Raw genomic sequence first — 71445 nt, forward strand, 5'->3', positions numbered from 1 at the left:
TAGAAGGAAAAGGAAGAGAAGCATCAAGAAATGTAGGTGATATAAAAATAAAAAATATGAATAAAAACATATTTTAAAGCACAGCAGTTGTCCACACCCTGGACTTTCCCCCATCTTTCTAATTGGCTTATCCAGTGCTCTCTACTATAAACTTTACAATCTAGCTCCATTGGCCAACTCCCGTTACTCCCACATGATCCTCCATCTGCCATCTATGTTGGTAGTGGTTTCCTCTCATACCTAGAATTCTCTCTTCATCCTTTTAGAAACCTTGCCTTACCTTGATCAATCACACATATAAAACCCAGTGGATTTGCTCATTGGCTAAAGGAGGAGGGTGGGAGGATGAGAGAGAAAGAACATGAATCATGTAACCATGGGAAAATATTCTAAATTAATTAAATAAAATTTCTCAAATAAAACAAAAGAAAGAAACCTTCCTTCAAGATTTAGCTCAGTCTTCTTATCACCCACTGCAGGAGGCTATCTCCCTCCTCCCAACTGCTTGGGTCTTCCCCTCTAAGACCTCTCATCAATTCCAAATGTGTCCTGTATGCTCTTTTTAATGTTCGTGTCTCTCCAATTAGAATGTGAGCTCCTTGAGGGTAGGGACTTTGTCTTTTTTGTGTCAATATCCCTGATGTTTACCATAGTCCCTACACATGAAAAGCACTTAATAAATCCTTTTTCATTCATCTGAGAACTCAAACAAGGTAAAATCCTTAGGAATTAGCACTGGAGAACATTCACCTTTAAAGGACTCCCTGAGCACTCCTCCTTCACCAGGCTCTCAGCTTTTTCCAGGGATATACAAACTGACCAAACCCAAAGGAGGAGGATAGTACTGGGGCCCAGCATGAATGAAGGAGCCAGACCCAAAGAAAAGGAGACATTCTTGTTCCTTCAGAGGCTGCTCAGGGCAGGCATACAAGTCAGTGAACCCCAATTCCCCCCAGTGCAACCTCCTCACTGAGATGTGTCCACCAGCAAAGGGGGAGGAATAAAAAAGGAAATGATGAGGGGAATAAAATTTAATAGGTCAAAATATTAAATATTGCAAGAGAAAACAAACTCAATAAAAACTCAGTGTACAAGCAGACAAATAAACAGAAAATCCTAAAACTAGAATGAGGGATGGACATTAAATCTTCCAAGTGACTACGAAACTACTTTAAATTTTCAAGAAAAAGGAAAGGTTTTGTTTTTCTCACCTTATAAATAGGTGGAGAGAATATAGAACTGAAAATGAAATGAAATTGAATTTTTTTTTAAATTGGAAAAACTTACAAATTCTGATCCAGATAATGTGTAATCATGATTCCAAAGGACTGATGAGGAAGAATGATGCCCACCTGACAGGGTACTGATGGTTTAATATGCAGGATGAGACACATTTTTGGAGATGGCCAATGTGGGAATTTGTTTTATTTACTATGCTTATTTATTTATTTGTTTGTTTATTTACTTTTAAACGTTATTTTATTTGGTCATTTTTAAACATTATTCATTGGAAACAAAGATCATTTTCTTTTCCTCCCCGGCCCCCCTCCCATAGCAGATGCATGATTCCACTGGTTATCACATGTGTCCTTGATCTGAACCCATTTCCATGTTATTGGTATTTGCATTAGAGTGTTCATTTATAGGCTCTCCTCAATCATATCCCCTCAACCCCTATAGTCAAGCAGTTGCCTTTTCTGGGTGGGTGTTTTTACTCCCACAGTTTGTCCTCTGTTTATGGATAGTGTTTTTTCTCCTAGATCCCTGCAGATTGTTCAGGGACATTGCATTGACACTAATGGAGAAGTCCATTACGTTCTCTTGTACCACAGTGTATCAGTCTCTGTGTACATTGTTTTCCTGGTTCTGCTCCTTTCGCTCTGCATCACTTACTTCCTGGAGATTATTCCAGTCTCCATGGAATTCCTCCACTTTATTATTCCTTTTAGCACAGTAGTATTCCATCACCAACAGATACCACAATTTGTTCTGCCATTCCCCAATTGAAGGGCATCCCCTCGTTTTCCAATTTTTGGCCACCACAAAGAGCACAGCTATGAATACTCTTGTACAAGTCTTTTTCCTTATTATCTCTTTGGGGTACAGACCCAGCAGTGCTATGGCTGGATCAAAGGGCAGACAGTCCTTTATCGCCTTTTGGGCATAGTTCCAAATTGCCCTCCAGAATGGCTGGATCAATTCACAACTCCACCAGCAATGAATTAATGTCCCTACTTTGCCACATTCCCTCCAGCACTCATTACTCTCCTTTGCTATCATGTTAGCCAATCTGCTAGGTGTGAGGTGGTACCTCAGAGTTGTTTTGATTTGCATCTCTCTGATTATAAGAGATTTAGAAATCTTTTTCATGTGCTTATTAATAGTTTTGATTTCTTTAAATAAAAATTGCCTATTTGTGTCCCTAGCCCATTTATCAATTGGGGAATGGCTTGATTTTTTGTGCAATTGATTTAGCTCTTTGTAAATTTGAGTAATTAAACCTTTGTCAGAGGTTTTTATGAAGATTGTTTCCCAATTTGTTGCTTCCCTTCTGATTTTAGTTACGTTGGTTTTGTTTGTATAAAAACTTTTTAATTTGATGTAGTCAAAATTATTTATTTTACATTTTGTGATTTTTTTTCTAAGTCTTGCTTGGTTTTAAAATCTTTCCCTTCCCAAAGGTCTGACATGTATACTATTCTGTGTTCGCCTAATTTACTTATAGTTATATTAAGAATAACCCAGTCATAGGCAAGAAAGTCATTTTAAGTCACAACCTTGTATCTTTTTGTGTTCTTCGGCTCTAAAAAGTCACTAAAGTGAACTATGTTCATAAAGAATACCTAAATGTTTTACTAAACAAATTTTGAGATCTCATAATTTAAGTGTTATTTCAAATCCTAAATTTATGCCAACCAATTATCACCAAATGGCAGCTAATGTGCATACAGGTGGGAGGGGTGTATGTAAAGAGGAACATAGTTCTTTTTCTCTCTTAAAAATACCAAAACAATATTTTTATAGTTTACTGCAAAATCTGAGATCTTGACTCTAGGATTTAATAATTTACAAGTCTTTATGAAGTTTCTCCTATATTATTATACCTAACAGTTAATTTCTAGGATCTGATATGGGTTAAACTATAATCCACAAATTTTTCCTGTTTTTTATATGAATTCCTTCATGTTTCCTAAGAATAAGCACATGTTGAAGACTTTCAACTGTAAAAATTAAAATTAATCTCAAATAATAAAAATATTATATTTTTGAAGATTGATTAATGATCATTAGAAATCAAGGAATAAAGATGATACAAAACAAAGACCACGTATCCATGGCTCCCATTTAAAATCCCCACTCTTTCCACCACCACCAGGCTCACTGCAAGCAAAAGAGGCCAGGACCCTCCATATCACTGCCTAATATCCCTTGTCTATAAGAAATACAAAATGACAAGAAGTCAGTGGGCTCCCAGGAAATGTAGTTATTTTTTAGGGTAACAGATTTTTAATTATACATTCCCCCTGATGATCAATTTGGGGGGCTAGTCTCCCCAATTTGATCACTTAACATAATCAACTTTTAAATTACAGTAATCTGGGAATAAAAGGGAAAAGAACAAAACCATGATTGCTAGGTACATTGATAAAAAGCCAGTTGGGGGCAGTCCCCTTAGGCATAAGAGTACATACAAAACAAATGCATTCAACCATACACAGTTCAAATCACCACCTCCCAAAGTTCACTCTGGATTTTCTGGTGGAGTGTGTGGTCTGTGGAGGCATCTTCACGATGTGTTCTCCAAATCGTTCATTTTCTGGATTTGGAGAGGTAGCATGTTTCCTAACCTAAAATTACTCTCAAAAGAATTTAAACTTTGTATTTTAAAATAATTATACATTACGCCCCTGAAGATGGTATTGAAAAACACAGGGATTACTTAGGGATGCAAGGCTGAGTTATGAGGTATATGAATCAATTGGCAAGAGAAATCAAAAACACCAAAAAAAATCCAAAAAAAAGAGAAAAGATAACTTCTGTATGAAATATAGACTATCAAAGTCTTATGTGAAAAAATTCTAAGTAAAGGAAAATAAACCTATAAGAGGTCCTTGAATCAGGGCACAATTAAGGTAATTTCTTATCCCACAATTCTGTAGGACAAATGCAGTAATATTTCACTTACCCATTTGCAGCCAACACTACAGGAAGTTGCCATACTATAAGAGAGAAAAAAGGACTAGATTTTTGTGTGATAGGGAATTGTCATTCCCTGGTCTGTTTTTACCTTTACTCTGAGGGATAGGAGGAGCCAAGATGATAGCCAAACTTTGGTACTTATCTGTGAGTATTTCACAAAGAGTGTGGATTCATGGCATCCTGCGTCTTAACATTTGTCAAGCACCGCAACCTCGAGTCTCCTACTAGGTATAAGTCCTTTCATTTTGGCTTAGAAGTTCATCAATCCTACCTGTATTGGTTTGGTCCTTTTTGACCTTGTACTTCTTGGCACTGTATAATGGCTCTTTTTGTATTCCCTTCTCCTGGAATCAGACAAAATCATTAAGCAAAGTCCCATAACATTTATCAATAAATGGCAGGTTTCCATAGTCTAAAGTTTTGGGGTATATATTACTATTATAGCAAATATATTTTTTTTAATTTACATTACTGTAAAATCAAAAAAGTTAAAGGAAATCTCAATACTGGTGACATGTAAAAATTTTTTTAATTGAAATACTATATTGCACATGCAAGCAAAAAAAAATAATAAAAATTTTAAATTGAAATAATTAACAACTTTAGCAAAGTTGCAGGATACAAAATAAACCCACATAAGTCATCAGCATTTCTATATATTTCCAACACAGCTCAGCAGCAAGAACTAGAAAGAGAAATCCAATTCAAAATCACCTTAGACAAAATAAAATACTTAGGAATCTATCTGCCAAGACAAACACAGGAACTATATGAACACAACTACAAAACACTCTCCACACAACTAAAACTAGACTTGAACAATTGGGAAAACATTAACTGTTCATGGGTAGGATGAGCCAATATAATAAAAATGACCATCCTACCCAAACTCATTTATCTATTTAGTGCCATACCCATTGAACTTCCAAAAACTTTTTTTACTGATTTAGAAAAAATAATAACAAAGTTCATTTGGAAGAACAAAGGATCAAAGATATGCAGGGAAACAATGAAAAAAAAAAATACAAAGGAAGGGGGCCTTGCAGTCCCAGATCTCAGACTATATTATAAAGCAGTGGTCATCAAAACAATTTGGTACTAGCTAAGAGACATAAAGGAGGATCAGTGGAATAGACTCGGGGTAAGTGACCTCAGCAGGACAGTATACGACAAACCCAGAAAACCCAGCTTTTGGGACAAAAATACACTATTTCATAAAAACTGCTGGGGAAATTGGAGGACAGTGTGGGAAAGATTAGGTTTAGATCAACACCTCACACCCTACACCAAGATAAATTCAAAATGGGTGAATGACTTGAACATAAAGAAGGAAACGATAAGAAAATTAGGCAAACACAGAATAGTATACATGTCAGACCTTTGGGAAAGGAAAGATTTTAAAACCAAGCAAGACTTAGAAAGAGTCACAAAATGCAAAATAAATAATTTGGAATACATCAAATTAAAAAGGTTTTGTACAAACAAAACCAATGTAACTAAAATCAGAAGGAAATCAACAAATTGGGAAGCAATCTTCATAAAAACCTCTGACAAAGGTTTAACTACTCAAATTTACAAAGAACTAAATCAATTGTACAAAAAATCAAGCCATTCTCCAATTGATAAATGGGCAAGGGACATGAACAGGCAGTTCTCAATCAAAGAAATCAAAACTATTAATAAGCACATGAAAAAGTGTTCTACATCTCTTATAATCAGAGAGATGCAAATCAAAACAACTCTGAGGTATCACCTCACACCTAGCAGATTGGCTAACATGACAGCTATGGAAAGTAATGAATGCTGGAGGGGATGTGGCAAAGTAGGGACACTAATTCATTGCTGGTGGAGTTGTGAACTGATCCAACCATTCTGGAGGGCAATTTGGAACTATGCCCAAAGGGCAATAAAAGACTGTCTGCCCTTTGATCCAGCCATAGCACTGCTGGGTTTGTACCCCAGAGATAATAAGGAAAAAGACTTGTACTAGAATATTCATAGCTGCGCTCTTTGTGGTGGCCAAAAATTGGAAAACGAGGGGATGCCCTTCAATTGGGGAATGGCTGAACAAAATGTGGTATATGTTGGTGATGGAATACTACTGTGCTAAAAGAAATAATAAAGTGGAGGAATTCCATGGAGTCTGGAACAACCTCCAGGAAGTGATGCAGAGCGAAAGAAGCAGAACCAGGAAATCATTATACACAGAGACTGATACACTGTGGTACAATCGAAGATAATGGACTGCTCCATAAGGGTCAATGCAATGTCCCTGCACAATCTGCAGGGATCTAAAAAACACTATCCATAAGCAGAGAATAAACTGTGGGAGTAAAAACACTGAAGAAAAGCAACTGCTTGACTACAGGGGTGGAGGGGATATGACTGAGGAGAGCTTCTAAATGAACACTCTAATGCAAATACCAACAACACAGAAATGGGTTTGAATCAAGAACACATGTGATACCCAGTGGAATCATGCGTTGGCTATGGGAAAGGTGGGAGGGTGGGGGGGAAGGAAAAGAAAATGATCTTTGTTTCCAATGAATAATGTTTGGAAATGACCAAATAAAATAATGTTTTAAAAAAAGTTTTAAAAATCAAAAATATATAACTTATAATCATTGACACACTGTGTCAGCTAAGAAAGGTAGAATACAAAGATTTCTCACCAAAAATTAGACCTTTTTCCTTTTCAAACTTGGCCATGATCCACTAACAATTTTTTATAAAGAACAGTAGCACAGCATGTAATGCACATTCATGAAGTATCAAAATCCCCAAAGTTATAATAGCCCATTTAATGACAATAGCAAACAAACCCACTATCATATTTTACATGAATCTGTTATATGACATTTAAAAACCTATGAATTGATGGATATTTGTCACAATTTTTTATAGATTTAGCAAATCTTTCAATGTTGGCAAACATATTTTTATTTTAAATTCTATTACTGCCATCACTAAAAAAATGTGGCAGAGGAGTCTAGAAAAAAACCAAACCTCTATACTGTTGATATTGGGTCTAAAAATGTCACCAAGAGTCTAGGTCATTCTGGTGGAAGGGTAGAGTAAGCTAAAGAGTTACAAATGGGAGATGCTCCCTCTCAGGAGCTGTCCAGGGGCACCACACCCTCGGAACAACTTCCCAGCTCCTTTGGTATGAGACTGTTATGTACCATCCATTCACATTCTTACAAATGCAGAGGTGGGAATTATAATAGTGCTTCACTTCAGCTACTAAAATGGACTCTTTAACTCTTGTTACAAATAACTCAGAGGCAAAAAAAAAATGATCAGAGTTGTTGAAAAAAATGTTTTTTAATCATGTCTAAAGACTCAAAATAAATTTGAGATATTTAGCTCATTAAATTTTCCAAAGGTTGTTATACAATTGTAACTAGTTTTGGTGAAGTCCATCCTTCATCTATGTGACAATTAACAAAGCCAAAATGGAAGAAAAGCTGTTTTTTTTCAAATGGGCTTAGTCAATAATATTTGTTTCAGTATAGTTATAGGGGAAAGGTAATGGAATATTGGAATATAACAGTAGTTAAAACACAGTAGATTGAATGTAACAGAATAGTATTAAATACATTAATATATGAACTTAAAACCACAAAATTAAATCTTAAACAAAACAATCAGCAAAATACAATAAAATACAGAGACTTTCATAAAACAATGGAGTCTGAAAAAGGCTTAAAATCTTCACCTCCAGTCTCTTTAAACTTCCTTTCTCTATCCGTTCAGATTCCTTTTATCAGAGTTCTGGTATTTCCCATAGCAAGGGAGAACATGGGTTTGAGGAATCTCAAACTGGATGAATCTTAGAGACTGGACAGGCCCAAATGGCAAAGGGTTGTAGGGAGATGAATTTCTCAGGCAAGATAAGTGAAAGGATCAATGTACCCATGAATGGTAGAAAACATCCTAAAACTGGAAGCTGTTTGAAATAGGCAAGGTACTGCTCTGTCATAGAGTATGTCATGCTTGCAATTTTACTTCCTGTTTGGAAGAGTAAACTTAGGAAACTTCTTTCCTTCCCCTCACCCCCAGGTCCCCTGCCATGTGTAGGCTAATTATTGCCTAAGGAAAGCCCACCCCAATTTTTACCAACTGTCCTGAGAGCCAAGGACTCCTAGCTTCTTTGTGGCAGCAATCAGCAACTCAGCAGAATCAACAGCAGTCAGGGCCAGGGCTGGGGTTGGGGCTTGTTGTAGTGAAAATTTCACCTTTTAAGATTGTTATATTAAAACTGTGGCCGCCAAGGAATTTACTTATGAAATTCCTAAAATGAAATACTCAAGTCAGGATGGAATTTATTGTGGGTTTAATCACAATGGGAGTAAGAAAAAGGAGAGGGAGAAAAGGAGAGAGGAGAAAAGGGAAAGGGTTTTACTCAACCTCTAGCAGGGAGCCAGAGGGAGTTTAGGCCCAAAGGGCCAAGGTAGAGAAGGAAACAGTCCTTGACTCACGTGACTGATCTGAAGGGAAGCTGTCTGCGGGCCTCCACCTTGCTCAAGCTTCTAGCACGAACTCCCGTCTAGACCTCTCTACAGGAAGTGAGCGAATTCCAGAGGCTGCTTTCTCCGTCACTTCCTGTGCCTCACAAGTGCCAATGGTGGCTCAAGCTTGGCTTAGGACAGCCCAGGTGGGCAGTTAGTTATTTCTGATTTGTCCTCAACTAGCACATGCCCGTGTAGTGTGGGTGTGCACAATTTTTGGGTGCTAGACCAAGATGGAGATTTTTAAAATTCACAGGCTGGGGAAGGAGCAAGAGCAAGCCGTATCAGCAACACCAGAGGCAACAGCAAGGAACTAAGGAACTGAGAGAAGCATCTTATCTCTTCTCCAAAAAGAGTCTCAAACTAAAAATAGCTGGGCCCATAAGGAGGATAACCTAGCAAAAAGTAGGAAAAGAAGAAAAAAAAACATCAGGAACAGGGCGGAAGCTCCAGTAGAGTTTGGAGTTGGGGGGGGGGGGGGGGGGTTAGAAGAAACATGGCTTAAAATTTTATCTAGGCTATCTTTAAAAAAAAGAATTTTTTCTCCAACTTCTAGTTACCAAAAATGTAAAAATTAAAATTAAATCTCAATAATAAAAATACGATATTTTTGAAGATTGATTAATGATCATTAGAAACCAAGGAATAAAGAGGATACAAAATAAAGACCACGTGCCCATGGCTGATTAGCCCATTTAAAATCTCCACTCTTACCACCACAACCATGCTTGCTGCAAGCCAAAGAGGCTGGGACCCTCCGCATCACTGCCTAATATCCCTTGTCTACAGGAAGTACGTAATGACAGGAAGTTGGTGGGCTCCCAGGAAATGTAGTTCTTTTTTAGGGTAACAAATTTTCAATTATACACAACATTCATTCCATGTGTAGTGCATAAATTCTCTGGTATTCTTAGAATGTTCCTTCAGGCTAAAGGTTTTCCCCAGATTGCAATATTTCATTGGGTTTTTCAACAGTGTGTTTTCTTGTGTGTAGTAAAGTTTTGCCTCTGCCTGAACATCTTTCCACATTCATCACATTCAAAGGGCTTCTCTCCAGTATGAATTCTCTGATGTTGCTTAAAGTTTCCACTCCGGTTGAAAGCTTTACCACATTCACTACACTGAAAAGGTTTCTCTCCAGTATGAATTCTCTGATGCTTTGTCAGATCTCCTCTCTGAATGAAAGCTTTCCCACATTCACTACATACATAAGATTTCTCTCCAGTATGAATTCTTTGATGTTGATTAAGGCGGTAATTGTTGCTGAAGGTTTTCCCACATTCATTACACCGGAAAGGTTTCTCTCCAATATGAATTCTCTGATGGTCAATAAAGGATGCAATGCTGTTGAAGACCTCCCTGCACTCATTACATTCACGGGGTTTTTCTTTAGGATGAAGAATTCTCTGATGATTAATAAAGAATTTCTTTATGCTAAAATTTCTCCCACATTCATTACATCTAAAAGGTTTCTCTCGTGAATGAATTCCTTGATGTTCAGAAAGGTATTTTTTCCTACTGAAAGCTTTCCCACATTCATTACATTTATAGGGTTTCTCTTGAGAATGAATTTCCTGATGTTCAGTCAAGTATTTTCTCTGACTGAAGGCTTTCCCACATTCATGACACTGAAAAGGTTTCTCTCCCGTATGAATTCTCCTATGTTTATTAAGATCTCCCCTCTGGCTAAAAGCTTTCTCACATTCATGACACTGAAAGGGTTTCTCTCCAGTATGAATCCTCTGGTGTTGCACAAGAGATGAGCTGTGCCTGAAGTCTTTATCACATTCATCACATTTATAAGGTTTTCCTCGAGCATGATTTCTCTGATGCTCACTGAGGCGGGAACTATTACTGAAGGCTTGCCCACATTTCTTACATACATAAGGCTTCTCTCGAGAATGGATACTTTGATGCCGAGTGAGTTGGTGATTGTCACTGAAGGCTTTGCCACATTCATTACATTCAAAAGGCTTCTCCCCATTGTGGAGTCTTTTATGTTTGTTAAGGTACTCCTGCTGGCTGAAGGCTTTTCCACATTCATTACATAGATACGGTTTCACTCGAGTATGAATGCTTTGATGTCGGGTCAGGTGGTAACTATTGCTGAAAGTTTTTGCACATTCATTACATTCGAAGGGTCTCTCTCCAGTGTGGATTCGCTCATGTTGCTTAAGGTATCCCCTTTGGCTAAAAGCCTTTCTACACACATTACATTCAAAAGGCTTCTCACCAGTATGAATCCTTTGGTGTAGAATAAGGGAGGAATTGTTGCCAAAGGCTTTCTGGCATTGATTACACTCAAAAGGTTTCAGTCCAGTATGAATTATCTTATGTGTATTCAGGTTTCCTTTCTGGCTAAAAGCTTTCCCACATTCATTACATTTGTAGGGTTTCTCTCCAGTATGAATTCTCTGATGTACAGTAAGGCATGAATTGTTGCTGAAGACTTTCCCACATTCATTACATTTATGAGGTTTCTCTCCTGAATGTGTTCTATGGTATTGAATAAGGTCTGAATGGTAACTGAAGGGCTTCTTACACTTATTATACTTAGAAAATGTCTTCCCTAAGGAGAGTTTACAATGTTTACTTAGTCCTGAAAACTGTTCAAAGCTTTTTTCAATTGTATATTTATGAAGACTTTTTCTTACTGGATCGGTCTGTTGTGGAAGAACTGACACTAGGTTGAATTTTCCTCCAAATTCACGAACACTTAACTCATCCAAAGGTTTTCTGTGAGTCCCTGTTGACCGACAATGCTGTCTCTCTGTACTGCCCTTTGGTCCGGCCAACCTGACATCACAATCCCAAGTTTCTTCTAACTTGAGATGCCAAGGATCATCCTTTGTGAATTTCTTCCTAGTAGACTCTCTCATAGAAATACTCTTCTCTGGAATTAACTTCTTGGTTTCATAGCTTATGTTTTGAGTAAAGGAAACTGGGAAAAAAAAGAGGGGAAATGACAAGAAATCAGTGATTCTGTGCTCAGAAAAAGAGAAGTTATTTTATAAGACCAAGATTCTATCCTTATGAAAGAGAATGATGTTTGTTCCAAAACAACCTTCTGCATGAGTTCTTTCCTGGTCCCTTTAGCTAGCACCCAGCAAGGTTATCTTGTGCCTTTTTGGTGGGGGGCATAAGCCTGTTTGTGTGAATGTGATCTCCTCCCTCAGAATGTAAGCTCCTTGAGGGCAAAACCTGTTTTACCTTTGTCTTTGTAACCACAGAACCCAGCGCAATGTTTGGCACATATTTGTTATTTGATAAAACTACATGAGGGGTAACGAGGTAGCTCAATGGATAGTGTCCGGCCTAGAGATGAGAGGTTTGGATTCAAATCTGGCCTCTGGTACTTCCTAGCTATGGGACCCTGGGCAAATGACTTAACCCCAGTTGCCTACCCTTACTGCTCTTCCTCCTTGGACTTGATCCTTAGTATTAATTCTAAGACAAAAGGTAAGGGCTTTTTAAAAAAATACACAAAAGAACAGTCACTTTGGAAAAGGTAGAATAGAGATTTTCAAGAGGAAATGGAAGGCAGAAACAGGTAAGAATATAGGAACAGAGTAACTATCCAGGGCTAAATGTACAAGACTCCAGGGGATGGAAAGAATTGATTCATATCATTTTATGTTGATTTTATTTTTATTGTTTTATGATACGATGACATTCAGATCATCAGAGAATCCCTGTGGGCAATCTTTGGAAAATATCTGCATTGAGAGTAATAGGAAACAAGCTAGGGAAACTACAGAGCAGCCTGAAGCCTGAAGCTATCTGTGAGAGAACACTTCTAAAATAGACGTTTTGTGAGCCTTTAGTGGGGAAAAAAGCACGGGTTCAATTGGAACACACTGGCAAAACTAACCTCTTTTGGGAGGATTTCTGAACGGGTAGATGCCAAAAGCAGCCAATATCTAGAATTTAACCAACCACCCGGCAGTGTTTCTTTTTTAAGTCCTTACCTTCCTTCTTAAAATCAATACCACGTATTCCCGTGATTGACACAACACCATGTATTGACATGTACTGACAGAGACGGAATTCTTGCTCAGGCATAGCATGGACCAAGCGGCCTCTGATTCCCTCCTCAGCTCTGAGCTTCCATGACTGTTCGGGTGAACGTTTGAGGGTCTGGGTTGGGGGAAGAAGACCCGCCTCTTTCTCTGAGAATGTGACAAGTGAGATGCCAGGAACGTCCTTGGCCAGTGGCAGAGAAGCGTATGCAAGTGGCCTCAGGCTAAAGCCGTAGCAGCCCTTCTGTCCAGGCTGGGAAGTGTCTGAGCTTTCAGCACTCCGGTTTCCTGGTCCTCCATCACTTACCTGGAAAAGTGCATCGTGGGACATCTGCCTCCAGGAGCCACAGGGCTTCCCCTCTCTCCAGCTGGGAAATCACATCTGGCTGGGACACTGGAAGCCCTGCTCACAAGCAAGAAGAGGTGACACCAGAGGGCCATTTCAGCGCCTTCTCTGAGTCATTTCACAGCTTTCCTTCATCATTGTCTACATTCACTCACATTGTCCCCGCTGTCACTCTGGGAGCTCCCTGAGGGCAGGGAAGTGTCTGGCCCATAGTAGGCACTTCATAAATGCTGCCCAAATTGAATTCTTTCACTTAGGGGAAAGGTGGCAGGCTACACATGCCAGGGGCAGTAGCAAAGGACTTCTGAAGAACGCTCGCCTGAGTTCCTAGGACATATGGAGGATGGATCCCTGGGTGAACTCGGGTTCAAAGAAAACGAACCCATTTTGGCCCACCCCAACCAAGAGAATAGGAGCCTTTCACATCTGTATTCAGATAACCAAGCGATCCATGGACAAAGCACTTATTAATAGCCAGTTGTGCACCAGGCGCCGAATGCAGAAGGCCCCAGGATGCAAGGAGAAAAACGAAACAGGCTCTAGAGGAGGGGACAGCATGTAGATTTATAAGCACATACAAAGAAAATGCAATTGTTATTAAAATAAAATAAGGATAAAACATATTTTTTAAAGTAAATACAAGACACAGTCAGAGAGAGAGGCACTAGTAGCCAGAGAGGGTCAGAAAAGGCACTGGAGCTGACCTTTGAAAGAAACTCTAGAGATTCTAAGGAACAGAGGTGAGCGGGAAGTATATTCCAGGCACACGGGACAAACTGTGCAAAGGCATGGAGGTAGGATATGGAGAATTGTGTGGGAGAATATCCACAGCCCAATTTGCCTGAATCACAGATGGCATGAAGTGGAGGATACTGAGACCTTATGGGAGAAATTTACACTTGGAAATTCAGTTCAACCATTTAAATGTCTACTATGTATGTGCCAGGTATCCCGCTAGGTTCTAGAAATAAAATGACAAAAATTGAAAGGTAGCATCAACATGGCATTCCCTGGCTCTAAGAAATGAGGGGATTTGACCCCTTTAAGAATATCCCTGGGGGGCAGCTAGGTGGCTCAGTAGATGGAGAGCCAGGGCTAGAAATGTGGCCTCAGACACTGCACAAATAACTCAATCCCATTGCCTAGCCTTTACTGCTGTTCTGCCTTGGATATGGCACAGATCAAGATAAGTTAATATAAAATTATAGAAATTACTGTAGAGAGAAATGGGCACTGCCAATGGGAGGGACTGGCAGAGGTTGCTTGTAGCAGGTGAAGCCCCTTTGAAGGAAGCTCCAGATTCTAAGAGGTGGCCACAGATGACATGGAGAGACTTGGAAGCTGGAGGTGGAACGATACGCCCAGGGTACCACTCACCGCCTGGTTTGATTGGCATAGAAAGAGCATATAATGAAATAAATAAGTCTGGAAAAGTGATGGTGGCCCTAATGTGTAGGGCTGACTCTAAAGGCTGGGCTGGGGATTTTGTGTTCTATGCTAAAACCAATAAGGTTTCTGTAAACTGAATCATGTTTTAAGTGCACTACTATGGGAGACAATATGGCGCTGCTGACATACTACTGCTGGGTTTGTACCCCAAAGAAATAATTGGGGAAAATATCTGTACTAAAATATTCATAGCTCCACTCTTTGTGGTGAAAAAAAATTGGAAAACTGGAAAATGAAGGAATGCCCTTTGATTGGGGAATGGCTGAATAAACTGTGGCATATGTTGGTGATGGAATATTATTGTGCGCAAAGGAATAATGAACTGGAGGGATTCCATGTGAACCAAAACGACCTCCAGGAAGTGATACAGAGCGAAAGGAGCAGAACCAGGAGAACATTATACAGAGACTGATACACTGTGGCACAATTGAATGTAATGGACTTCTCTACTAGCAGCAATGCAATGATCCAGGACAATTCTGAGGGATTTATGAGAAAGATGCTCTCCACATCCAGAGAAAGAACTGTGGGAGCGGAAACACAGAAGAAAAACAACTGCCTGATCACACGGGTCGATGGGGATATGATGAGATGTAGACTCTAAACGATCACCCTAGTGCAAATATTAATAACATGGAAATAGGTCTTAATCAATGATAGATTGTGGAATTGTGTGTTGGCTACAGGAGGGGGTAGGAGGAGGGGAGGGAAAGAACATGATTCATGTAACTATGGAAAAATATTCTAAATTAATTAAGTAAAAATTTTCAAGTAAAAATAAATTTATATATATACATATATACCTGGCACTGCTGAACATTTTGAGAAGATCAATCGGTCTGTGTTGTATCTCACAAATCAAATGGAAACTCCTTGAAGCTAGAGTTTTGTTTCTATCTTTGCCTCCCCAACACCTAGCACCTTCCTTGCCCCTAGCAGGGGCTTCAGAACTGTTTCCAATTCTCCAATGATCCAAGGCCCACCCACAAGGGCAAGCTGTCCTTACCAAGGGAGACAAAGTTCTGATAGTTCTCCAGCATCACATCCCTGTACAGATCCTTCTGAGCTGGCTCCAAGTGTCCCCATTCCTCCCGGGTAAAGTCCACAGCCACATCCTGGAATGTCACAGATTCCTGAAAGAGCAAACATTTGGGTAGCACAGCAGATGGAGTGCTTGGTCTGGAGTTTGGAAGACTTGAGTTCAAATCCAGCCTAAGACTTTTCCCTAAAGGTTTAATCGTGTCATCCACATTCTCCACCTCAAACTCCAGTGATCCCCTTCTTGCACTATTTTCTAATTAGATAAATCACTCCATTTCTGACCTCAGGGTTTGGGGGACAGTCAGTCAATGAGCACGTATTAAGCCCTTTTACCAGTTTATGAGGCTGTAGATCATAGATTTGCAGGTGAGGTTTGTTCTACCTCTGGATGTAAATGACTGTGACCTCAAACCACACCCCCTTTCTACCAGGTATCCCCAGTGCCCATCTTCCCTTCTTCCAAGCCAAGGGAAGATCACGGCTCACCAGTGGGGCCGTGGTTGGAGGACCTTCGAGGATTCATAAGATTTTTAGGTAGGTGACAGTGTAGAGTCAGGACTGGAATCTGAGTTGAAACCTGGCCTTGATCGCTTACTATAGAACCCTGGGCAAGTCATTTAACATCCATTTGCCTCACTTTCCTCATCTGTAAAATGGAGACAATAGCACCTACCTGCCAGGATGGCTGTGAGGATCAAATGAGATCATATCTGGGAAAGTGCTTCACCCAGTGCCTGGCACACAGTAAGCATTGCAGAATGTTAGCTATTGTTTTTATTTAAAGGGCAGAGATGGACAGGCCATAAGGAGGATGAAGGGATAAATGGGGATTGGTGGAAGGAACAGGCTATGCTGACCACAGAAAAGAGAAGACTCAAGGAAGGTCTGATTTTGTCTTCCAAGTATCTGAAGGACCATCCCATGGAGACTGACTGCTTGGATCCAAAGGGCAGATCCCCAAGCAACGGGTCAAACTCACAAAGAGGCATTTAAGTCGAGGGCAAAGAAAAGCTTCCTCACCCAGCAGAGCCATCCAAAAATGAAACAGCCTTTCCCAGAAGGTAGTGAGCTCCCCATCCCTGGAGGAGGTCTTCCATCAAGACCCAGTCTGCCATTTGTGTCCTGATTGTTTCTTATCACCAAAGCCCTTGACATTATCAAATGGCTCAGGATTTGAGAGCGATACCTTTGTTTTGTTTTGAATCAGATTCAATGCAATGTTAATGCAAAGTAGATAGAACACTGAGCATGAGAATCAAGAAGACCCGAGTTTGAATCCTGCCTTAGACATTTACTATCTGTGTGACCCAGGGCAAGTTACTTAACCATTCTGACTCAGTTTCCCCATCTGTAAAATCTGCCACACAGGTTTATTGTGAGGATTAAAAGAGATAAGATATGTACACATTTATTACAATAATGTAAGGTTTTAAAAACAATTAGACAATTAAAAACAAGCAATTTATGAATTCATGTCATTTCAATTGTCACATCACACCACGTCAATTCAATTCATTTGTATGGAAAATGAATTCAGTTGCCTTTTAGTATTTTTAAATTTTTACCCGATTGTAATAAAATACAAGTATAATGGCTGGTCCAGATAACTGAGTCTGAAACATACATCCTTTCTGTTCCCAAATGGTAGGCAAGAAGAGTTCAAAGTTACGTGGACTATCAATTACTTGGGATAATTTTTCTGAACAGTTTTCTTCTTCGAGTGGACAGTATTATGGATTCAGGGAATTATTTACTAGAAGCCACAGATGTATCGAAACAAAGTCTATCAATAAATTTTAGCATAAAGAAACAGAAAATAATTTATTGAGGATAAGATTAATAGATTCAATTACATAAATTGAGTAGCTGTCTGATGAAAGGCAGGAAAATTTTTAAATAAAATCAAATGGGAAATTATTCCTTTTGTATATGAATAATAAAAGTTTCATTTTGTAGAATTTATGGGCAATTGATACAAATCTGTCCAGTATCTAATCACAATGGACAAAGGGCCGAAAGGCAACCAGTTGACAAATTAAGAAACTGATCTAGTAATAATAATAACAGCTAGCATTTTTATAAATCATGCTTTCAGGTTTATGGATATTACCTCATCTGAGCCTCACAACTCTAGGAGGTAGGTATGAAAAGAAAATTATTTTATTGACTTTATGTTATTGATCATGAACACATATAATCCTTTAGATATGTAACTGCAATTATAATTTTTAGTCAGACTCAGGTATTATTCTAACTGTGTATAAGATATCAATTATAAGAACAGAATATTAACCGTAGTATTGGAAAGGATATAGTTTGGCATATTCGAATATCAGAGCAACTACGAGCTTCTGCTGGAGGAACAAGAACTTCGGGTCTGTGTGGTTATCTAGGGAAGTCGAAGACCACACCAAAGGAGCTGGGTTCATTGGGAAACACGGTGAGTGGACGGCTGGCCTGATGAGATCATATGAAGACAGCCTTGGCGTGTCCAGGTAGTGTGTGATCCCGTGAAGATTTATGCCAACTCCAGGCTCCCCCGAGCATTATGGTCAAGACAGGTCACTTTGACCTAAGTAGTATGATAGTTCTGGAGGATTAATCAAGCTTTCTTATCCTGACCTTGTGTTGAACTTATGACTTCATATCCAACATTCCAGCCCCTGTTACCAAACACGATTACATGTTTCTTAGCATCCTCTGTACCTTCTGCTGTGTTAATGGCTTATGCTAACCATCTGTCAAAATCGAATAAAACAGACTGTTGGGTGTCTATGTGGGTCTTTGCCATGGGCTGGATGTGGTGAGATCTCCAGCCTTAATTTACCAGAATTAAAGTTTGGACCTTCGGCTCAGAATGATGGCCCAGAGATTTTTTTATCTCTAATAGTTGTTATTATTATCTTCATTTTACAGTTGAGAAAATTGAGGCAGTATTCAAGTACCTTGCCCTGGTTCACCCAGCTTGCAAGTATCTGAGACCAGATTTGAACTCAGGTCTTCTTAATTCCAGAATCAGTGCTCTGTCCACTGAGCCATCTGGCTACAAATATTAAATTGAACTTGAAATTGAAAATTGAAAAATGTTCAGCATCACCAATTACTAAAGGAATAAAAAATTAACCCATGAAGTACTGCTTTACATCAACTAACGTGACAAAAATAAACCAGAATAATCAAAGCTAAGATGAGTGGAGCTGGGAAGAAAGAGTTAAACTTATACACTTTGGGTTGTGTCTGACTCTTCATGATCCTACTTGGGATTTTCTTAGCAGAGATACTGGTGTGAATTTAAGATTTTCTATGCCCTGATTAGTTTTAAAAATCCTAACAAACAGGAATGTTTACACCCCTACTTAAGGATTAAGTGTTGAGGAAGATGGCCTATGACAGACATGTGCTAGCAAGTGACAAATCAGAAACAACTGACAGACCCCCTGGGCTGTCCTAAGTCAAGCTTAACCTACCATTGGTACATGTGAAACACAGGAAGTGATATAAAAAACGGTTTATATATTCACGTCACTTCCTCTGGCCGGCCTCGTTTGGACGTGGCTCTGGCTCTTTCACAGAGACGTGGCTCTGGCTCTTTGTGCTGGGATGAGTTTGGCGTCTTGGCAACTTGGCGTGAGTGTGCTAGGTGAGTGAGTTTAGGCTGATTCTTATTTTTTTCCTTTACCTTTCCAAACACTATCCTCTTAGGACGCCGAGCTAGTTTTTATCTTCTGAGGAGACCTCGTGCCTGAGTTCTCTGAACTCCCCTTGGCTTAGGCTAGGCCGGAGAAATCTTATACCCTTTTCTCTTTCTCTCTTCTTCTTAATTTCTTCTCCCTATTTTAATTAAATCACCATAAAATTCCCAAACTGACTTGAGTATTTTTATTGGGATTGAATTAAATCCCTGGCAACCATCAGTATAATATTAGTCAAAACCCCAAAATTTACCCTTTACACTGGAGTGGTTGGCCATTTCCTTCTCCAGCTCATTTTACAGATGAGGAAACTGAGGCAAATAGGGTAAAGTGACTTGGTCAAGGTCATATAGGTATTAAATATCTGAGGCCAGATTTGAAGTCAGGAAGATAAATCTTCCTAAATCAGATGTTCCCACTTGGGGAACAGAATACAGAGTAGCAAGATTTGGCTTGGACTTGATTGCAAGGTGCCAGCCCAGGACAAAGAAAAGCCTGAGAAGTAAGACAGTCATTTCAGAAGAGGCAAAAAAGCCTAACCAACCTGTGACCCGGCCATCAGGCGTCCAGAAGTCACTCCTTCCACCTCCTCCTTCACTGTTCTCTTCTGGAGAAGGGCAAAGTCTTGAGAAACCAGGGCTGGGGGGGGAAAGAAAGGAGGTAAGAGTCCAGTCCTGCAGGGCAGATCCCAGACTCACCAGGGTGCAGGTCCCCCCACACCAGCTGGCTGGAAGCCCCACAGTCCCTCCAGAGGGAGGCATCATAAAAGCCTCACCAAGCCCAGCCAGATCGCCCCAATGGCTCCTGGGCCCAGCTGGGCAGGTTCCCAGTTCATAGCACTTCCCACTATGACCTGGGGGGTACCCCCCAGGTACAAAGTCTCTGTGCCTCAGTTGCTTCGTGGTTGGGGCGGAGGGGAACACTTGTGATTTCACTCATGTCAGAAGCTCCCACTGAGGATCCTACCTCGAGCAAATACTCAGCCTCTCCCAGTCTAAGAGAGTTGTCTAGGGCACTGAGATATTAAGTGCTTTGTCTAAGGGCACACAGCCTGGGACCTAGCGGGGAGGTCTTCTAGCCTAGGGCCCTGGACCTGATGTGTGTCCTGGGCTCCCTGGGCAGTCGGTCTGCTGCAGCCTGGGCCCTCCTCACACTCGTGTCTCGAGGTGCAGAGGATTACAAAGGACACCAGTTATATTGGAACACAGCCATTAAAAGACTTCGTTCATGCATTCCATGGAAGTGACTTGGTCACGGAAGGACCATGGAAGGTCATGGAAGGACAAGGTCGTGTGGGTAGGAAGCATTAGAGGCAGAATCAGACTTGGGTCTCCTTGACTCTAAGGCCAGCACACTACCCACTGAGCCATCTCCACTGCCTTCACTCACTGAGCCATGGAGGCCTGCTCTTCCCTCTCTTACATCAGAAGAGTAAGAAGAGTGTAGTTCTGTGGGGCCCAGAGGGAGCAGGGACAACAGGATTGCACCTGGACAGAACTGGACTCAGCCTTGGGCCCCCTTGTGGAGAAATGAGATTCAGGACGGGGAGCATGAAAGGGAGGTGGAGAATTCTAAGGTCCCTTCTAGCTCTAAATCTGGGACCCTATGAAAGGAGTTTGAGGCACGGAGAATCAGGAGGGGCATCCTGACATCTGAGCTCCCTATCACCCCCCATGGAGCTGGGGTCTCTCCCCCCTCCCAATTCCAGACCGTCTCACCTATCTCTTCAAGCATCAGGTACCAGGAGGCCTCCGTGGTTGCCCCTCCTCAAGGCCAGCCTTAATGCTGGGCCTTTTTCCAAATCCTTTCTCCCCCCACCCCCAGCCCCTACAATGGGGCCTCTCTCCATCCCCCAAAGCTCCAGGACAGGCTCTTTCTATAGATGTCTACACTGAAGGTCTGGCTACTTTCCAATCCCTCCACCTTTCTGCAGAGCTGGGGCACTACTGGTGCTCTGTGGACTTGCCTTTGGGGGCTGGGGGCCAGAGACAAGGAAATGTCTGCCAGGAGGCCCAGCAAACAGCCCTGAACCCTCAGCAAAGGCTGACAGTCACACATTAGCCCAGGGCCCTGCCCAGAGCCAGTCTGACCCCACTCCCTGCACAGGGGGAGTGTGAGCGTTTTGAGGGCTATTTCTGTCATCCTTGGGATCCCCGCACACAGATGGTAATTCATAAATGTTTGCTGACAAACTGAAGCTGGACACTCAACTAGGCATGAAATCATCTTCCAGGATGGTGCCCTGTTCTTTTACCCAGTACACACACAGAGCCAGAGCTGCAGGGGATACTAGCCCCAGGCTTCTGGGGGTAAGGGGAGAGGAAGGCTGCCCAAAGGTAGAAGGAGAATAAAGGCAGCAGACAGATAGCTAAGCGATACAGTGAACAGTCACTAGATCAGTCAGAAATCCTGCCTAGACACTTCTTTAACTTGGGTCTCTGGGCAAGTTGCTGAACCTCAGTTTTCTAATCTGCAAAGTGGGGATAAGGATAGCAGCTGCCTCCCAGTGTTGCTGAGAACACAAAGGAGATGACACAGAAGGTATATGAACGCTGTTACTGTTAGTATCAGTTCCGGATGGCTCCCTCCTCAGGGCTCCCCGCCCTGGGTCTCTGCCTTCCTTCCAGGCTCAGCTCCCATCGGACCTGAGGGTACGGTATCTCAATAAACACAAACGCATATCCAGATGCTACAGAATATCGGAAGTGCCCAGCGATTGACCTGTTGCCTCCCCTGAGGAGATGCGCAGCCCGAGGGCAACGACTACGTTTTTGCTTCATTTATCCCCGGCTCTGGGCAGAGTCCTGGCACACGCTAAGTGTTTGTTGACCGACTCCCGAAGCCACCTCCGGATCGCACCCACAACCTCCCCAGGGACCTGCTGGCCCCGCCCCGTCCAGCACGCTGAGGCCAGCCTTCAGCTCGGCGGACACAAAGCCCCGGCTCTGGTACCTGGGACAGAGCTCCAAGTCCCTGGTGATGGCCAGACCCCCGGGCTCCCAAGAGAGAGCCACAGGCGGATTCGCTCGCAGAGCGCCCTGCCCTCCCCCAGGGTCTCGGAGCCCCTTCCCTTCCCTCTCACACCCACCCATACACAGCCAATCCCACCCAAGCCCGACGGCAAGCACGCACACTCACACGTGCAGGTCACCGGCCCCGGGTCCCTGCCAGGCTCTTGCCCAGCGGCCTCTGGAACGAAGTCCCCTCCCCCGCCCTGCCCAGTCATGGACACCTGCTCCTGCACGCCTGACCCCCGCTCCTCAGGGCAATGCTTAGGCAGAAGCCCCAGGACCAGGTGAGGGGATCCGAGGGTCGGTCAATTACTTTTCAGGGATTCTGGGAAATGGAGGCGTAGCAGAGAGCACGGCCTGAAGGATTCTGGGAAATGGAGTCCAGAGAACAGTACATATTCCAAATAAGTGTGTAGAAAGAGGAACTGGGGCGGAGCCAGGAACATAGTTTGGGGGAGAAAGGTTCCATTACTTCACCAAATACTGATTAAATGCCTACTACGTGGAAAGCTCCGTATTGAAGACTGAGGAGAATTGGCACTGTCCCTGTGGGCCCGCGGCGGTTTGTCACGTGTTTGCTGATAGGACACCGCCGGCTAAGAAGGGAAACGCGCCTAGATCCGTGACTGGTGAATTCGAGGAGCGGGAGAAAAGCGCTTTGGGACAGTGGAGAGGGCTGATGTGGGGTGTCGGGAAGGGCTTCGTGGGAAAACTAGCTTTTGGGTGGGACTGAAAGGACGCAAAGGAATCCCATCAAAAGGTTAAGGAAGCGACGCCGCCAGAGGAGGACGGGAGGTTCTCTCGGTGGAAGGGAGGCTAAAAAACAATGCCGGCGGTTTTTAAGAGCTTGAAGAAGAAGGAGGGCTGGGATTGTGAAGGGTCTGTCTGAAAGGCCGAGAAAAGAAGGTGGAGCTTTACTCCGTGAGCAACGAGTGGCCACGATCTTTTTTTGAGAAGACGGAGTTGAGAGGCGGCCGGCTGCCGTGGGAAAAGCTCTGACTTGGAGCCCTAAGACCCACGTTTGAATCCCAGCTGCTGCCTTTGTAACCTTCTCACCCTTAAAAGGAACGGTTGGACTAGATGCCATTTCATGTCGCTTCCGACTCTAGTTCTGTGTTCGACTGACGATGGCGTGACTGGTGGATGGATTGGGGGTGGGGGAGGGTTGGAAGAAAGAGATTTGAATTCAAGAAGATGGTCATAAAGATCTGAACTATATCGGATGTTGGGAGCAACTGACAGAAAGAAAGATTAATGCGGAACTATCGTCGCAATGATGGACAAGGCTGAACTCAAGAATAAATTTGATATGTGAAATGAGGGAAAAAAGAAGGCTCAAAGAGTCCCTTAGAGCCATCCTTGGCTTTTCTCTCTCCCTCACCTCTCATGTCCAAGCAGTTACCAGGTCTGGTAAATCCATCCATTCAACAGGAACTCAGGAGCACTTACTATGTTCTCTGTCCCACCTCCGTGCCTTTGCACTAGCTATCCCTTATGCTCCCACCTGACCCTTAACCACTGCCACTCTGAATCCTTTGTTTCTTCCAAAATTTTGCTATAGCAGCACCTTCTACGTGAAGCCTCTCCTAATCACCTTAACTTCTAAACAAATGTCACCACCCTCCTTTAAAAATTATTTGATCAATAATATGGAAATAGGTCTTGATCAGTGACACATGTAAAAAACCCAGTGGAACTGTGGGTCAGCTACCGGAGAGGGTTGGGAGGAGGGCAGGGGAAGAACATGAATCTTATAACCATGAAAAAATGTTCTAAATTAATTAATTCAATAAAAATTTCCAGGATGAGGGAGTTAAAATTTTATTTGGCATTTATTTTGTACATATAATGGGGCATTAGAGATAGGAGTCTATTGGCAGAACAGTGTGACATCTCTTAGTACATATTCATCTGGCATTCGAGGCCAGTTCATCGAAGCATAAGGAGGACAGGTAGGTAGAGAGAGATCCCTTCATTCTCATGTTCCAGAGAAGCACTCTCCCCATACCCACCCAACTTCTAAACACACAAAGATCCTCATACCCATTATGTTGTGTATCAGAGATTCATATTGTACAGTATCAAAAAGACTTTTCATTAGACACTGATCTAGAAGCCCATAAATATATTCATAACAAAGGTTGACGCCAACATGTAGCCTAGGAGGGTTGTCATGTGGCTTGAAGGGAGGCAGAATAGTCATCTAGCCTGTTCCCCCTCCACTCTTCTCTAAAGGGGACTTTTATTCCTGCCAGCAGGAGAAGCAGGGAGGGCAAGGAGGGGCTAGAAGCCTGTCTACTCTGCTCTTGTCAAATATCTGTCTGCTATCTGCCTAGGGGATGGAGGTTTCACATTCAAGATAAGCTTCCTACTGCTGTTCATTAATTGGGGGAAGCCGGATCCCAAACTATATCCAAGGCTTGATTCCCTTCCCACAAAAGACTAGTACCACAATGAACATGCACATGGGATGTAGCCAAGGACCCTATTTATCCAAGTCCATAGCAAAACAGAAATTAGAGAAAGCGTATATTTAGAAATAAAGATATAGATGTACAGCTATAAGTGTGTGTATATATGTTTACATACACACACACACATATATAAATGTATATGAAGGGCAGCTAGATAGCATAGTGACTAATGTGCCAATCCCAGAGTCAGGAAAACTCATCTTCCTGATTTCAAGTCTGGCCTCAGACACTTACTGCTTGGACAAGTCAACTTGATGTGTGTTATCATGCTGACAGGTCAGCGTACAGATGTTGTCATGTTGCTATAAGGATGTAGACAGGAGCTCCACCCCCACCAATCAGCATAGGTACAGTGGACTAGGGACCTTCCCTCTCTGGAGTCTGCTTGGAACTATCAAAATTTGACCAAAAGTCACCCCCAGGTGTTTAACATGTCATTAGTATCCCATTTGTCTTGTGGTTTTCATCAGCCCCTTGCCCACTGGGTAAACAAAGTGAATCATGAATAAAACCACACAGGCCAAAGTGAACTATGGGTAAAGTGACATCATTTACTTGGGAAGGGGTAGGGCAACAACCACTCAAAGAAATGACCCCTTCTTCCTTAATAGCTGTAAACCTTAAAATTTCACAGACTAATGAATGTTAAAAATTTTACTCCACATAGAGGAATCCTCCAATTCCCTACTTGAAATAATTCCCTACCAGATAGTGAGAACTCTACTTGAATGTCAAAACTCTTTACTATGGGAGTATCCCTACTCCACCCCTACTTAAGACTGCTTTAGGGGAGAAAACTCCTTGCTAAACAATGAAAGTACTTGAAAACCATACTTATAAAGGAAAGGAGTTCTTTGAGCCATGCCTGTTTTTGGAATTGATAAAATGGGATGCTAGGTGCCTATAAAGGTGGGGCAACTTGTAAACTACTTAGACCTAAAAGGTGAAAACTTACTCAGAGGTTTTCTCTTAATGAAATTAGTCGACATAGCAGCATTTTTTTTCTGACTTACTAAAGAGATTAATCTACTCAGCTGTGAATTCAAAATGGGCTGTCTTTTGGAAAACATCTACAGTGATTGGTAGATGGAAGAACTTAGGGGAGGTGACATAGGAGATTTTGCCCTTAAAAATAAGAGCTCAGAGAAGAGCTAGAGGTCATTCTGAAACATTCAGATTGAGGAAGGACTGATTCTGAAACATTCAGATGGAGGAGGGAGCTGGTGAAAGCAGCTGAGATGATGCTGGCCTGATGTCACTAGAATCCTTGCTTAGGCAGACTTTGTGGTGAGTGTTAAAAGACTGACTGACTGATCTCTCTCTCTTAAGACTCAGGTCTAGGCCATGTTGGCTTAAGGCCCTTCATACTTATTTCCTTTTTTCTCTTTTTCTCTCTTTTCTTTAATTCCACATTTGTATTAATTAAAATCTCTATAAAACCCAGTTGACTTGGGTATTTGAATAATTGGGAATATTTCCCTGGTGACCACCTTATATTTGATTTAAAAACCAAGACACTGTAGTGAAACATATTTTCTACGGTCAAATTTACTCACCCTCTCTTATATCTATCACAATTTATATCTTCCACCATTTTAACTCACTACAGTTTAAGAGCTTCACTATTTTAAATCTCACATAGCTAATCGAGATAAAAAGAATTCTTGAACACCTCTCTGGGCCTTTCCATCAACGAGCTCTTTTCCATCACCAGGACTACTTTACCACCTTACTCCTCTTTATAAAGCTTCTTCCTTCACCATGGAAATCATCTAAGCTGTCAGTTCTTTGGACAGGACCTTAATCTCACCCCCACATCAAACTTAAGCCTGTTTGCCTCGGTTTTCTCATTTGTAAAATGAGCTAAAGAAGAAAATGGCAAACCACTCCAGGATCTTTGCCAAGAAACCCCAACTGGTGTCACGAAGAATCAGACATGACCAAAATGACTGAACAATAATATAGAAATATAAATATATGTGTGTGTATATATACACCAGACAATACAGACAGGCAATACAGAGTACAGAGGGAAGGAGCTCTTCCTTTGGGCACAAGATCACAGCTTAACTGAGAGATATCCCAGATCTTACCCAAGAGAAAGTTCTCCAAAGTCTCTAGTGTAATAAGCCAAGGATAAGGCCATAATGGAGACTTCCAGCTCCTGTCATGAAAGCCTCCTCCTAAAGTCTTTACCTTCAGTAATCTTAAATTAGATTGGGGGGGGGGGGCAGCTGGGCAGCTGGGCAGCTCAGTGGATTGAGAGCCAGACCTAGAGATGGGAGGTCCTAGGTTCAAATCTGAACTCAGGCACTTCCTAGCTGTTGTAAGGGGGGGGGGGAAGGGATTATTTTATAAAAAGGTTGGACTGGATTATATTTTAAAAAGGGTCACCAGGAATTTAATTTTTTCAAAGAGATTTATTTACAGTTTATTTACAAAATATAGAAAGTGAAATAAGAAAATCAGAGAGGGGATAGGGTAAGATATCTAGCCTAAGCACTAAGTAATTTATTCCTGGCCCCTGGCTCAACCAAGGCAGGGAGAGTTAGTTTCAGCCAGCCTTGGCAAAGCGGGGGACCTGGGGAAGTCTCTCTCAAGAGGTAGGTCTCTCCTGAGGCTAATCTCTTCAGAAAATCCAGGAAAGGAGTCAGTCTTTTCACTCACCACATGTCAGTCCAAAGGAAGAGATTTAAGAAAAGCCTCACCAGGAGCAGGGTCTCAGATACAATCAGCAGATTCTTTTCCAGTCTCAACTCCAACGAATGAAGACCTGAGTCTCACAGGAAGTTGTAATTCCTTTTAAGGACACTTTCTTTTGCATCACTTCCTGTGCCTACCTCCACTTTTTACGTGGACAAATCATAGTCTAAAGCCTTGCTTAGGACTGCCCAGGAGTCAGTCAGTCGATTCTGATTCATTACCAACTATTGCACACATGGGTCACAGACCTTCCCACTAAATGATTAAGTGGGATGTTTACACTTTTGGTGATTAGATCTAAAAATAGGCAGGGGTTACAATTGATCTTCACAATCAGGGGAGAGTTAATTAATTTCATTTTCACAATTAGGGGAGAGTTAAATTTAATCTTCATACTCTTTGACCCTGGACAAGTCACTTAACCCCCATTGCCTACCTCTGACCACTCTTCTGCCTTGGAACCAATATGCAGAATTGATTCTAAGGTGGTAGGTAAGGGTAAGGGTTTAAAAAAAAAATTGGATTGCCATTGTCCATCCATCTTCTCTCTTGAAAGTGCCTGAGGCCTAAAGAGACTAAAAATATTTTGAAGACGTTGGGCTATCTTCTCTATTGCTTTCACCCAGTCTACCCTGGCCTTCACACAGGCTCGGGACTTCAAATCTCCACCAATGAAGGAAGACTTTCATACCACTAGGTTTTAGGACCTGGGTTACATTTTCCCCCCAGATTCTAAGTAAATAGATATCTGAGATGAGAGTACTCAGGTGACCAATGAGATTGAGAGAGATTTTCTAATTGATTACAACTTATAAATTTTGACTCCCCGGTTTCTGGGAAAGGAGGAATTTGTGGTTAAAAGCACTAAAAGGCTAGGTTCAACCAGAAGAGGGTGCATTTGCCTTTTGATTAGGGGCGCTGCCCTCTTTCGTGAAGGAGAAATAAACTGTCTTTTCTGCTCCTAACTTCGGACTCCAAACTTTCATTGGGAGGAGTGATCCCCGTGAGGGATGGTCTCCTCCTCTGTCCCACACAGAAGACAATAATGAAAATCCCCCCTCCAATACATCTTCTATTCAGCTACCAAAGTGCTTGCCTAAAGTCCAGTTCTGACCGTATCACTCATACCCCCGCCCCCCTCCTGCTTCAGCATCCAAAGCCCTTCATGGCCTGCCCTCTCCCAGATTTCCGGTCTTCCCTCACTTTCCTCCCCAGCCCGTGCTCTTCCAGCTTCCTGGCTATTCCAAGAACAAGACCTTGCAGCTCTGCTCCCAGGACCTTCTTTGCCTGCCTCCCATTCCTGCAATGTTCTCCCTCCTCCCTCCCTCCACTTTCTGACTTCCTTGACCGAGCCCTAACTAAAATCCTACTTTCCCAACCCCTCAATTCGAGTGCCTTCTCTCCGTTAATTGGTGCCTGTTTTCCCTTCCATAGCTTGTTTGCGCGTTGTCTTCCCTGTAAACGTGTAAGCTCCTTGACGGCAGGAACTGTCTTTTGCCTCCCCCCTCCTCTCCCCACCCCGCTTTTTTTTTTTCATCCCCAGAGTGGTGTCTGGCACACGGTGGGCGCTTAATAAAAGTTGGTTGAATTGAATGAAAGATTAGCGGGTGAGAGACGAGGGCGGAGGACTGCCATCAGCTGTTGAAGCCTGCGAGGGGATGGGATTGAAGTGACTAGTGGAAGGGTTGGCCTTAACGAGAAGGGTCCCTCATCAGTCAGTGTCTGGGGTAAAGTACAGGCTACCGGGCGGCCCCAACATCCAGCACCACTCAGCAGCGGCAGAGGAGAGCTCTCAGGGGAAGGCTCCAGGATCGGAGCCTGGCCAACAGGGAGCCTCCATAGGAGGAAGGGAGAAAGAGGCAGTGGAAGTTTAGGGTGAGACTGAGAAGGCAAGAGACTGATGCTCTGGCAGGGCTGGTTGTTAAATCTTCGGCGTGAACGTTTACACCTGGGGAATGAGCCAAGGCGACAAATCGGGGCTTGTGTTATTGTTTCCTGGTTTCTAGATTTAAGAAAGTGATGGAGAAAATGATGCGAATGGGGAAACTCGGACTACATTTCCCAGCATGCCCCTTGCGGATATGCTGGGGTCTCGATCCCTCGTCTCCCGGGTCTCCTTGTGACAGATCTTCCCCTAGCTAGGGGCGAGGTGGGGCCAGGTTCGTAGCGGAAGTGAGTCAGTGCAAGAAAAAAAAGAGGGGGCCAGAAGTCAGCGGCGCGGGTTCCTCCCACCTCCCCTTCGCTCCGCTTGCGCAAGCGCGTGCGTGCGTGCGCGGCTCTGGCGGCTGGGCGTCGAACTCGCTGAAGTCGGGCGGATCCTGAGGCGACCGTGATAATTTGGTTTCAGGGGCAGGTGCAGGAGAAGCGTCCCAAGCCGAGGCTAAGGATCTAGGAAAGCGGTGAGCGCCTGGGGGTGAGGGCGGGAATACGGCGGACACGTGACCATTGTGGGCGGGGCCGGCGAAACCCCTGCGGGCGTGGGGGGCGCGGCCCTTTGCGGGGTACCGTGCCGCTACTTTGAGGCACCTTTGTCTCTTGCTCGCTGTCGATTGTTACCTAGCCCGGCCCGTAGCGAGAGCCTCTTAGATGCTTCTCGATCGAAGACGACGCGGGCAGCCCCAGAAAGGCTGACGTTTCGGGGGCGCAGACGCCTCTGCTGAGACCTGCGGGTCCACTCGAAGTTTTCTGGCCATTTTTGCATTGCTGTTGAGATCTGAGGACGACCCGGGTTCTTTCCTTTACCGGCTTCGGCTCGGTCTTGTTGATGCGCCAAGCGCAGGCTTTGGATCCCCCAAACTAGTGCATGGGGGAAGCACCTCCGGGAGAGCCATTGATTAAAATATTGGGTCTCTGGGCATCCCGTGGCGATCCCCTGGAGAGGGAGGCCTTGGGGTCCCCAAAGTCAGTGCAGCAATGCCCTAAAAATTGTGGGACTGCCAGGGATGCCGGAACGGGGTCTGGGCCTTGTGCCCCATTAAAGAACTGCGCTGCTAACAATTTACTTAACTGTTGTTCTGCCTGCTTGTCTCCAAATGGCCCGGAACATGTCTGATGAGGTGGCCATGAGAAACTTTAATAATAATAATAGCATTTGTAGAGTGCTTTCCATGTTATCTCATCGAGTCCTCACAACCGTCCTGTAAGGCACTTTGCCCATTTGACAGATAAGGAAACTGAGGCCAGGAGATTACAAAACTTGCCCGGGATCACACAGCTGGTGCGTAGCTGAGGCAGGATTCAAACTCCCCTCCCCTTGACTCTCAGGACCACTTCGTGGCCGCCTACCTCGCTCCTTCAAGCCTTGCTGGAGTGTAGGTAGTCTTCCCAGCATGTCTCTTAGCTATCAAATGAGTGGCAAACGAGGGAAACAAAACGACTCCAGCAAGACACCACAGGGTTTCCAGGGGAGAAGCAGCCTCAGAGGTTAGTTAGTGCAGCACAGATTTAGAATCGGGAAGGACTTGTGAGACCACCTGGGCCTCGCGGGATCCCAGCCACACGGCTGACAAGCCATCCCACCTTAGCCTGCACAGGAAGGTGTCCAATGGAGGGAACCTGCCTCCTCCCAGGCAGCTTTCGTCTACCCTCCCTGGCTAAGCAGAACAAATGGAATATTTGTCAGCCTTTGAGAACTTAAAAACTTCTAGCATGGGCAGCCTAAATCTTCTCCTCTGAAAACTTGGCATCATCCCTAGTTCTGCCAACCGATGTTCATAGTTCCAGGCCCTTTTCTGTCCTGATTGCTCTCCTCAGGAAACTCCAGCCTATCAGGATCTTTCCTAAAAAGTGTGAGAGAGGAGGGAGGGGGGGAAAGAGACAGACAGACAGACAGACAGAGAACAGAGACAGAGAGACACAGAGAGAGAGACAGAGAAAGACAGAGTTAGAGAAGCAGAGAGAGGGAGAGGAGAGAGAGACAGAGAGAGATAGAGACAGACAGAGAGAGGAGAGAGAAAGTGATTGGGAGAGAGACAGAGAGAGGGAGAGGGGGGAAGAGAGAGAGAGAAAGACAGAAACAGAGACAGACAGAGAGAGAGAGAGGAGAGACAGAGATTGGGGGAGAGAGAGTGTGTGTGTGTGGCTGGGTGGGTGCACCCAGAACTGACTGGGGCAGCAGAGCTAGCTCTCAATTCTTTTTTTCTTGGCTATCACACCTGTCCTGATAAAGTATGAAATCTTATTTCCCCCTTAGTGGTGATATGGCCATATTGGAGTGGTGACTGATTTTGATTTTACAATTCACTAAGACCCCAGAGGTTCATATGTCACAAACTACTGTCTCACCATGCCTTGCCATCATGACTTTTGAAGTAGATTTTTTTGAACCCAAATGTAAGACTTTATATTTATCCCCATTAAATTTCATAACCCCACATTTTCTCCAAGTCATTAGTTGCCAGGGCTCAGCACAGAAGTCTGGGCTTCTCCACTGGAGACCTTCCAAGGTGATATGGAACCATTTTGATGTTCCTTGTCCCCCTCCCCCTATATCTAAAACCTCCCTTTTAAAAATCCTTTGTAAACTACAGAGTTCAGCTTGTTCTGAGTTTTAGCTCTCCCAGCATTATTCCTTTATTTTTGTATCCATCATTTGTTACATTCTGTCATTTCTTCTGTCTCAACCTAAGTTGATTCATGAACTCCTTGTCCATCCATATTGGTTTCTTTAGCCAACTCCCCCTTTCAGAATTTTCCCTTTGTATTTTCAGGCTTTTGTTCTTTCATATGCCCCAATCCTCCTAGCATGACTTCCTCTGTAGAATTTTAATCCATGGAATCTTTTTTCACAAATTCCAATATTTTAAATTAATGTAATTAATAATTCACTTTCCTCTAAGGTTTCTGTTACTTCCATTTGGCCAACACATCTCTTCTGGACAGATGCAAATCATATCCAGAAATGAATGCTGTTGGTTCCTGTAAACCTCAAAATTTCTTAGACTTATAAATGTTGGAAATTTCACCATTGGGAAATTTCATACTTGAAAAAATTTCCTATTGATAGTGGGTCTTGACTTTTGGAATGTGAATCCCATTGGCATGGGAGGTTCCTTCTCTTCCCTTCTTAAGATTACTTTAGGACAGAAACCCTTTGCTGAACAATGGAAAGGACTTTGACCTATGCTTAAGCACAGAACAGGAATTTCTTTGAGTCATGATTGATTTTAGAATTGATACAATGGAGATACTTGGAATAAATCTCCACCCTATTCAGTCCTAACAGGATTGAGTAAGGGCTGCAGCCTAGATCAAAATTTAATTATTCCAATCTCTACCCTACCTCTAACCCTCAGGTTAACAGGATTTAGAAAGGGCTGTAGCAAAGGAGAAAAGATTTAATCATTTGAAAATATGACCTTCAACAGACATGTGCAAAAGCCAGAAACCTCTGGGCGGTCCTGGGTTAAGCGAGAGCCTCCATTGGCACAGGGAAATTGATGAACAGTGATTGGTAGATGGGAGAACTGGGAGGAGGAACTTGGATGGTTTCCTTAAAGATAGGAGGGTCTGGAGACTCCGAGAGGAGGTTGAGGAGTCTTGGTCGGTGTGGTTCCTGTGGGCTCTGAGAAGGCTTGCTCTGGAGGAAGCTGAAGGTGGGGGCCTCTGAGACTGTTTCTCCATTTTGGACACGTGAGTAATAGGGACTGATCTCCTTTCTTTGCCCCAGCTATCTAAGGGCTTGGGCCTTTTGGCCCAGCCTAAACAGAGGGGGTATTTAAGCCCTATTCCCTTCTCTCCCTTTTTCTCTCTCTCTATCTCTAATTCCTTTCTTACTCCTATTGTAATTAAACTCCAAAAAAGGCTGACGGCTGACTTGAGTTTTTCATTTAGGAATTACATAGCTGATTCCTTGGCGACCTTAAATTAATATATATCAGTCTTTTAAAGTGATTCCCTTGTAACATTGTGGCTGACCACACGGGAGTCTAAAGAATCCTCTCAAATAACTTTTGAAATTCCTTGCCTTTTTTACTATACCATCTCACCACTTAGTCCCTCTTTTTTTTTTTAACAAAAAACTTGGCTTAAAGACACAGCTGCTAGAACACGTGAGTATAAAAAACTTTTTCTCTTTTCTCCTTAAGTTAAATTGGAATCAGCAGTTTTTTCTTTTTCTTCCCTTTAATCTTAAGGGACAGCTGGGTAGCTCAGCAGATTGAGAGCCAGGCCTAGAGACAGAAGGTCCTGGGTTCAAATCGGACCTCAGATACTTCCCAGCTGTGTGACTCTGATAGACAGAAAACAGCTGTTTTAAATCTCAGCAACAGGACTCTAAAGTCCTGGCTGGAAGAGTTGTTTCTAAATATCCTTTCCCTTAAGGAACAACTTCCTGCATTAGAAAAAAAAAACCCTGTGGAAAGTTTGTTGCTTTGCCCTGCTCCCCACGTGTTTTGTGAAATTACAAAATATACATATAAAAATGAGTACTACATTCTTTGACAATTATATGGCAGCTGAAGAAGTAGGGGCATTGAGGAATGAAGGATACCTCCAAATTTTTATATTAATAGGTACTGTCATTTTTGTACTCCTCATTCCTCTACCTTTTTTTTGTTTTTTGAAGGATAAAGTTATTAAGACACCTCGAGCAGTTATTAGCCACTCTGCTTTTAGTAGAGAAAGCCCAATAGATAAATGGAGAGTTGAAATCCTCCGTCACTACTATCTCTCTCTGGCCTCTTTGCCAAATTTGTGACTTCCATATACCTCTCCATGTTGGTCTGGTTCTGATCGACGCACATTTTCTTTCTCCTCTGACTCAATCTTTTTTTTATTTTTCCCCTTTAGACTTAGTACAGTGATTGGTTTCTCCTTAGGCTCTCTTGCCACCAACTCTGCTCTGCTCTTAGACCTTCAGGTTTGTCTGATCTGTGATACCCACTTCCTTGGTTTACACTATCTGATTCTCTGAATTCTCTGGAGGCAAGTTCCAGGTCTGTTTGCCTCCAGCTGTTTGCCGTGGAGAGCCCAGGCAGAGAAACTGTACCCCAGTGGAATCTTCCACTTGTGTCAGCTTCAAAGTCCTGGCTTCAGAATGGGGCCCCCTATACCCCCAGATCCTACAATTAAAAGGGGGAGTAGTTCTCTCCTCTCTCCTTCCTTTTCCCCCTCTCTCCTTCTCCCTTCCTCCTTTTCTCTCCTTCTGGTATATCCCATCCTCTAGTTTAGTTTTTCTCCTCCAGAAGTTTGAGCAGTAGGTGAATCTGATTTGCTGTTTCTGGTTTGGAAAGAGGGGTGGGCACCTGATCTCTTTCTTATCCCCATATCCAGCCTGTCCTATAAACATCCCTGGAAATGTTTCTGTCATCTTGGACTTAAGCCAGTGAGCTAACTTTTATCTATCAAAATACATTCATGTCAGGGGCAGCTAGGAGGTTCACTGGATTGAGAGCCAGGCCTGGAGAGGGGGGGGTCCTGGGTTCAAATGGCTTCAGACACTTCCTATCTGTTGTGACCTTGGACAAGTCATTTGACCCCCATGGCCTAGCCCTTACCACTCTTCTGCCTTGGAACCAATACACAATAGTGATTCTTAGACAGAAGTATGTGTTTAAAAAAAAAATCATGTCTTTTATCTCATTCTGTCCTCAGGAGAGCCCATTATGCAAGTAGGGGAAGTGGCTGTATCTTCATCATTTTATGTATGCAAAGAGAAAGCAGGTGATTTGTTTAACCCTTTTGGACGAAGCTGGACTAGAATCTAGGCCTCCTTGATGATCGCTCACATTTGTACAGCATTTTAAGGGTTGCAAAACACTTTACAAGCATTGTCTCATTTTGTCCTCGCCACAGTGTTAGGAGGTAGATGCTATTCTTTTCTCTGTTTTACAGATGAGAAACCAAAGGCTGACAGAAGTTATTTGACTTGTCCTGGGTCCTGCGGCTCACAATTCTCTGAGACACGGTATGAATTCAGGTCTTCCTTACTCCTACCCCAGGATTTTGTTTTCTATACCAAACTGCCTTACTCTTAGCTATTTGCCTTTTTTCTATAACGTTCCACTGTGGCTCTGTTAGTGAAGCTTTAAAAAAAACAAACAAACCGATGTTTCCACATTCTCTTAGCCCCAGAGTATTATATTTTTATGGGGTTTTTTGTTTTCAAAACACCCAGATTTCTCCCTGTGTTCCTTGTTTCCTCTCCCAGAATGCCATCCGTTGAAACAAAGGGTTTTTTTTTTTTGGTTTTGTTTTTTTAATTTATTTAGAGACCTTTACTTTCTGTCTTGGAGTCAATACTGTGTATTGGTTCCAAAGCAGAAGAGTGGTAAGGGCTAGGCAATGGAGGTCAAGTGACTTGCCCAGGGTCACACAGCTGGGAAGTGTCCGAGGCCAGATTTGAACCTAGGATCTCCTGTCTCTAGGCCTGGCTCTCAATCCACTGAACTACCCAGCTGCCCCATTTTGGTTTTTTAAAGAAGAAAGGAGGAGATCAGCAATCCTGGCCAGCAGTGAAAGCAGAGGTGCCATAATATGCCATGTTCTGTGCTCAGGGGTGTCCCCAGTTTCTGCAGAGCAGCAGAGGGGTCTCCTCTCTTCTGTGGCCCCAAGGTGGACCAGGAACTGGCAACATTCAGTTTTGGTTATTTGGTGGCTTTTGTTCTTTCCATTCGTATTGTGGTAGTCATTGTGTTTCTCATTTTCCTGCTCTGTTGGCTTTACCTAGCATCGTTCAGGTAAGTCTCTGCATTGAATTCGTCCTCTCTTAGGGCCCAGGCACATTCTGCTGCTTTCTTAGCCTGCAGTTTGTTGGACTTCTCGAATCCTTGGGTTGCTGCTTCATTTCCGTTTCTCGGCTGCCACAGAAAGTACTGCTGTGAATATTCCTGTGACCCCAAGGCTTCCTTGGGCTCTCCACTGGGCAGTGGGATCTCTGGGTCATAGCACATGGATCTTTTTATCACTTTATTTTTATAATTCCAAGTTACTTAGCAGAATGGTTTTGACAGTTCCCAACTTCCCCGACATTATTCCATTCATGTATCTATTTCCTCACTCTCCCCCTTTGATTATTCCTTCCATCTCCATGATCTGTTCCTGAGGAGGCTTTTCACACATGGCAGAACCTTCGCCCGTCCCTCCCAGGCACTGCATGGTGGCATTTTTTGCTGTAGCTAAGCCAGGATGAGGTCTTTGTGCTCTTGTTTGTCGTATGTCCTGGAGCCAAGACTCTCGTTCTCTCTAGTCATTGTTTTCGCGGTTCTGCTTACTTGACTTCCATTACAGAAGTCTCCCATTTTCTCTAAATTCTTCACGTTCATTTTTTCTTGTAACACTCTAATATTCCATGACCCTTAAATAGGAGAATTTGTTTCGCCGTTCCCCAGTCAGTGAGTCTGTGCTGCCGTGGAAGGTAGAGCTGTAAATGGGGTGGCGTAGGTGGGACTGCCTTTCTGTCCCTGACCCCCCCGGGCATGCACTTGGCCGTGGACTCTCTGGGATAGACAGTTTAGTCTCTTGCTTTCCATTTGGGTTGGAGGGGCTCACGGCTGCCCCGGCAACATGTTAGTGTCTGGGTCTTTCGAAAGCCCCGTTTTTGTGATCTTCGTTCATTTTCCATGTGGATGGGGACACCTCAGAGGTGGTCATTTGATCTCAGCTGTGACTTCCTCCAGGGGGTGGAGCCTTCCTTATGGCCTGTCTGACCAGCAGCCGCCCCAGAAGTAAGTGGACTGGCGCCCTTTTCCCTCAGCTGAGCTTCCTCCTCTGTGGGCCGGGCATTTGCCTGGAGCTGTCAAAGAGCTTTTTCCAAAGAATTCAGCATTCGCTTTTTCACACATTGGGCCAGTTGACCAGGAGTTTGAGAATTTTGTTTCATTAATAGGCAATTAAAGCGAAAAGAAAGGACACAGAACTTGGGGGAAAGTGCTGAGGCCTCGTGCTCCGCGTCTGCAGCCGGAGTTCTGACCCGTGGCACATGATCAGAGGGGCAGAGCCTGGAGGGCCGAGGTCCAAGGCCCTTCCCTCCGGTTCTAGGCTCCCTTTTGATCTCTTCCTCTGTAGAGACCCTGTATCTCTCACCTCTTGGCTAGAGCGTGGCAAGATTCACCTGATGCGTTTGGGAACGACAAGGCAAGGGTGGGTCTCCTTCATGAATTCTCTCTTTTCCTTCAGTGCTGGGTTCTCCACATTCTGCCTTTCCCCAAGGACGGGGCGTAGAGGAGGAGGCAGCGACTTCCGGGCTCCCGATGGTGAGTGATCGTTTCTTCTCTCTCCTGATCTGTCTCTGCTTCTCTCTCCCTTGACCTCCAGTCACACCCAGGAATGGCCGGAGCCTCGCATGACCTCCCTTCCGAGCCTTCCCGGCTATTAGGGCTGGGAGGGATCAGAGTGCAAGGCTCTTACGCGACATAGCAGTAAACGGAGGTCCCCAGACTCCTTGCCCTCGTGCTTCCCTTTTTCTGAGTGCCCTTCTCTCTCCTGAGCAGCCAACGACTGTTCTATACTGAGCCGGATTCTGTGAGATAAACGGAACCCTGTGCTCTGTTGGAGAAGAGAGCATGCCCAGAAACTGATCGTCCGGGGTGTGGTTCGGGCTTTTTCACAAGTGGAAAGTTTGCTCGCTAAGGACAGAAACGATTGTGCGCTCACGGAGCGGGCAGTATGTCGAGGATTGGTGATTGGGTGGCTCTTGAGGATCTCGGTGTCCGTGCAGACCAGCCTTTGGTGCTAAGGCTCGTAAGGGTGCGCACAGCTGCTAGGGATCCACAGTCCCACTTGGTCCGTGTGTCCAAACCCAAAACGTTCCCAGTCCACGATGTCCAAAAGGGAGCAGACGACGGACTTCAGTAGGAGTCCGGGAAAGAGAAGGAAGCGGCTGGTGTTCGCAGTGCGGGTGGTTGTTTATTTCGAGATTCCTGCCCTGTGAACAGACAGAACAGCCGTCCTATTTTCTGCCTTTTCCTACTTTCCAGGAAAACCTTTCAGACCACTTGTGTGATTTGCTTTTTGAAAGAGGCTTTTATACGCTTTAAAAGAATATATTCCTTGGCTCCCCCTTTTACTTCTTGCCTCTTCGGTTCTAGCTAATTGCACAAGCACGTCTAGACCGTTCTCTCCTCTGGAATCCCTCGCCCCTCGTTTGCTCCTCACTCTTCTCTCTTCTTCCGCTGCTCCCATTCAGGAGCCACCGGACACAGCTGGAGGAATTCTCACCCAACTGCTAACGCAAGCACTCACTGGGTGCATGACAGCAACTGGGCCCCTCCTGCACCCAAGCGAAATGATTCCCTCTCACTCCCCCAAAAGCTATTCCACACCTTCTCTTCCCTTCTCGAGCCTCCTGTGCTCCCCATTCACGACTGGTCTTCCTTCGTTCTCCTCCTACCTCTCTGGCCTCTCCTCCGTCTCTTTGCTGCATTTCCCTTAGTCTGTGGCACGCTCACCGGGGGGGGGGGGGGGGGGGATCTGTCCTTGGTGACCTCATCAGCTCCCGTGGATTCAGTTTACTCTAGGAAGATGGCTCGTGGATCTATCCCTACAGCCTTCCGTTTCTGGACCTCCAGACTCACGTCGCTCATTGCCTCGAGTATATCTTGAACCGGAAGTTCCACGGCCATCGTACATTCGACAAGTCCAAAGCCGAGCTCAGGCTTTCCTCCCAAACCCACCTCTGCAGACTCCCTGTTACTGCTCAGGGCACCACTGCCCTCGGTCCCCCGGCTCACAGCCAAGATGCCGTCCTGGAGGCCTCTCTCGTCTCCCCCTTGCCGTATCCAGTCATCTGTCAGCCCCGTCCATCGTGCCTTGACGACACCTCGGATGGAGCCCCTGCTTCCCTCCGGCGTTGACACTGCCCGCCCCTGAGCCCTCCTCCCCTCGTGCCTGGACTCTGGCTCTGCCTGCCCAGCTCTCCTCCCTCACCGGCCTTCCTCCGGTGCCACACCTCGGGTCTGGCCCCGTCCTGCCCCGTCCGTTAAACTTGGCTGGTTCCTTGTTACCCCCAGGATCAAGCGGGAGCTCCACGCGTGGGCTTTTGAGGCCTTTCCTAGCCCATCCCAGCTTCACAAACTGCGACCCAGTGATTCGGTCAGCCCTCCCTGGTGCTTCCACAAAGGGGACGCCGCTCCATTTCTGGGGTCTCGTGCCCAGACCGTTCTCTCTTCATCTCTATCTCGCCTTTCCTCAGCCTCCCGCCTCGTGACTCTGGGCCGTCCCCGTCCCGACTGCTCCAGACTCTTCGAAATCTGCTGGACAGACGTGCCCTGATTTACCCCATGCAGAAGAGGCGGTCGGCTCCGAGAGAGAAGGGAGGATTCCCCACGGATCACAAGGGGCGGCTCGGAGGATGCCCGGCTGCTTCTAAAGGCCTGACGGCTGCAGCCTCACTGCAGTAACTAGCGGGCTTTATCCCTCAGAGGAGCAGACTCAGGGCAGCCCTGGCACTTGTCAAGTGGAAGAGGAGACCCCGGTGGAGGCCAGAGAACAGGGCACAGCCCTTCCCCCTCCTCCCTGCCAGTCTGCCCATCTGTCACGGTGCTGCGAGAGCTGCCTCATGCCCGGTTGCTTCCGTCTGTGATTCGGTGCCTTTGCCTGATCCTTCGTGCCAGCAGCCAAGTCTCCCTCATCTTCCAGCCCCGTCTCTGCTTCCCCCTAAGTTTCCCACACTGCTTGGCCTACCCCGTGGCTTTACTCTTGCTTTCTCCAGCCCTCTGACGCCCTTCCTCCTCCCGTCTTTGTCTCTTGACATTCCGCCCGTTCTTTAAGGTCCATCACAAGCAGAGTCTCCAGGAAACCTATTTTCACTGCTGCCTCGATCCACCCATCCGTCATGGGCGCATCTTTTTCTCCCTCCCCACCCATGACTAGCATAGAAATCTGCCCTCTTGATACCTGCCGTCAGAGAAGCAATCGTTGGGGAGAGAACAGTGACAGCTTGTGCTACAGCGTTTTATATTCATTTTCGTTGTGGCCTTCCCAGTAATCCGGCTTAAAATGTGTCCATTGATAACAAACTTGGAACAATGTGACGTGTCTGGTTAGAGTTTTTACAACATCATCGCTGCCGTTACTACTGGCTGTTTGACAGCAGAGCTTAGTAGTGAAGTCTCTAGAAGCTCTGGGGAGGGCGTAGACACAGCTAGAACCAGCCGCTTCCTATGGCCCCGTATTCTGCGTCGTGCTTGTCCCTGACTGAGCAGAGGTGTTTGCTCTTTCAGGAGTCCGTGACGTTCCAGGATGTGGCTGTGGACTTCACCCACGACGAGTGGGGACGCTTGGAGCCCGCTCAGAAGGACCTGTACAGGGACGTGATGCTGGAGAACTATCAGAACTTTGTCTCCCTGGGTAAGGACAGCTTGCTCCTATTGGCATCTGCCCTTCGGGTTAGCCTGGGGTTCCTCCTTGTAAAGACTGTGGCTTGGCTCGAGTGCTGAGTTGTCAGTGTGGGGATAGTCATGAATAACAGGGGTGACCGTAGCGGACATTTGTTTGTATTGTACTTCGGGGGTTGTGAGGTGGCGTTAATGTGCAGTACCCTATCTGGGCCTCACCACAAACCTGAGAGGTCAGTACTCACATGACCCCCACTTTACAGGTGAGGAAACGTCAGTTCCAGAGACTCTACAAATCAGCAATCCTTTATAGAGTGGCTTCCATGTGCCAAGCATTGGAGGAAGGGAAGAAGAGGGAGAGAGAGAGACAGAGAGAGGAAAGAAAGAGCAAGAGGAAAGAGCATATGAGCATGTGAGAAAGAAATAAAAAGGAGAATAAATAGGAATGAAAGGGAGAAAGGGAAGGAGAGAGGAAATGAGTGAGTGCCTTTCCATTAGCCTCCATGCATCAAGAGTGTCCCAGGAACAGTTTGAACATGAGTCTCCCCTGACTTCACCCAGCCTGGATTAAACACCTCTGAGGTATAGACACTGTGCTGGGGAGCCAGAGATGTGAGTGAAGGAGTACCTGCCTTAGAGGAGCTGACAGTCTAAGAGCACAATGACAGCCATGGTGCCATCTCTCTGGCCCCCTACTAATGGGTGATCTCAATGTTCTTGCTTTTCTTTACAGCAACTCAGGTTCCCCATCTGTAAAATGAAGAGGTGAGACTATGTGGCTCCTGCAGGCCCTGCCAGCTGTAAATCTCTGGTCCCATGGACTCAGGGATCATATCCCCATATTGCTGGGAGCTCTCTTCCCAGTGTCTGGGGGGTCACCCTCTGCTTTTTCTTAAAGAGAAAAGAGCTACAATGAATTCTGAGATGGATTTCCCTGCTTAGCACTTTGCCATTTCTTTCCCTAAAGGAGGACTACCAGCCCCCAAACCTCATGTGATCTCCCAGTTGGAGAGAGGAGAAACACCATGCCCAGCAGAGAGAGAAGCCCCGAGGGCTATTTGCCAAGGTGAGTGAGTGAAAACCAGGCTGGTAGCAGCCATTGCCAGCAAGAGCTCAGTGGGTCAATAAAGTTGGAAGTCCCTTTGAAATGGTGGATGAAGGACCTTGCTCAAAGGACCTGCAACCTCCACCAGGGAGGCAGATGGGTTTGGTCTAACAACTGATTATATTTTTTCTGAAGGATCTCTCAGAAGCCCTCTTGAACATGAACAAACCCATAACACTTTTCTGGTCTACCTTTGGTTCCTTTCATATGATTTTGAACTCTGGATCTCAGTCTTTGTCTTCTCACCCTGCTGTGTCTATTTTCTCCTCTTCAGTCAGGAAGTATATACAAATGCTGTATGCTGGGCACCACATAAGACCCTAGAGCTTCAGGGACAAAAATTAATTCATTCCTGCCATGAAGAAACTAACCTTACCCCTTCTATAGCTCCCTCTTTGTAGAGTTCATTCCTTCCGCCTTCAGACATGTCTAGGGCTAAACATTTCTTCAGTTGCATCTTCTTGGAAAACGTGAATAATTTAGTGGAAAATGGATTTATACCACAATAGTTTCTAATTTGATAACATGATATAAATATTAAAATCCTGTCATAAAAAATAAAATAGAGGCAAATAGGTTATAACTTTCATAATTGCCAATAAGACTAAACTCTTACTAGCCATGTTATTGAGTGAATTTCAAGACAAAGTAGATAATTAAGCTGATGTAAAAATAAAGTGAACATAAATGAACACAATTCAGCTACCATAGAAAAGAATGTTTTAATTTAGTTTATTATTAAATTCATTAGATTTCCACAGTAGAAGTCTGACATTATCTAATGTCAAACCTGAGATTAAGAGCCATTTTTCAGTAGTGACCAAGGAACATGATTGAGAAGTTTTTGAAAAATGAGACTTCAGAATAACAAATAGTGGAATGACATGAAAACAGCTCATGATATCACTTTATGTACCTTCGATTAGCAAAGATGGGAAAATTCTGTTTGGTGGAACATGCTTGTTGTGTGACTACTTTGGAAATTGTTAAATTTAATTGTAGTTGGACTGAATATATTATTGGTGGTCGCCAGGGATTTAATTTCTAAATCCCAAAATGAATTACTAAAGTAAAATGTAATTTATGGTAGTTTATTTTACAATAGAGGGAAGATATTAAGGAAGAGAGAAAAAGGGAGAGAGAGAGAGAGTTCTAGTTTCCTCAGAGCCAGGTAGAAATTCTAAGCCCCAGCCAGGGGAAAGGAGTTACACCTCCAGAAAGGGCAAGGAAACTAAGTCAGACCTTCACTCACCATGGTGACAGTCTAAAAGAAAAGCAGTCTGAGGTTGCCTGCATGAGTTCCTCCAGGGGTCCAGTTCCACAGCCAAGTGTCTTCACTCCAAGTCTGAGTGTCTGTCTTCCAGTCTCTCCTCCAAGTGATTCTTCTTCACTCCAGTCCAACTCCAAGTGACTGAATGAATCGATCCCTCTTGTGTGCCTCTGTTTCCTCTATTTAAAAATCTTTTTTCTCTTGTGTCACCTCCCCTAAGTTTTACATCTACCAATCACAGCAGACGCTCCTCTCCAGGACTGCCCACTCAATGTATGAAATAGGTGTTCACACCTTTTGTAGTTAGTTATACCTTTTTTGGTTAGTTCACCTTTTGTAGTTAGCTAACACCTTTGTGTAGTTAAAATGGGTAGATCTACTTTAAATGCTGAGTTAACACTTTGGGGATTAAAATCTAAAAATAGACCAGAGATTACAATTCATTCTTCCCAATAAAGGAAGAGCTAAGTATCTTCATTGTTACAATCAGGAGATAGCCAAATCCAATCTTCACAAAATAAATAAAATGCAAATTGTACAAGAAACATAGACTTATTCATACCCTTCAACCCAGCAACCCCATCAGAAGATTTCTGATCTGTGAAGGTGTCTTCAGAGATTTTGTCACATGGCTTACTGACATCTGGAGAGCAGCTATCCACAGTATCTCCACATCCAGAAATACCATTACTGAAAGGAAAGACTTTTTTTTATGTTCTCCTAGTGAATCCATGCTGCATAAGGCATAATAACTTTTCTAAATGTTCACAAATCATCAGCTTAATAATGGGTTCTTGAGGGTTGCCCATGTTTGATTTCAGGTCTCATTTTGATGATTAGGTATATTCCCAGATTTTCAGAACTCTTGAGAACTTAGGTAAATTCTTTCTTTACCCTACAAAATAAACACTCATTTCCAAGCAGCTGGGAGTTGATATCACTTTTGTTGAGGTGGAAGAAAAAGGAAGGGAATAAGCATATACTATGCTATAAAACATTTTACAGATATCTCCTTTGATCCTCACAACAACTTTGGAAGGGAGGTGCTGTTATTATCACTATTTTACAGATGAAGAAATGGAGGCAGACAGAGGTCACTAAACTTCTTCAGGGTGGCACAGTAAGTGTCTAAGGTCAGATTGGAACTCATATCTTCCTGAATCCAGGCCTAGCATTCTAGCACTGTACCTCCTGATTTTTTAACAGTGTTTATTTTACCTTTTTCCCAGTTTGTTACAGATTCACAACTGGAAGGAACCTCAGATGCCATGTAGCCCAGCCCTTGCATCTACAGATAAAAGACAACCAAAGCATGAAAAAAGTTACAGGGCTCACTCAAGGTCCCACAGGGAAAAAGCATCATAGCTAGGTGGAACTTAGGTCACCTGATTCTAGTCCTAGTAGTTTTGATTAAGCAAACAATTTAGAACTTAACTGTACAGCGATTTCCTTTTTCCTAATACAAAGAAATACAGATATTCACACTTTTTGCCTTTTTCAGATTCTATTATTTGGAAGACCAGATTAGAAACAAAGGAGTCGGCTTCAAAGCAGGACATTTCTATGGGAGGATCATCCAAGGAGAAATGTTCAAGGATTGCCATCTGGGATTCCAAATTACCCGAAGACTGGAATTCTGGGGTCAGTTTGGAGAGGCAGAATCAGGAGAGATTGTCCCAGCAAGTGTCGATCAGTCACAGAATAATTTCTAATGAGTCAGATGTTCCTGAATGTAATATTTTTGGGAGAAGGTTCAAGGTAGGGTCAATTCTTATTCCAAAACAGAATGTTGCTATAGGAGAACAGCAGAGTCAATCTGATATCATTGGAAAGAGCCTCCTTCCATCCTCAGATGTTATTAAGCATAATAAGATTGCCTTAGGGAGGAAACTGTGTAAGTTTAAATCTAAGAAGCCACTCAATTATCATTCAGACCTTTTTCAGTTTCAGAGAATCCATCCTGGAGAGAAACCTCTTAAATGTAGTCATTGTGGGAAAGCCTTTGGAAGCAGATCATGCCTTATTGCACATCAGAGAATCCATACTGGAGAGAAGCCCTTTGAATGTACAGAATGTGGGAAAGCCTACAGGCGTAAGGCACATCTTACTCAACACCAAAGAATCCATACTGGAGAGAAGCCCTATAAGTGTAATGACTGTGGGAAAGCTTTCAGCATTGATTCATACCTCATTAAACACCAGAGAATCCATACTGGAGAGAGGCCCTATAAATGTAATCAGTGTGGGAAAGTCTTTAGCCAGAAAGGTCACCTTAATCAACACTTGAGAATTCATACTGGAGAGAAACCCTACGAATGTAATGAATGTGGGAAAACCTTTGGTCAGTCTAGACACCTTAGTGAACATAAACGAACTCATAGTCAAGAGAAACCCTTTGAATGCAATGAATGTGGGAAACTCTTCAGACAGCTGAGAAACCTTAGTGAACATCAGAGGATTCACACTGGAGAAAAACCCTATAAATGTAATGAATGTGGAAAGGCGTTCAGCAACAATTATGTCCTTATTCAGCATGAAAGAATTCATACAGGAGAGAAACCTTATATATGTAATGAATGTGGGAAGGCCTTCAGTCGTGGGACATACCTTATGAAACACAAGAGAATTCACACCGGAGAGATACCCTATAAATGTAACAACTGTAGGAAAGAATTCACTGACAAAGCATCTTTTATTTACCATCAGAGAATCCATACTGGAGAGAAACTTCACAAGTGTATTGAATGTGGGAAAACTTTCAGCCAAAAAGGAAGTCTCAAAATGCACAAAATGATTCATACTGGAGAGAAACCATTTGAATGTCATGAATGTGGGAAAACTTTCAGAAATGGGGGTCACCTGAGCGTACATAAGAGAATCCATACTGGAGAGAAACCCTTTGTATGTAATGAATGTGGGAAGGCCTTCAGAGATAGTGGAGGCCTTAGTGCGCATCAGGAAAAACATGGAGAGAAACGGTATACTTGTGATGACTGTGGCAAAACCTTCAGAAATAAGGGATACTTTCGTGTCCATCAGAAGACTCACACTCAGGAGAGACATTATCATTGTAATGAATGTGGGAAACATTTCAGTCTTAGGGGATCCTTCATTATTCATCAGCGAGTCCACACCGGAGAGAAGCCCTATAAATGTAATATTTGTGGGAAAGCTTTCAGTTACAATACATCCTACAGTAAACATCTAAGGACTCATACAGGAGAGAAGCCCTATAAATGTAATCAGTGTGCAAAAGCTTTTACCCAGAGGGACTACCTCATTGAACATGAAAGAATCCATACTGGAGAGAAACCATTTAAATGTAACGAATGTGGAAGAGCCTTCAGACAGAAACAAACTTATAATGCACATAAGAAAATTCATACTAGAAAGCTTTTAAATATAATTAATGTGGGAAAACTTTCAGCTAGAGGGAATACATTATAGGAAGTCTGGTTTTAATACCAGTGAGAATCCCCATAGATATTAGAAATATGAGAAAGTGAAAATATGAGAAATAGGGAAAGCTACTAATTCTGAAAATGCATACTCAAGAAAAACCCTATGAACATAAATAACAAATGGCCAAATCTTAGACGTGTTTCATTTAGCAGATAATTCACGCAGATTAACTGTAGCTTTAATAATTTGGGGAATACTTCCTATAGTCTTGTCATCTCAAGAATCAGAATGTCACATTTTGTCCCAACATTCAATATTCGAGACTTTGAGACAGAAAAGTGATCACAATGACAAAACTCCCATGTCCCTTTCTGTTGGAATACACAATTTTTGCTGACATCTCATGGTTAAATTGCATAAGAGCAGGCAGGCTTTGAAAGAGCTCCTATACTACAAGAGTTCCAGACCACAATTTTTTAAAATCCACTAAAAAAATCAAAAAGGAGAAACCTTGGCAACTTAGAGCAAAGATGCTCTAAAACGCAATAGATAAGTGACCTAAGATGACTTTCCAGCCCATAGCAGGAGGATACGTATTGGTAAGAGTACTTTTCTATATGTATCTCTGATGTAGAAATTCATCACTCTTTGGCTCAGATGGGACCCTGTTAACATGTTCTTGCTGCTCTGGCCAGAAGTCTGAGATAGAATCATAGAATATTAAAACTGGAAGATAAAACCTGCCTTAACTACCTTTGGTCCTTCAAGATGGAAGTTGGAGAATAGGAGTTATTTTTTATTCTTCCCCTGCTATGTGGGAAAATGATGTTTCCAGCAAATTCTTCCCTTGGGGAAAATGAAACTCACTGGTGGTGAGTGGCTATCAATTACTTGACTCTAGCGATCCCAAATTCTTCCCCAGCTTGTGGAGGCCTTGGCCTCACTGTTGATAGAAGTTTGGAACAACTGTACAAGTTCCTGAGGAAAGTGGGGCCTGACAGAGAAGACTATGTAGGTGCACTTCCTTTGTGTCATTTGTTTTTGTGTTTCATGCCATGTTAGGTTGGACTAGAAAGGGAACTGAAGACACCTAGGTGATCAAAATAAGCCAAAGTGTCCCATGCCCAGGGTAAATCCTGGGGTGAGACAGATCAAACCTTCACTAACATTTCTTATTTCAGGTACAAATTTTCTAGTCAGGTACCAGGTCAGAACTTTGACCTGCTGAATGATTCCACAATTCAAATAATAGAATCTCATTTATTTGATCAGGGAAAAGATTCTCTGGGTTCCCATCGATATGCCTAGTTATCATCTTGGAGCCTTTCAGAAAATCCCACATAAGGAGCTTCACCAAATATCATTAAAATAACCTTTCCAGATCCCCATCCACAGAAGACTGTTGGGCCATGTGTTCCATCATAAATACATGCCAGTGTTTGCTGGGAGACACCCTGGGCTCAAGTAGAAAGCTCCACTTTAAGCGCCCACGTGATGTGGATCTCAATGGGTCAACCCTACCATCAGAGGAAGGGAGCCATATACTCTGCCCTTTTACAGTCCATGTGGCAGCCTGTCCTCATTTTGTTAGCATACCCAATTCAGCTACAAGATGTCACTAAGTATTAAGGTCATCTGATGAGAGATAGGAGAAGGGTTTGAGGCTCGGTACCCTAGCTAGTCTTTCTAATCCAGTTAATCCTACCTTTCAGTCTATCCAATAAACAGGCATAAAATAAGCTGCCTCCAACCCCTCCCTCCATCCCTCCAAATCATAGTTATTAACCAAAAACGAGCATGGAGGGGTAGGAGAAACAAGGAGTGCTCTCCAGGCAGTACTGTAGCATCACAGTAGTTGATGTGTTTACAAGGACAAAGAGATGCTTTAAGGCAGACATCTCGGTGGCAGCTGGGATACTGAACCTGAATTTATGTTAAGAATCACCAAGAGTTTCAAATGATCAGTTGTAGCTCTTTCCCTTTTTCCCAGTGGCTTTGCTTTGGGCCTTCTACCATGAATCGTTGACATCTTTCCTTCTCTCACAGCTACCACCCTTTCTGCTAGAACGCTCATCACCTCTTGTCTAGATTATTACAAGAGTTCCCTAAGCAGTCTCGCTACCTGAAGGTTTTCCAATTCTACTCTGTTCTCCACACCATTATTAAAAATATTTTCCTTAAACACAAGGCTATTACGCTGTGATTCAAACTCCAGTGACTCCCTGTTGCCTTGGATAAAATAAACTAGCTTTAAAAACCCTTTGTGAGCTGGCCCCAGCGTGTCTTGGCAGCCTTTCCTGCAGTTCAGGCAAATTGGTCTCTCTCTTCTCGTGTGATATAGCCCTCCACTTTGTATTTATTTGTATGTGTTCTCCTTATATTCTGTATATATTTATATATGTTCTATCTCATTAGAATGGGACCTCCTTAAGAGTGGGCATTGTTTCATGATTTGTATTTATTTGTATTTCTGCCTAGCACAGTGCCTGACGTAGTAGATGCTTATTGATTGATGGATCTCCCGTTCTCTTCCAGGTCCTAGTCCAGAAATATGGTATGGATCATTGGGCCAGTCTGATCTGTTGGGCTGGCCTGAAGGACCAGGCCCTTATTCTCTGTGGGTATAACACTTTTCCTCCTATGTAGTTTGGGGGTATTAAGACATAATGGCTGCGTACTTCTGCCCCTCTCCAGCCACCCCAGTGGCCCGTGCTTCTAAGGCAGACCCGATCATACTCTGATTGGGAAGCAGTGTGTTATACTAGAGCCAGCCATGGGTATTGAGTCAGAAAAGATCTGGGCCTGAATTCCTAGATCTAACATTTACTAGGTTTGTAATCTTTAACAGTCCGTGTAATCTCCTAAGTTTATTAGTTAGCCTCTCCTTTGTTCTCCTTAGTTTATTCTAGTTTGGATCTTATTCTCACTAAAAGAAAAGGATGTGGTTTCTGGAACAGAAATGGTAGTGGGAAACCTAGAAGGAAATAAAGGCTCCTAGAGTAGAGATAGCTAGAGGACAAGGAGGCAAAGTCTAGTCTGACACACCCTCAATTTTTATTGGAAAGTAGAAAAAATGGTTGGAAAGGGAAGATAGGATTCTGTGAACTAAATTGCTACAGGGGAAGTCAGCTCCAGAAGGGTGGGCGATGTTCAGGAATGAGGTTCTGCAGACACAAAGGAAAACCATTCTGATGAGGAAAATAAGAGACTGAAGTGGATGCATAGGATCCTTACTCTTTTAAAGACAGATGTAAAGAAGATGATAACAAAGATAAGAATTGGCATTAACAGAAGCCTTCGTCTATAAAAAAATATTGGCAGGAATGCTAAAACCTCCAAATGAACTATGGATGATGAGGAAAGCCCAGGACAACAAAAAAGGGTTATTTCAGTTATATTAGGAGCGAAAGGAGAATAAAAGCATGGATAGAAATGTTTGCTTGAAACAGAGGGAGCAATGTTAACAGACAACAGAAAGCAGGGCTATATGCTTCTCATTTTGCATTATCTCACCCAAAGAGAATGAACTTTGCAAATGGAAATGGTGGCAGAAATGGCCAATAGATTGATACTCAGTAAGATGATATAGTAAGATAGTACCTGCTCACCCTGGATGAATTCAAGCAACCTGGCCCAGTTGATCTACATTCTTGGGTCCAGAAAGAACTGGTAGATGAAATTGCTGAGAAACTAATATTTGAACACTCATGGAGAATGGAAGTGGTAACCCAAGATTGGAGAAGGGCAAATGTCTTGCTTTGCAAAAAAGGGAAGAAAATAGTCTGCACACTTGGGCCAGTGAGCTTGACCTTGATCCCTGGGAAATTTCTAGGTAGATCATTAATGTAAACATCCGAAAAACAGAGGCAGTAATTACAGAGCGCGAACAGTGGGACGTGCCAGACTAACCTTTCTTTTCTGACAGGGTTGTTAAGCTGGTAGGAGGTAATGCTAATGATGGAATTTACCTAGGTTTTTAGCAAAAACATTTGACAAGTATCTTGTACTATTCTTATGGAGAAGCATGTCAGATAACCATATCATTGGGGAAAGTCATTTTCAGTGGTTGGATAATGGCCTGTTCATCAGAGGAAGTAAAGCTGGGAGTATAGCAAGCAGCAGGTGATGGGATATAAAAGAATATTCACAGGTTCAAGAATTGGGTTAGATCTAACAAGTCAAATGTCAGTGGGGATAAATATAAAGCCACTTACTTTTATAGTGGCCTGTGTCCTGAATGTGAGTCAGCAGTGTGGTGTGGTAGTCAAAAAACTAAATATGCCCTTAGCTGCCCTGGAAAGTTTCAATCCTACTATGCCTTGCTCTCTTGGCAGACCTTATCTGGGGTACTGTGTTCTGGTCTAGTTGATACTATATAAATAAGGGCATTAATAAGCCTGGAGAATATCCAGAAGAGGGCATCTGGGATGGTGAAAGGCCTTGAATCTGTGTCATATGAAGACCAGTTTAAAGAAAGGAGGCATGTGGAGAAAAGAAGACATGAAGGGGGAATTAAAACTAGTCACTGTGGCCCCCTGCTTCTTTATGCTAATTGATTACATTCCTTTTAAAAATTTCATTAAAGATTTTAGGGGCAACTAGGTGGCTCAGTGGATATACCTCCAGGCCTAGAGAGGAGAGGTCTAGGGTTCAAATGTGGCTTCTGGCACTTCCTAGCTGTGTGACCCTGGGCAAGTCACAACTCCAATTGCCTACCCCTTGCAGCTCTTCTGCCTTGGAACTGATACTTAGTATTGATTCCAAGACAAGGTAAGAGTTAAAATCTTTTTCATTAAGATTATCCAATAACTTTTTTTTTTTTGGCCAGCATCTTTTATCTGGTTTTAAAATCAAGTTAAGCCTTTTACCTTAAAGAACTCAGCACCCACCTTCTCTTTCCTCCATAGTTAGCAATAGACTTATCTGTTAATAGGATTACTTACTTGTTGAAGATTGTGCAGCAACCTCTGTAATCCTGCTTTTATTTGGGGGGGATAATCAGCTCATTGACTCATCTGCCTTATTTCTTCCCTTGAAGTGGGTTTTGACAAAGTTTTGGCTGTTCAGTTTGACCACTTGGATTTTGGAAAATCTCATTTTACCTCTTTGCTAGGTCACAAGCAGTCAGCAGTGTTGGTTGAACCTTCTCGTATCTTGGTTGTGTCTCCCCTTTCTCATTCTGAGTTTGACTACTCTGTGATTTTTCTTATTAAAATTAAACTGAAAAATAAAAGTGATATACTGGTTGCAAATTTGTTTTCTATTTTGGCTTTTGATTTATGGTCTTCTTCCTTATGTGAGGTCTCTAGAGAGAAAAATGCAATGAATTCAAGATGAGGATTTTGTGCAGTAAACCTGGTTCCACTACCAAGATCAGCTTTACCCCAGAAGTTTTCATAGAATTGACATTCTAGTCTTCATAGCTTCCATTTTAAGGAAAGACTCAGTCTTCAGCCTCCATGCTTCACTAGCCTCCATTCCTGACTTTACTTTCCCCACCATGTAACAACCTTCTTGCCCAGGAAGTGCCCTTGCCCAGAAGGCCTCCTGTTCTGACTCTTCAGTTCCTCCCAGAAGCTCCATTTTAAGGAAAGCGCCCAAGCCAGCCGTGTCTTGTTAAATTTAATTGTGGTTGAGACTGAAATATATTAATTAGGTGGTCGCCAGGAATTTAATTTCTAAATCCCAAAATGAATTACTAAAGTAAATGGAATTTATGGTAGTTTATTTACAATAGAAGGAAGACATTAAGGAAGAGAGAAAAGGGGAGAGAGAGGGAGAGAACACTCTGGCTTCCTCTGATACTAAGCCCCAGCCAGGGGGAAAAAATCTCAAGACAATGGGCCTTTCTCGGAGGTTTACACCTCCAAGAAAGGCAGGGTCACTAAGTCAGCCTTTCACTCACCAACAGTGACCATCTACAAGGAAAGAAGTCTGGGTGTCTGACTTCTGGTCACTTCTCAAGTGTCTGTCTTCCAGCCTCCAAGTCAGAGAGCTCTTCAATCTCCTCGAATCGAATCTCAAATGGAATATTTTATGCCGTCTGGTCCTCTTTTTAAAGATCTTTTTCTCTTGTGTCACCTCCCCTAAGTTTTACATCTACCAATCACAGCAGACGCTCCTCTCCAGGACTGCCCACTCTTTAGTTCACACCTTCTTTGGTTACACCTTTTTGGGTTGGTTCACCTTTTGTAGTTAGTTAACACCTTTTTGTAGTTAAAATGGGTAGATATACTTCAAATTCTGAGTTATCACCTTTGGGGGATTAAAATCTAAAAATAGTCTGGATTACAATTCAATCTTCCCAATAAAGGAAGAGCTAAGCATTGTTACAATCAGGAGATAGCTAAATTCAGTCTTCAGTCTCTTCTAGACTTGATTACCAGGTTCCCCCACTATCCCTTCGTCCTACACTCCTCCCCTCTACTTATCAACTTCTTTTGATGTATTCTCGTCTCCCATAAGAATGTTAGCCCCTTGAGAGAAAGGACTCTGCTTGGTATTTGCATTCCTAGAGCTCAGTGGCTGGTGCATAGTAAGTGCTTAGTGAATGCTTGATGACTGGTGCTGGAAGGAACCTTAAAAGCCATCTAATTCAACCCTTCATCTTATTGAGGAGGAAACTGAGGCCCCAGGGAAGGGAAGGAATTTTCCCTGAGTATATAAGAATATGCAAGCTCTAGTCCTGGGACTCCCAAACCAATGACCCTCTCACCCCAGCATTTGTAACAATTAAATTTAGTTCTCTAGTAATAGAAATATTATATTTTATGAGGTTTATTAAAGATTATTAGAAATCAAGGATACAAAATAATAAACCACATGTCTAGGGCAGATTAGCCCATTCACAGCCTACTTACTACATGTTGCAATGTCCAAGTAGAGGAAGAAGAGCTCTTGGGAGGCAGAGAGCCCATTAAATACTAAATTGTGATCTCGCCCAGGTGGAGACTCAGGTGAGATTATAGGGAATTCTGGGAAGTACCAAGGACTTCTGGGGATTGAAGTCTGGGGTTCAAATCTCCATTTTTACAGGATGCTGCCTGTATCAAAAGCAAATGGTTTACATTTTGTCTTAAATACTGTTGCTATTTGCTGGTCTTTACCTCAACTGTTGACTAAACTTCCATCTGTGGGAACTTTCAAAAAAGGTGTTCTGGGAGCTTATTTCTACTTTGTTACCTCACCGTTTGGGAAATGTGGCATATGGTATCTCCACGTCTTCCCTAAAAGCTTTGGGTCAAAACATCTGACTTCAGGGCTTCCAAAGTAAAAGGCCGCCTGAAGGGAAAGGGCATCACTCAGATTCCCACATGCCTAGTGCACCAGACTGAATATTAGTGAAGAAACACAATGGGGCAGTTAGGTGGCACAGTGGATTGAGTGCTGGATGAGGCAGGAAGACTCATCTTCCACAGACACTTACTAGCTATATGACACTGGGCAAGATGCTTAACCCCATTTTCCTCACTTTTCTCATCTATCAAATGAGCCAGAGAAGGATATAGCAAACCACCCCCAATGGAGTCATAAAGAGACATGACAAAAAAAAATGACTGAACTGAACACAGTAAGAAACAATGACTTCTACCACAAAACTGCACAGAATGTCATCCAGAAGCCCATGAACAATAGAAAAAAAGAGCCACCATCAAAACCAGTGCTTTCCCTGTCAGACAATTCTACTCTGGACAATGCAGCCAACTGGTCTAAGACTTATTGGCTCTGTGTCCAGAGGCAGCAAGAGCAGGGGGTTAGTCAGTGAGTCATCAAGTGTTTACTGAACTTCTCATATGCCAAGCACCGTACTAAGCTCTGAGGATAGGAATAAAGACAAAAACAGTTCAGTTCCTGCTCTTAAGGAGCTGTAAAAATTAAATGTATATCTCTAATAATAAAAATATTATATTTTAAGAGATTTATTAATGATCATTAGAAATCAAGGAATAACGAAGATACAAAATAAAGACCACATGCCCATGGCTGATTAGCCAGTTCAACACCCTCCATACCACCACCAAGCTTGGGACCAGAAGTAAAAAGGTGGGACCTTCCACGTCCCCACCTAATATCCCCTATCTACAGGAAGTATGTAATGACAGGAAGTCAGTGGGCTCCAGGGAAATGTAATTCTTTTTTAGGGTAACATTTTCAATTATACAGAGCTCACATTTTAATGGAGGAAACCTGCAAAAAAAAATCATACATACAAGATACATTCATGAACCTCTGGCATATATATATGTAAACTTATTTATGTACATATGTGTATATGCATATATATTTGTGTGTATATAGATTTTATATAAAATCTTATTCATTCCATCACTCCATTATGGATTCCATCTCACTCTTGATGTCATGGGCTTTTTCCCTGGTTGTGGCTCACACTAGGGGTCTTTAAAATTTATTCCTTGATAATCATGAAATCCCCTTTCCACCTACTAGCCCATTTAATTGTTCCTTGGATCCCAGGTGACTTTAGCAAGTGGTTTTAGAGTTTCCTTATAGTTGAGGGAAATCTTCAGAAATGTAGGAAGTAACTGACTGGATATCATCAGTTTCCATAACCCTACTTAGGTAGAGAGGAACCAGTTTCTGCAGACTCGTTGCCCACTGAGGTCTTAGAGGTGACTTAGAGATGAGGCTCCTGTTTCCAACCCAGGAAAATATCAGAACCATAGTCAATTCTGACAACAATTGGTCACTTCTATTTCAATTATCTGTCCTAGAAAGACAGGTGTGTTGTGGTGGGGAGAGAAGATGAATAATTGTATGTAGAATAAAGAGAGGCACTCCAGAGAGGATTGTGACCATTCACGAGAATTTTTGAGGAATTTGGGTAATCGATTCCATCCTGTACCCTACTATAAAGCTCTTGATCTCATAGTTTCAGTAGTTCCCCATTGCTTCTGGGCAGTCACCATTTCCACTGGCTTTTTAAAGCCCTTTCCTCCTGTCTTAGAATCAATACTCTGTATTGGTTCTAAAGCAAATAAACAGGCCTAGGTAATGAGGATTAAGTGACTGGCCCAAGGTCTGAGGCTAGAGTGAACCCAAGACCTCCCGTTCATTGGGCCCCACCACTTTCACTCTTGAGGAATACTCAGAATTTAGTTCTTTACCTGTTTCCCTACCATATGGCTACCCTTCTTTGAAAAACCAAAACTCGACCTTGGTCAAATGCTTCTAACCAAACATGCCATTACTAGCATCGAGAAACATGACTTTGACCAGATGCCTTGTTGAATCCAAATCCTACCTCTCTGATGTTAATATAAAGTAAAGGGCTTGGATCCCAACCTCCCTGAACTGACTACAAGTTGCTTTTCTCATGGGCCCTTAAGAGACACATTAGTTTAGTTGTATTTTCCAAGGATTCTGCCCAGTGGCATATACAGATAATTGTTTGCTGTGTTCTCTGACCCCTGAGGACTAACTGGTTTCTTGGTCCTCTCCATTGCTCTTAAATGAAAAAAGGACACAAAGCATCCAATGAGATACTACAATATTGTTAGAGGAAAGTGTCTATGTGATGTCATCTCTGAAGGCCAACAACACCTCCGTAATGACTCCAGGGAGTTTTGGGGTCCCCGTGACCCCCATCCCTCACCTCAGAAATGTGGTTCTGCTTTAGTATGACAGCACTGCAGACAAAAATTCCTTCACTATTCCTCTACTACTCTCACTAGGACTCTCTAATGGAACACCTCCTATGATTTCCAGGGTGTGAAAGCACCCTTAACCCAGTGTGAACATGCTTTCTCTCCAGCCCCTGCCACGAGTCTTCCAGATTACTCTAAACCCTTTGTTTTGTTCTGTCATGATATGGACTGACCAGCCCAGAAAAACCTTGCTTAAACAAGTGTGGAAAAGTTCTTGGATATACTAGTAAATGTTTAAATATTTTGTGTTTAATTAATTTTAAAAAAATGAAAGCAAAACACTTTTAATCTTCATTATTAACATTTTGTCTATTACTGTAGCAGTCCACCCCCTAGCTATGGGCAAGGGGAACAGTTGGTATGTGCAGATTGCCTTAAAAGAGCATACTCAGTCTTGAGCATGCTCAGTATTGCTCATGGCTGGGAAGGCCTCTGACCCTTGACCCCAGCTTCTCCCAGGTTAGGCGGGAAAACAGGTTTCTTTGTTCTCCCCTGGTTAAGAGAAACCACACCTATGCCTTGTCATTAACCAATGAGAATCATCCCTATGTACTGTGTATATTTGCATATCAAAAACTATAAGTAGCCCAGCAAGCTCCACCTCTCTCTCTCTCCTTCTCTTTCAGGCTAGCTGATGGCTGTCCTTGCAGGAGCTTGGCCTCTGGCCAAGCTCCATCTCTAATCTTTCTCTATTCATCTCTCTGACCTGTGTGGTATTAAATATGGATCTCTGGACTGGAAAAGCCTACAGAATGGTCCTTTGATCAGAGCTTGGCTGTGGCTCATTGATAATTAATAAAGACTCATTCTGACCACCTCATATCTCTAATTGGACTCCGTCATCCCCCTCGTGGGATCCAAAACTTCTATCCTGTCTCTATCTTCCTACCTTGTGGCTTCTCTCCCCTCTGAGAGAGCCACAACTACTTTCTTAAATCTAGACAATGAGCAAAGCAGAAATCAAGCATTAATTTGTGGCATTTAGTTATTTCTCAGATGTAAAAGATCACACCAAAAATTTAACAATCAGCTCTTGAGAGCCACCATGAGCTAGTTCTAGCATACTACTGGATGAATTTCTCACACTAGATTACTATAGCTCTCCAATGGACCTAAGTGGAGCTGCTTTGCCTCCTTACAGTCATGGAGGAGTAGCTGCTGCCTTCCCATTTCAATCTGAAAATCTAGAGTTCCCAGCAATTGCCTTCATCCTTCATCTAGTTAAGAGCGAAACAGACAGACAGATTTTGGAAGGTTCTCATCATATAAGTGAAGGGAGAACTTCAAAATGTTCTTGATTCCCAGCTTGCTATTCCTACGAGACTAAAGGAAATTCCTATTTTGGGTAAGAGATGAGTCTTCTCTGGGTTGAGCAAGATCTCAGCTCACTCCCATCTAAACAGCCCATGTATTGCAGTATATTTTCTGGCATATACTAATCTACATGACTTCTTTGATTTTTGTTTGGTATCTGCTTGGATAAATGGGTTTACTATTCACTATTTGTGATGATCTTTTATATAAATAGTATTTGGTGGAACCGAGTCAGGTCTTTCAATATAAGCTTGTTTTACCTTCCCCCTTTAGGGGGATAAGATAATAACTTTGCCCAATGGAATTGCACATTGGCTCTAGGGGGGAGTTGGGAAGAGGAGAGGGAAAGAACAGGAATCTTGTAACCATAGAAAAATATTCTAAATTAATTAATTAAATAAAATTATTTCAAAATATAAAGTAAAAAATAATAAAAAATAAAGGATAGCAATTTTGGAAGTAGTGGCTTTACTGTTTCAGCTAAAGTTCTACCTTCTGCAAAAGCCCTTTCCTGGTCCCCCTCAATACTAGTTCCATCCTTCTGAGATTATCTTTCAGGGATGCTCATCCACCTTTGGTGTTCACCATTCAACCATCTCTCATCTGTGGCTCTAAGGAGCTGTAACATACATGGTAGCCACACACCATTAAAACCATCTGGTAGATAGCCTAAACCATCTTTTTTTCCCTTTCTTTGACTTAATATCTCCTTTTTTTAAGTACAATGACCATAATTGACTCCTAGGAGTTTGATAGGACCATATTTTTTTACTATTTTTAGAAATAATATATGTAAAATTAGAATTAACTATTATTTGAATATTTTATAATTCACTTATAAATTCATGTGATTCAAGAGTTTCTCTCTTTGGAAGTTCATTTATAACTTGTTCAATTTTTTTTAATCAGATTGGGGTTATTTGGGTTTTTTTAAACCCTCACCTTCCATCTTGGAATCAATGTTGAGTATTGGTTCCAAGGCAGAAGAGTGGTAAGGGCTAGGCAATGGAGGTTAAGTGATTTGCCCAGAGTCATACAGCTGGTAAGTGTCTGAGGCCAGATTTGAACCTAGGACCTCCCATCTCTAGGCCTGACTCTCAATTCTGTGAGCTACCCAGGTGTCCCTCTATAAGACTGGGTTTTAAAATTTTTTGATTCCCTCTACTGGGCATTTTATTTTTTTGGTTAATACACAGTCATTTTATTGCTGACATTTATTTATTTAAGTATTGCCCTTATTTCTTCATTTTTGTGAGTTCTTTTCCATTTTTATATTGCCTTTCTGTTTTTTTAATCAGATTAACTAGTGGATTGTCTGATTTATTGGATTCTTAAAATATAGCTCATCCCATTCTATAATTTTAGTAGAATTTTCATTGCTAATTTTGTTCATCTCTTTTTTATTTTTAGAGTTTCTATTTCTTTTTTTAATTGTCTTTCTGGTTTTTCTTATTGAACTCAACTCAACCAAGAAATGGACAGGTGATATGTTGTTTGAGGATGCAGGAAAAGAATCATTGTAAAACCTTCCCGTTAGCCCGAATCTGTGAAAGAACCACATTCCTAAGGATAAAGAGAGTGCAAAAAATCCATAGCCTGGATGAAGTCAGGTCCAAGACCTGGTATGAGAATTCTCCCTAATACAGAAATAATACAAAATATGAAAAATAATGTTCATTGTGTATTTTCCCTGCATCATACTTTCCCCCCCTCTTCCTACTGAGCCACTCTTTGCAAAGAAAAAAGAGGTGTAGACAAAGGAAACTGATCCTCATGATTGCACCTATCCTTGTACCCATTCTCTCTCCACTAACCTAGGCTGAGTGCTGGCTAACACTAGTCTTGCCCTTCCTCCACTTTAACGAGGCCATTTCAAGTCTAATCCCAACGTGGTAGGGCAGGCCTGACTCACACCAATCCAGTGGGCCAGGTTCAGGATTGGAATAAAATGAGATACTTGTAGGTCATCTAGAAATCTGCAAAAGAGTCCTGGAAAAGATGTTCCATGGGCGTACAGCATCCCTGCAGCCCATTGCAGCATCCCTGCAGCCGATCACAGCTTCCCCGACTCTGTGTTGGCCACACCGAGGCATTAGTTGGAGACCTGAAGGGAGAGTTCCAGGTCCTCGTTGGGCTGGCCTTTGGACCAGAGCCATGTCAATGGTTCCAGCCTTTCATCCCCTGGACCAATTAAATCTCAAGGCCAGGGTCTGTATCTTTCCAGGAAAAACTAGCCTGATCTTCAGTAGGTAGAGCTTTAGAATATTGTTCTGACGTCATTGAAGCTTACTTCTATTTCTATTTTGGGTTTAATATTGGCATTTTAGGGCCAGGCTCTCCCTTCCTTCCACCCACATACTTTCCATTTCTCACCACATGCGTTATCCTCTCTTATTGGAATGTAAACTCCTTGAGGTCAGGAACAGTGTCATTTGTTTACAAATGCGCAGCCTGCACAAACATGATGTCTAGATTTATTCATTATCTTTTGGAGTTTTCAATATCATATTCCAAGATTTTCTTTCTCGTTCATACTAATTTCAGAGGTAGAATAATGTCTAGAGAGCTGGCTTCCCACCCAGTGTGACCTGAGTTCAAGTTCCACCTTTGTGGCTGGGTGACCCTGAGCAAATCACTTATACTCCCAGAGTTCTAGGCAACTTTGATCCTTGCTTGTTCCTCCTGCCTATGCTAACTATTTCTCTTCTTCCTTGGTAGCTAAATTCCTCATAAAGGCTGTTGCCTGGTGTAAAAATGGAGACTTGAACCCCGGACTCCAATCCCCAGAAGTCCTTGCTCTGGTTCCCAGGATGCTTTGTAACCTCACCTGAATTCTCACCTGGGCAAGATCACAAATTATTATTTAAAGGAGCTCTCCGCCTACTGAGCCCTCTTTCCTGTTTCCTTTTCCAAGCAGACGCATCTCATGATGTAAGTCAAATTGAATGGGCCTCTCGGTTCACCCAGGCACATGTTTTCTTACCTGTATTTTCTTAAGTTCTTAATCTTAAATAAACCTCTAAAAATATAATACTTCTAGAGTAAAACTAATTTCTACCTGCCACCGTTTGGTCTTAAAATTTAATCTTAATAGTCTGGCGACCACTTTGGGAAAATGAAATACCCTCAGGCTTCTGATCTTTTAAGTTCAGCCTTTAATAGCTAGTGCCTAGTTTGTTTGTTTTTTAAGCCACATTTCTCCAAGATGCTTTGTTACAAAACTCCTTCGGACTTTCTTGAGCCCTTCCCTCCCGTCTGGCCTGGCTCGGCTCAGCCCAGCTGCTCCTGCCTGCCTGCATTCCTGCCTCGGCTCCAGATCTGTTTGCTGTTTGCCGCTCACCTGGCCCCCAGCTCGGCTGCCTACCTGCTTCTGTGCCCCAGTAAGTTCCTGGCTCCTAGCCCCGGCCTGCCTGTTTCTCTGGCGGCTCCTACTCCTGGCCTCTCTCTTGCTCACCTGGCCCAGCTGATCCTGGCCCAGCAACCCTGGCTTCAGAGCAGATCGCTCATCACCCCAGGCCCAAGACTCACTTCTACCAGCTGGTAACAAAAACAACAACAACAGGGGTAGATCACAGAAGGGGAAAAAAAGGGAGGAAGAGGAAAGAGATTTTTCCAAACTGGAACTTATAACTATGACTGATTTAAAAGGATATCTTTTAACTATGTTGGTTCTTTCATTAATCTCACTTGAGATTCAGGAGAAAAATTCAGCTCCCTACAACCCTTTAACCAACTTTGGGGAGGCAGCTGGATGTCTCAGTGGACTGAGAGCCAGGCCTGGAGACGGGAGGTCCTCAGTTGAAATCTGGCCTCAGAGACTTCCCAGCTGTGTGGCCCTGGATAGGTCACCCCATTGCTTAACCATTACCAATCTGCCTTCTGACAATAGGCACCTAAATGGATAAAAACCCAAGGAACTTTAAAGAGACTGGAGGTTATATTTTTAAGGTATTTCAGACTCTGTGTTGTATAAAAATCTCTGTCTTTCATTGCATTTTACTGATTGTTTTGTTTAAGGTTTAACTTTGTGATTTTAAATTCATATATTACTGCATTCAATACTATTCTGTTACCCTGAATCATTTTAATGTACTGAGTTTTGACTACTGTTAAATTCTCTTGCTTTTCCCCTATAACTATATTGAACAAATATCATTGTAATTAAGCCCATATATGAAAACAGCTCTTCTATTTTTGCCTTTATAAATTGTCACATAGAGGATGGATGGACTTCATCAGAACTGGTTACAATTGTATAACAACCTTTGGAAAATTTAACGTGCTAAATATCTCAACTGATTTTAAGGGTTTTCTAGACATGATTTTTAGAATTTTTTCTTAACAATCTGGTCATTTTTGCCTGCCCCTAACATGAGGTATAAGGTCCATTCTACTAGCTGAAGTGAAATACATTTTATAACCCCCAACCTTCCCGCATTCTAAATATGTGAATGGAAGTTGGGGCAGTTAATCTCAGGGAGTTTGTACACTTAGAAGCCTCCAAAAAAAGGAGCATCACATATTTATACTCTTCAGCTCACTACTTTACTTCCACCAGAATGTCATCTAGAATTCTTGATGATGTTCTTAACCCAAGATGAGTTTTACTTTGTTTAAAAATGTTTAAATACCAAGGTTGAAAGATTGCTACGTTTGTAAAAATTGTGACAAATATCCATCAATTCATAGGTTTTAAAAATGTCATACAGCAACTTATGTGAAATATGATAGTGTGTTTGTTTGCTATTGTAATTAATTGGGCTATTGAGAATTTTGGGGATATTGATATCTACATATTTGTAATACTGTTCTTTAAAAAAATTTATGGGACTTTACTTAATAATTCTGTCTGATTCCAGGACAAGATATACACAAAAGGGCCATTGCACAGGGCCAACGATAAGCCAATCCAGGATGGATTGATGCACTTCCAAGCCAATGCAAAGGCCTTGAACCTAGTGTGAAGACTCGAGGTTACTGTGTTTAACATTTGTTATGACATAGGCTTTCCTTGTGTCCACACTCACTCTGAAAATACTCACAGATGAGTATCCCCGAAACCTTGGCTCCTACCTGGTTTCTATGATCTGGTCCCTCTTCTGTCTTTCATAGTGTGGTACCTTTCTGTAGTCCTGGCTACTGACTGGGTAAATGCATCATTGCTTAGATCATTTTAATTGGGCCCTGATTCAAGGACCTGTTATAGATTTACTTTTCCTTTACTTAGAATTTTTACACATAAGACTTTAATAGTCTATATTTTCTTCCAGAAATTTTCTTTTTCTTTTGGATTTTTCTGATGCCTTTTTAATTTCTCTTACCAATTGATTCATATACCTAATACCTCAGCCATGCATCCCTAAGTGATCCTGTGTTTTTTCAATCACCCTCAACATGGGGAAATGTAAAAAAATATTATTATTTAAATTGCAAAGTTTAAATTCCTTTTAAGAAGAATTTTAGGTAAAGAAAGATGATACCTCCTTGAATCCAGAAACTGAACTGTTGGAGAAGACACCATGAAGAAGCCTCCAGACCACAAGCTGCACAAGAATGAACTTCGGATGTGGTTGATTGAACATTTATTTGTATGTATACTTTCATGCCAAAGGGGACTGCCCCCTAACTGGTTTTTTGTCAATGCATCCAGCAATTATTGGTTTTGCTCTTTTTTTCTCTTATTCTCAAATTATTGTAATCTTTAAGTTGATTAGGTTTTGATGATCCTTTGGGGGAAAAATGTTTTTCCCAAAAATGATCACATGGAGAAATGTAAAAATGGAGACTTGAACCCTGGACTCCAATCCCCAAAAGGCCTTGCTCTGGTTCCCAAGATGCTTTGTAATCTCACCTGAATTCTCACCTGGGCAAGATCACAAATTATTATTTAAAGGAGCTCTCCACCTACTGAGCCCTCTTTCTTGTTTCTGTTTCCAAACAGACGAGTCTCATGATGTAAGTCAAATTGAATGGGCCTCTCGGTCCACCCAGGCACATATTTTCTTACTTGTATTTTCTTAAGTTCTTAATCTTAAATAAACCTCTAAAATATAATACTTCTAGAGTAAAACTAATTTCTACCTGCCACAGTTTGGCCTTAAAATTTAATCTTAATTCTGGGCCTGTCGATTTTACCTTTGTAGCATCTCTCAAATGAGTCCCGTCTCTCCTCTTACTCTGTCCCCTAGTATTATTCTAGTATTTTTCAGGCTTTGTTTTTAGTTCATTATTTAGGTAAGGTTATCTACCTTCTAAATTATTTATTCTCTATTTTTCCCCCATGGAGCTCTCTTTACAATGCTAATCTTACATTTTTTTTCCTCTTACTTCATTTCTTCTAGTTCTTCTTGTAGTGAAACAATAATTTTTGTTCTCTAATATTCTGCTTGTACTCATGGAGTTATATTTTTTACCTTGGTTTACTTCTTGGGTTCTCTTAGCCCATATTATTTCTATATTATGTTTGAGGTTTTCTTGTTTGCTTGTAGTTTGACTCTCCTAGCTTCTCCCCTAGAGCAAACAGGGCTCATTTTCTGCTAGTATAACCACAAACTCACCCTCCAATGGTTTTTGTTTTGGTGGTGATGGTGGTGATGCTATTCTTGACAGGATGGAGAAGTTTATTTCTGATATTCTTTTGATTTTTTTGTTTTCTGGGATCCATTAAGAGACTAGCTAGGGGTATATGGAATAGATGGACTCCTCTACAAAATTTAATATCACTATCTGAAATGAGAGAGTGAGAAGAACTATATTTCCTCATAGAGTGGTCATGTTGGGCTAAGGCCAAATATATTTACTACAGAAACTTTCACCAAATAAACAGTTGTCTATTCCCAAACATGTCAACATATTTTTATTCATCTAAAAGCTTGAATTTTTTTATTTCTGAATTTAAACTCTTTATAGGCACTATCACAAAGCATTTCCATGAACGCAGAAGGACATGAAAAGAGGGTTTCTCTATTTTAAACCTCTTGATTAAAAAAAAAAAAGTAAATGTCAAATTCTACATTTTACTTTCATTCAAGAGATGACTATTAAATTCCTTCTCTTTCCATTTTACCCCTGGGTTCCAGGAGATCTGGACAGATTTCTAAAAATAGGATGTCTAGGTTCTTTTTCTGGTCATGGGATTCAGATATTCCTTTGATTTTTAAACTTCTTCTTGTTTTCCTAGTTAATTGCTTTTGCTGTAAGGTCATAGGTTTTCTTCTATTTTGCCTTTTGACTTTGTTTTAATGTCTTGTTATTTTGTGGAGTCGTTGACTTCTATTTGTTCCATTCCATATTGTCAGGGAGTTTGTTATTTGGATGAGATTTTGTATCTTGTGCCTAGTTATTAATTCCCTTTCCAATTCTTTGTTCTATATTTCCTGTTTCCTTTTGAATACTTTCATCAGGCACTCACATTTCTTTTATATATATATAGTTTTTAAATTTTCATCTCTTCCAGAAATTTTGATTGAGTTTATGCCCAAGCTGTATTTTTTGTGAGGCACTCCTTATAAATATCTTGGAGTCATTCTCTGCTGTATTTGTATCTTGAACATTTCTGCTACCATAATTGATCATTACAGTGAGGTTCTTTTTTGTTTATCCAATCTTCCACCCTATTTCCTAACTTTGGATTTGATATTCTGATTGGATTCTGCCACACTTCTGGAGGGAAGATCAGAACTAGTCCTGTTGCTCCTTTCTTGGGGGTATTAAGTGTTGTTAGTCCAGGATCTCGAAGCTAGGATGGCGAACTGAAAGTTTGAAGTACTCCCAAAGCAGTCTGATCCAGGGAAAATCTGATGACTGCCTCTCTAGTCTGAGCTCTGCAAATGATAGATGCTGCTGGATTCGTTAGCTGGAGAGCTATATTGGTTCAGAGTGGCAGAAAGTGTATGCTCCCCTTGGGTCAGAGATTTCTGCCTTGGTTATTCTCTAAGTTGATCTACAGGCTGGAAATGAAAACCTGCTCTGTGACTGGAGGCTGAGCCACATCACTGTTATTACACTGGCTTCTGAACTTCCTTTCTCCATACACAGTGCAAGATCTCCCCATCTGGGAAAACCATTCTCCTGCAGAGGTCCTTTTCTCACTTTGCCCTAGATCTGTGACCCAGACCTTGCTCTTGGGTGGCAACGCTGCCAATTAATGGCTACCCCCACTGTGGCTCCCAGGGTTTGGGTCTAGGACCTCTTCTGCCCTGGTGCCGAGCTTCCCCCTCAGCACTAGAGTGGTCGAGATATGGTGTGCTCCTGTTCCTAGTGTTTGCAGGACTGTCTGCTTCTGTATGCCAACCTGGCCGGTGTGATGCATTATATTTTATAGGTTTCCCCATCAAGATTTAGCCTGGCACATTTTCTAGACTTGTTTAGAGCAGTTGGGGGAGTAGAGTGATGCATTATAATATTTTATAGGTTTCCTCATCAAGATTTAGCCTGGCACATTTTCTAGACTTGTTTAGAGCAGTTGGGGGAGTAGAGTACACCACACTGCTTCCGCCATCTTGGATCTTTCACATTTTCAAAGTTGTCCAGCTCTGGTTTCCTTTTAAACTTTTATGCCTTCTGTGTATTTTTGAAAATATCTGAATGACTGTCTCCTTTTTTGGTATTAGTATTGGTAACTCCACCCCCCACCCCCAAATTAAAAAGATGGGAAAAAAACATGTAATAAGTAAGGATAGTCAAGCAAAACAAATCCATACAGTGGCCATAACTAAAAGTGTAAGTATTTTTCCACATCTTGTGCTCATCACCTCTCTGTCAGGAGATGGGTGAGTCTTCTGGAGACATAATTGGTCACTGAATTGACGATTCTTCAATCATTCTAAGTGTGGTTTATTATTGCCCAGTCTTCTTTGAAATCATCTTTCATCATTTCTCATGGCATAATATTAAATTATTAAATCCATGTTATAATTTAGTCATTCCACAATTGTTTAGAAATTAATCTAAGGTACCCCTTAGTTTCTCATCCTTTTCTTCCCCTTCCCTTCAATTATTCCTTCTTAATCTATTTTGCTTATGACTTCCCTTACCAGTATTGCCCTTCCTTATACTACCTCCTTCATCCTCTCATTCTGTTGAATTTATTTCCACTCCAAACTCTGTGTTCCACCCTCCTTTGTTCACTTCACATAAGAATGAGCTTTATTGATGCCTACTTCCCCCATTCCTTTCTTTGTGGTTATATACACTTCTAATGCATCCCAAGTATAACCTAATTTCTCTATCGGTGACAGTATTTTTTCACATGGTTATAGCTAGCATGGATTTCATCCTTTGAAAATTGCCTATTCATATCTTTGAACTATTTATCTATTAGGAAATGTTTTATGCTTATAAATTTGAATCAATTCCATATATAATTTGGAAATGAGATCTTTGAAAATTTTGCTATGAAGTTTCCTTCCCCTCACTCTCTCCTCTCCCATTTACCTGGTCCTCTTCTAATTGTAGCTTAACTGGCTTTGCTTATGCACACACTAATTTTGTGTAATCCAAATTGTCTATCTTATCTCCTACGAACTTCTCGATCTCATTTGATCATGGATTCTACCCTTATATAGATTTGACTGGTAATTTCTTCCATGTTTGTCTAATGTTATCTTTCATGACTAAAGCAGATACCCATTTAAACCTTGGTTGAAATATAGTGAGATACTAGTCAATAGTTTTCATCAGACTACTTTCCAGTTTTCCAATAGTTTGTGTCAAATAATGAATTCTTGCCTCAGTAGTTGGGATCTTAAAGCTGATCACATACTGGGCTAGTGTATGATTATTTCTGGTATACTGTGTACCTGATCTGATCCATCAAGCAACTTATGTTAGTCTCAAATGTTTTATAGCCTGAAATCTGTTATTGCTAGGTCCCCCAACTTCACATTTCACTCCTCCCCATCAATTCCGTTAGTATTCTTTTTCCTTCAGATACATTTTTTTTCTATTTTTTATAAAATAGTCCTTTGGTAGGTAGAATAGCAGTGGTAAATTAGTAAATTTACATATTTTGTCATTGTTATATTGGCTTGATCTAACCCATGATCATTGAATATTTCTCTTTATTTATATCTTTTTATCAAATGTTTCATAACTGTATTCTTATTTGGCATCTTGGCAGGTAGACTCCTAAGTATTTCATACTATTCATAATTATTCTGAATATCATCCCTTTAATATATAAAAATGCTGGTGTTTTATGTGGGCATAGTTTATATCCTAGCTGAAGTTTTCATTTTTCTCTAGTTGATTCACTAGGCTTCCATTTTAAAAAATCATTTGCAAAAAGTGCTAATTCAATATTCTCTTTAACTATTCTTTCCATTTCTTTTTCTTATCTTATTGCCAGCATTTCTACCATGATGTTGACTAATACTGGACATCCTAATCTTATTAGAGAGCCCTCTGGTTTATTCTCATTATAGATAATGCCGACTCTTAGTTTTATTTTTTTAACCTTTACCTTCCATCTTAGAATCAATATTGTGTATTGGTTCCAAGGCAGAAGAGCAGTAAAGGGGGGCAGCTGGGTAGCTCAGTGGATTGAGAACCAGGCCTAGAGACGGGAGGTCCTAGGTTCAAATCCGGCCTCAGCCACTTCCCAGCTGTGTGACCCTGGGCAGGTCACTTGACCCCCATTGCCTAGCCCTTACCACTCTTCTGCCTTGGAGCCAATACACAGTATTGACTCCAAGACGGAAGGTAAGGGTTTAAAAAAAAAAAAGAGCAGTAAAGGCTAGGCAAGGGGGGCGGGGGAGCTTGCCCAAGGTCACACAGCTGGAAAGTGTCTGAGGTCATGATTCTTGGTTTTTAATCAATATTGCTTATATTAAGGGAAACTATTCCCATACTTTCTATTAGGTTTTTTAAAAAACAGGAATGGATTTTTTCTACAACTATTTATATAATCACATAATTTTTTCATTTGTATTTGTAGTTTTCTTAATATTGAACCAGCTCCATTCAAATAGATGTGGGAACTTGCTTTGCTATACATTTTTCTTTTATTAATTGGTAGAGTGGGAAAAATCATTTTTTCAAAGGTTAGCACTGTATCATCATAGAGATAATTTACCCTTCTAGGTCTCTGGCTCCTGTCTTTTATTTCAAATTCCTACTGTTCTGGTCTTTTAAGCAGAAATGCTTTAAATGTTTGTAAAGGTCTGCTTTTTCAAGACTACATGCAGCCTTATCAAGTAAACTATTCTTGCCTAGACGTCTTCTTTAAAAATATTTTGGTTTTATTGTAACTTCTTGCTGACTTAGAAATTGATTATTCCATTGAAAATTATTCTAGTTTTGAGAGTCCATTTCTTAGTTTACCATTTTTTCTACTAAGCAATTTATTCTACCAATGCTTTCCTCAATGACTTGGTTTTCTTCTAGCTGTTCATGTAGTCCTTATGAAAAATGAATGTTTTCCTTTGAGTTACTCTGGCAATTATGAACGATCACCCTTTTATGGGAATCTTTGCTTGCAGAACTGTTTTCCTATAGCCCTCAGTTTCTCTTTTGCACTTCTGAGGTGGACGGTGATTCAATCTTCTCACGTCTGTTATCTTATCTCATACAAATTTGTCTTGTTGAAGTAGGTAAATGGGAGACGGTAGGTCTGTCTCCAGCTCAGGCAGCCATATTGTCAAGAAGTCACCCCATGCAAATGCTTTTTAATTTCATAAAATCAAAAGCATCTTTGAGATCTTTTGTTCCTTGTCCTTTTAATTTTGCCCCAAATCATGCAAGAAATACTTTCTTGAATTTTTTTAAATGATGTAAATTTTATTGTGACTTGCTTATCCATTGGATGCTTATTTTAGAACTTGAGATCAAGTTGTTGCTTTAAATCTAATTTCTGTAGAGCTCTTCAAATTTGCTGCTGTCTTTGCTGAATAGGGAACCATTCCTGTAGTAATCTGACATAAAATTTATTAAGCAGTAGGCTCCTGTGTTGATCTTCGGAGGTTCTTAATAGTTTTTCCTTCTTTTGCTCAATACTCAATATTGGCATTCTAGTGTAGCATGAAATCTGTAAAATAGTGGTTATCTACAAATTCTTACTTCTCCAAAGCTTTGTAGTTCCGTATATTTCTTTAGTGTCCTGAGAGGGTAACAACTGGGTAGCTTCACTATTTTGTAGCTATTTTGAATGTAATTTCCCTCCTTTCTGCTTGATTTCACAAATAGAAGTTTCATATCCTAATATTTTACTATTGGCTCCAAGTTTTTTCACTGGATTCTTAGGTTTAAGCAAACTACCTACAAATAGTAACAATAACAACTGTCTCCTCTTTGCCTATACTTCTTGATTTTCTTTCCTTATACATAGCAATTCCAGCATCAGATTCCAAAATAGCGGAGAAAATGGTACTTCTTTTCCCCTAATCTTACTGAGAACGTCCTAGTGTCTTTCTGTTAAAAACAATTCTTCTCTGAGATCACATGACGAAATGGCTCTAAGTGACTGAATATAAATTAGTACTGCAATTTATCATAGGCCTTTTCTACACCGTGATAGATTTATATATCTACCAGAATTAAAAAAAACAACACATACATGTTTATTGATTTTTTGTCTTCCACATATTAGACTCAGATTTAATCCTTCCTTGTAGCAAAGCAAAACAATCAAAACTTCCAATAGAGTAATTATAACTTTCCATTTTTGTAACAATCTTTGCGGGCCTGCCCCTCCCACACACATCATGAAGGTAGTTCCAGTATCTGCTCCCTGAAACCTTCATTTGTTTACCAATGACGCAGTTTCCATTTCTTATGGTAGTCTTTTAAATCACATTAGTGTAGTTTCTCTCGTATTGAATTGGGGCAGAGGGAAGGGGTCATTTTCCATCCTCATACAAAATTTCCCAGGTCCCTATTCAGTTAGCTTAATGCGCAATATTCCATTATATGCCCATGCTACTTTTTTCAATCTTTCACTAATTCGTGCATACCCACTCATTTACTACAAATAGTCTAACACATGCTGGATCTTTATATGGGTGAATATACTGAAAAGTGGGATCTCTGGATCAATCAAAATTGCTATCTAGACCTGGACCAATTCATCCCCACCAAATCTTTAATGTACCTGTTTGAGTATCTTTTCATACATAAGACTGAGAAACTGGTGCAATGCAGAGGATACATTTAAGGGAAAGAACCTTACCTCCAAAGGAACACAAGAGGTTAGCTTAATGGTCGCTGATATCACATTTCCCATTCCAGACTCTGCTTAATTGCACTGGATAGCTAGGATAGTTGGTTATCATCACTCCCAACCAAGATGGAATCAAACTGTAAGAAGTCGTCTGATGAAGGAAACTGAGTAATAGCATCTCACTAATCTCGGAGCACAACAGGTTAGAAATCATCTGCTCCTGACCTTTATTAGAAAAGAATCCCTTTTAACAACTGTCAATAAGAGGGCATCTAGCCTTGTCCTACCACTATTATCCAATGGAATGAAGAGAACACAAGACTGGTCTGTTCAGTATAATTATTACATCACTAATGAGGAAATTCTAATAGTGTGCATGGATAAAGGGTTATAAGCAAATGGGCACAAAAGGTACTTTTGAACCGAGGGACTGTTCTAAATAGATGCTATTTTGGTTTATAATAGAACAAAAGTGTGTAAATAATAAGGGAGAGATGTACAGGAGAGACTTGAAAGAAATGGGCAAAATGGGCTATATAAAGCTTGGTCTGGGGGATTTCCATCTGCTGGCACATTCCAAGTTTGGTTTATCCTATTGGTTACTGGCACCAGTAATGCTTTAAGCCCAAGGATAATTTAATATAGTAATTTGTTTATACTATAGTTAAAATTTTCCATACAAGTTGTGGACTTGTGGACCAAGTGTCCAATTCTTATTCAGACACAGCCAGGAATTTGCTGAAAACCTCACTTTCCCTTGCAAAAAGTAGAACCAAAAGTTCAATATTCTCCAACTCCCATTATTAAAAGAGA

The 71445-nt window shown here is 42.1% G+C and overlaps 3 protein-coding genes across 8 annotated transcripts in view; 1 reads left to right on the forward strand and 2 right to left on the reverse strand.

The window, feature by feature from the left end:
• Positions 1 to 7505: 7505 nt before the first annotated feature.
• LOC100618962 (zinc finger protein 420-like) lies at positions 7506 to 22603 on the reverse strand. Its single transcript, XM_007492591.3, has 5 exons — positions 22397 to 22603; positions 19803 to 19897; positions 15532 to 15658; positions 13038 to 13133; positions 7506 to 11652 (listed from the first exon to the last, which is right to left on the reverse strand). Exons 1-5 carry the CDS (start codon positions 22482 to 22484, stop codon positions 9680 to 9682), a joined length of 2379 nt encoding a protein of 792 aa, XP_007492653.2. The 5' UTR covers positions 22485 to 22603; the 3' UTR covers positions 7506 to 9679.
• Positions 22604 to 29575: 6972 nt separating this feature from the next.
• LOC100618922 (zinc finger protein 883-like) lies at positions 29576 to 51749 on the forward strand. 4 transcript variants are annotated; one of them, XR_008911712.1, is made up of 7 exons: positions 29576 to 29845; positions 35280 to 35352; positions 37563 to 37639; positions 40607 to 40733; positions 41688 to 41786; positions 44597 to 47096; positions 49033 to 51749. XR_008911712.1 is itself a non-coding variant. In XM_056796846.1 (7 exons), the coding sequence occupies exons 3-7, from the start codon at positions 37637 to 37639 to the stop codon at positions 46540 to 46542; spliced, it is 1872 nt and encodes a 623-aa protein (XP_056652824.1). In that variant the 5' UTR covers positions 29576 to 29845; positions 35280 to 35352; positions 37563 to 37636; the 3' UTR covers positions 46543 to 51749. The 4 variants fall into 4 exon arrangements, 3 of the variants coding, with proteins under 3 accessions (XP_056652824.1, XP_007492649.1, XP_016277903.1); XM_056796846.1 differs by having other exon boundaries at positions 44597 to 44736; positions 45040 to 51749; XM_007492587.3 differs by having other exon boundaries at positions 44597 to 51749.
• An 18260-nt stretch (positions 51750 to 70009) lies between these two features.
• Positions 70010 to 71445, reverse strand: part of LOC100618881 (zinc finger protein 260-like) — a 20476-nt gene continuing 19040 nt past the window's right edge. For all 3 annotated transcript variants that reach the window (XM_056796845.1, XM_056796843.1, XM_056796844.1), the window contains exon 5: positions 70010 to 71445. This exon is cut by the window's right edge and continues 2776 nt beyond it. The gene's annotated coding sequence lies outside the window, so the exon portion shown is untranslated.

This window comes from Monodelphis domestica, chromosome 4, assembly GCF_027887165.1.
Source record: "Monodelphis domestica isolate mMonDom1 chromosome 4, mMonDom1.pri, whole genome shotgun sequence".
Taxonomy (NCBI): Eukaryota; Metazoa; Chordata; class Mammalia; order Didelphimorphia; family Didelphidae; genus Monodelphis; species Monodelphis domestica.

What these genes read in the sequence shown, in the direction of transcription:
- LOC100618962 (XM_007492591.3), bottom strand. Translation starts at nt 22,484, where the DNA reads ATGACTGGGCAGGGCGGGGGAGGGGACTTCGTTCCAGAGGCCGCTGGG. An exon ending in GGGGCCGGTGACCTGCACGT is followed by an intron (nt 19,898 to 22,396) that starts GTGAGTGTGCGT and finishes TTCCCCCCCCAG; the next exon opens with CCCTGGTTTCTCAAGACTTT. An exon ending in TCAGAACTTTGTCTCCCTTG is followed by an intron (nt 13,134 to 15,531) that starts GTAAGGACAGCT and finishes GCTTGTGAGCAG; the next exon opens with GGCTTCCAGTGTCCCAGCCA.
- LOC100618922 (XM_007492587.3), top strand. An exon ending in TCAGAACTTTGTCTCCCTGG is followed by an intron (nt 40,734 to 41,687) that starts GTAAGGACAGCT and finishes CTTTCCCTAAAG; the next exon opens with GAGGACTACCAGCCCCCAAA. An exon ending in CCCGAGGGCTATTTGCCAAG is followed by an intron (nt 41,787 to 44,596) that starts GTGAGTGAGTGA and finishes TGCCTTTTTCAG; the next exon opens with ATTCTATTATTTGGAAGACC.